Here is a 72,089-nt window from a genome sequence, read left to right on the forward strand (position 1 = left end):
AGGGGAAGAGGAGGGGCAGGCACTGATCTCTTCTCTGCGGTGGCCAGTGACAGGACCTGAGGGAGTGACCTGAAGTTGTGTCAGGGGAGGTTTAGGTTGGATTTTCGATAAAGGTTCTTCACCCAGAAGGTGGTTGGGCACCAGAACAGGCTCCCAAGGGAATTGGTCACAGCACCAAGCCCGACAGAGTTGAAGAAGCGTTTGGATGATACTCTCGGGCACACGGTGTGACTCTTGGGGATGGTCCTGTGCAGGGCTAAGGATTGGACTTGATGATCCATGTGTATCCCTTCCAACTCAGCATATTCTGTGATTCTGTGATTCTGTGAAATACTGCAGTTGTTTAATAGCACATAAAATTTAAGCACATACTTGTACTGTGCCACATTCTTTATTTTTTAATAAAAATACAAGAAAATAAAGATAAAATGCAGTAAATATGATCAGCTACACAATACAGCATTTTCATACAGCACAGCAGAGAGAGAAGATGCTACACAAAATATTTTTATGTGGAAGAAAATAAACACAGGGAGTAAAAAATTTCCTCTTGAAAAAAAGAGTTCAAGCTGACATAAAAGCCAAAGACTTGTTAGACCTGGCTCATGGAAACACCTAGAAACATGTTCAAATTTACCTGATCTCATTGACTTAGTACACTTTCTCTTCCATTTCAAAGATTATATGTAATTTCACATATCAAAAAGCAGTAATGCTGGTCCAAGAGGCAGTGAGATGTTTCCCATGCTGGGTTAATATCCTGGGATGCAGAGGAAGCCAGGAAGAACAACTCACACCAGTGGCAATGGTGTTATGCATACGCACTCTGTGCTGCTTTGCAGTTAGCACTTGGATAAGTTTGTTGTATTAAAAGTAACTCACTGATTAAAATGATTTCATTATTTCTAGGGTTCAACTTAGCACTTTAAAATACAAAGCTTTGCAAAGTGATAGCAAAATCCAGATCAGTTTCCTGCTGCAATCAGGATCTGGAGACTTAAAAGCCAGGTAGTTTTTCCAAATCAATTGTTTATTTACAAAATGTTTTCTTAACCAATATGTTAGAAATAGCAATACAGGCCTCTTTCTTTTGCAGCCTTAACTAAAGCGTTACTCTGTTTTTAGTAGGAGCTGTCTCCTAACTCATTACCCAGGGCTCAGGTAAGCTTCACTGTTTAATCAGCAGATTCTTTGTTCTCACTAAAAATCCCTTTGGTACATTTGCCTTTCAACAACCACCTTGCCTGGAAAAGGGGACCTGGACATCTTCGGCGAGTGCAGAATATTAATAAGTCTTGGACCTGCACTGACCAATAGCTGACGTGTGGGATCTTTACCTCCTCGTATGGCAAGATTCCCTCTGGACATTTTTATCAATAATCACAATGGTGCCTTAGGGTGACAAGCAAGTTAAAGTAACGGACTGTGGATCCAGGTGACCTAGTCACCTGTCTTGGGAGTCAAAAGTAATTGAAATGTCACTAGCCATATCACTCCCTTATGTACCTTTGGACACAAACAAAACTCAGTGTCATTTATCCATGCCGGTTACGTGGCCTTTCCGTTCTTTACATCTAATTTTTAAGTAACAATATTCCTACTGACTTCAGAAAGATTTCCCCTCACAAGCAAGACATTCCACTGCTTATAATAATGAGGAAAAGCTGAAGGAGAAGCAGAATGCTGTTAAGACATGAATTTGGTGATTACAAAGTTTGATTTACACACAGAAGACAAGTCTCACTCTTATTTTACAAACAGGTGGCTTCCTGTACTGCTCTGCCAGTGTATTTCCTTTCAACACACAGGCCCATTTCTGGAACATATTCTGTGCCTAGTTTTACTGATAATGTGGATACAGAAATATGTATAAAGTGTTTATGTGCCATAGCTCACTGGAAATTATCTGTCAGCTCCAGATGTGGATAACTGTTGAATAAAAAGAGATCATCAATTGATTTTTGCAAAGGCCATAGAATGACAATTTGACAGTAACTTGGAGCACATCTTGAATGCACATAGCATGACTTTGAGACAGCAGCCTAGACAAAAAGGACACTGTCACCCAACATCCTCTACCCCCTTCAATAAATACTAGTCTCTCTGCAGTTTTAAAATGCTACCTGCTATTGGGCAACCTCTGTGAATAATGATGAAGTTGGTTTTGCAATTTCTTTGCCTTGTTAAGGATGTGTTCAGACATAGTACATCCTATTTGCTGTCTAAGAGCTTGGGGATGGTCTATGCTAAGTGGAGAGAGGTGTACCTCCAAGCAGTGATACTTTCTGTGCCTCTTAGGCACCTGTCATAGGAGTAAATGGGACAGGCAAGATCACCTGGAGGTATGCCTGTCTCCTCATGATTTATAGAATAAGCCTAGCAGACTATCCAAACATAGAACTCTGACAATGCTAAATTTAAGTAGAAGGACTCTGTTTCAGCCTCTGTGAGCTGGCAGATGAGTGGACTTATAGAAAAACTTCTCATATTCATCTTCTGCACTGACACAGAAATCAATTTCAATACAGTATGAAAATAAACATAGGATAGGAATGATTTGGCCAAACATACACCTTTGTACAAATGTCTGAACTAGTTGCTTGCTCTCTCTTTATAGCTGCCAATAGACAGAAATAAAAAGTTTTGGGTTCCTGTTCTTAGGTGATATATTAATGCTAAAGTAGAAGTCTTACACTAGTTAGATAAATTGTGCCTTGCAAGTGTTCCCTTTTTCTTCATTTAATTTACAAAGGGAGGATAGCATGAGATGTACAAAACATAAAATGAAAACAATAACATAAACAAAATAAACCACAAAAATTCAGCTTCATGCCTAACCTATTTTCTGACTCATCAAACTTATTGTTTCCAATTTTATTTTGTATTACAAATTCAAACTTTAAGTTGTCCACTTCCTGGGAAGGTGGTTATTGAAAGTGCCTTTATAAACACTCTGTAGCTAGCACCTGATTGTAGGATTGAGGTGAGTCTAAATGATGCCAAGAAGCATACTACACTGATGGCACTGAAACCTGAAGGGCCTACCTTCCTCTTCCATAGAAGCAGTGCCTTAGCAGTGCCTTAGCAGTGCCATAGAAGCAAGTTGGGGCTTGGACTGTTATTTTAAAATAGTATGGCAGCATCTTAGGCATATAAAACACGTGCGTACGTACGTGTATTTCTGTATGTGTGCACATAGGTGCATGCAGGGGTATGAATTGCCTATAAATTGGTCATCCTGGCATGTCTGCTTGTGGAAAGCAGGGTTGTGTGGTGGCCTGTCTGCTGCTGCAGTTAGCAATTGACAAGTACTCTATACTAAACTTAAAAATTTCTATATTTGCAACATATTATAAATACACAGAGTTTATATTGAAGCATTATACAAAAAGTACCTTAGCTAGCAAGTATTTTTAATATTTTTTGGAATTTCAGAATTATATTTGACTACTAGCAAGTCCATTTTCTACTGTAACTGAACAATCCCAGGTACAGTCCACTAGCATCACTGGAGACCTGAGGAGACTAGACTGAGTGACAGCAATTTTGACAGTCAGTGCAGAAGCTATAATCAGAAGTGGTGGTTGGGAGAAAAAGCACAAATGCTTGGATGCATGTACCAAATTAAAGGATATGGATGCAAACCATGATACTTCCTTTGCAATATGCCAGGTAGGAACCCAAGAGGCACTGCGGTTTGCTGGAGCAAGTACTCATTAAGTTTAATTAAAATCAGGGCTTGCCTTATGATACGCCGGGGACTCCAACACCACGTTAAAAGCATAACCCGATTGAGATGGGGCTAGGGCAAGGCTTATATGCTGCCTGGTGTAAAAACCTCTGGGAGAAACCAGTCTGGGAGTCATCACGGGCAGGTGACCACATCACTGTAGTCTTCATGTCTGCAGAGGTGAGATGACACAAGCCAGAGCAGGCCTGAGTCACAAAGCACAACATGGCAATAATTTGACATGCTGGAGGGAATGGACGCCATCCAGAGGGACCTTAACAGTCTTGAGAGGTGGGCCTATGCGAATCTCATGAGGTTCAACAAAGCAAAGCACAAGGTCCTACACCTGGGTCACAGCAATCCCGGACACACCTACAGGTTGGGCAGAGAAGTGATTGAGAGCAGCCTTCCAGAGAAAGACTTGGAAGTGATGGTTGATGAAAAACTCACCATGAGCCAGCAGTGTGCACTCACAGCTCAGAAAGCCAACCATGTCCTGGGCTGCATCCAAAGGAGTGTGGCCAGAGGTTGAAGGAGGTGGTTCTCCCCCTCTACTCTGCTCTTGTGAGACCCCATCTGGAGTACTGCACACAGTTCTGGTGTCCCCAGCATAAGGATGTGGACCTGTCGGAGCAAGTCCAGAGGAGGGCATGAAGTTGATAAGAGAACTGGAGCACCTCCCCTACGAAGACAGCCTGAGAAAGTTGGGGCTGTTCAGCCTGGAGAAGAGTAGGTTGCATGGAAGCCTCACAGCAGCCTTCCAAGTATCTGAGGCTGGCCTACAGGAAAGCCGGAGAAGAGCTCTTCCTCAGGAACTGTAAGGGTAGTAGGACAAGGAGTAATAGTACAAACTGAAACAGGGGAAATTTAGGTTAGATAAACAGCAGAAATTCTTTACTGTGAGGGTGGTGAGACACTCTTAACAGGTTGCCTAGAAAGGTTGTGGATGCCCTATTCCAGGAGGTGTTCAAAGCCAGACTGGACGGAGCTTTGAGCAACCCGGGGTAATGGGGGGTGGCCCTGCCCATGGCAGGAGGGTTGGGACTCGATGATCTTTAAGCTCCCTTCCCACTCTTAAAATTTCGTGATTCTGTCACCCCGTAACAACCCTCCGCCGCCGCGCCCGCCGGTCTTTATGCGGGCCCGCCCCGCCGCACGGAGGCTGCAGCGAGCGGCGGCCCCGCCCCCGCCGCGCCCGCTCTCCCCCGGTTCCCGCCTTCTCTCTTTCGTGCGGGCTTTCCGGCGTCGCCCGGCCGCGGCGGCACCGGGCTGCCTGGCGGCTCCGCCCTCCGGACGGTTAGTAGGTGGCGGCGGCGCCCAGGCGGTGGGGCCGCGACCCGGCCTGCGGAGCTCCGTGGTGGCCGGCCCTGCGGGCGGGGCGGCGGCTGCGGCGTGTTGTATGTATGTATGTGGTGTGTATGTAGTATGTATGTATGATTGTGTATGGTGTGTATGTTATTATGTGTGTATGTACTGATGTGTTCGCTGGTGTTCGCAACCCGCCCGCGGTCTCGGGGCCCGGGCGGGGAAGGGGCGCGGACGGCAGCGGCGGCACCGGGCGTCCCGCCTGCAGCTGCCCGCCCTTGTCCTGGCCTCGGCGGAGCTCCCCCCCGGTAAGGGAACTAGCCCTGTCCTCAGAGAGCGCGAGCGCCTGAGGGGTGGGAAGTGGTGGGGATGGGCTGGAGCAGGGAAGGAGGAACAGTGCTGGGAGCAGACAAAGCGGGCAGGGCTGGGCACGGGTTGTGCTCCTCTCCCTTGCGGATGTCCCGCCTGCGTGTTACACGCTTACACCTCTACCCAGTTGCCCGATCACAACAACACAGAAGGCAGGGTAGGAGCTGAATTAGAGATATTTTATTCCTTCTTTTTCCCCCCCCCCCCACCTACCTGCTTTGGGGTGCTTCACTTCTTCTGGATTGTTATTTGTTACCAGTGCAGGCTGATGAATGGGTATCATTTGGACTTGAATGAATATGATTAAGACAAGGTGACACGTTTTTAAACTGCACCAGGGGAGGTTTAGGCTGGACATTAGGAAGAATTTCTTCAAAGAAAGGGTGATGAGATATTGGAGTAGGCTACCGGAGATGGTGCTCGAGTCACTGTCTCTGGACATGTTTAAGGAAAGAGTGGACGTGGCACTTAGTGCCATGGTCTAGTTGGCATGGTGGTTTTAGGTCAAAGGTTGGACTCAATCAGAGGGCTCTTCCAACCTAATTGATTCTGTTACAGTGGGAGATAACAACTCTGTGGCCTAATAGCTGTCATCAATGCGGTGAGGAAGCAGCTGACCAGCAAGTAAATGCTATACAGGATCTAGAGGAAATGTCAAGAGAAGATTGAGAAGACAAATAGACAAATGCACTCAATTTCCTTTTTAAAAGTAGTATTCAATGAGGACTTTTTTATTTTAGTTTTTTGGCATGAAGAGGAGAGTTTCACCATAGCTAGAAGGGTAGTTGGTCGAAATGAAGTGGTATAATGCTGGTGACATTAGGCTTTGGATAGAAATGGCTACCTACTGAGAAACAATTTCTTTTATCTGTGAAGACAGCCTTCAGAAGGCAGGATGGCCACCGTGAGCATGTCATAGGTGCTGAAGGAACTTTTGTCTCCATAATATTGCGATTCTAAACCACGCAATGAGTCTGGTCCTAGCAGGAAGGCAGTCAGTGAAGTAGTGTGAAATTCTTCGATTTTGCGTGTTTTGGTGCTCATGATGGCAACAAAAGGAAGATTCTAGATAGGTGGAATTTGCCATATATTCCAAGTTTCTTCAAACTGTAAATTTATAAGTTAAAAATGTGTAAAATGGCTGGTTTTAGTGCCAGAATACATTATGTGAAGAAACATAGCAAGTAGGGCCCGAGTCTAAAGTATGCTGTAAGAGCTTATTAATTTTTAATTAATAATTGCTTCTAGTTTCAACAAATTGAATGTAGATGTTGGTATAATCTAGGTAATTAACAGCAAGAGATGCCAACCTGTGGTAAAAGTACTCTGTTTTAGACTGTAATGTAAGGATCCAGTATTCCCTCTGTACATTAGTGTACAAAGATAATTAAGAGATTTCCCATTTACCATCTTTTATGTAAGATGCATATATTGAAGTGCATTAATCTTTTTACAGATAGTACAATCTATTGCTTTTGTCATTTATATGTTCTTTGTAATTTGTCAATATTGCTGTTTCTTTTATATTCAAATGAAAGAAAACTCTGTTCAGTACTCCCAAGTGTGAGATTAGCAAAACTCATGTGTCATGTGAAAAGGGGAAATTTCCTCTACTCTTAGTGTGGGGAAAGTTCATCAGTGATTCATTAGTCTGTTAATGTCCAGAAAAGCTGAGACCCTCATGCCCAACCAGTGTGTCAGTGTCCTGTTATGGGGACCGTTCACTGAACAGTCTGTCTGAATCGGAGGGCAATTTGACTGCCCTTTTCAGGGGGCTAAGCCAACAGGGTAAGGGAGACCCCTCAGTGGGTCTTCACACTTTATATTAGAGTGTGTAACCCACTGCCAGCGGCTGCCAACACCCATGAAGGACTCACAGTAACAGTTTATGGGAAAACAGTGTTACAAATAGAAAATTGTGACAGGTTAAGGTTCAAAGATTGCCAGTGATAGTATCTGACTGCAAAAAACATATTCAAAGCAAAATACAGAAAAGTTCTAGTCCCAGTAAAAGTATTCAGCGTGCACAGAGTGGTTCTTACACAACAGGGTTCCCTACGAGGGAAGAAGACGGGTTCAGCCTGTCGACTGATTCCAGCAGTTACAGTGGAGTCTTCCGTAACTTTTCCCCCACTCTCAACTTACTTTTATACTATTTCTTTTTTTTTTTAGGTGGAGCTTGAGTGACTGTAGTCATAAATACCTTTATTACTGATTGGTGTAAAATTGTCTTACTTCATTTTTAAAGATACAGTCAAAAAAAAATATAGAGTGCATGCCCAGTGGGTGGTGGTCATACTTGGAGGCAGGTAACTTTGGGATGGAGGTGTGCACTAATATTACAGTTAGGCTTTAATGAACCAAGTTCATCTGAGGAGAGAGATTTTGCCACAGTTGTTGGCTCAGCAGCAGGACATCTCCTACCTCCCTTAGTTGACAGGTGCTGTGCCATTTGTCAGGTGCAAAGTACCATGTAGTTCCCCTCCCTGGAAGGATTTCCACAGAGCCTGGTTGTGGTGTCTTCACCCTCTGTTTCATCCCCCATAGCAGGTGCTTACTGTTGTATGGGGAATCATCGTGGAACTGCCAACTGCTTTCCATCCAGGGAGTAGCAGCTGCATTTTACCCTGTAATTTCTGTACCATTAGAATTTCTGTTAAGATTTGATTATAACTTCTCAGTTTCCTCTTATTTTTACCCCCAACCATCTTCCCACACTGGTGTAAACAGGAATTATTGCCTCTCTGGCTTTAAAAATCAAACCTGGTGTATACATGTTGTATATACAATATTTACTTCTCTTGAAATAGTATGAACTCTTGTCTATCACGTGCTTTTCCAGGGATGGCTCAGGGATGAAATATGCCATAATTCTTTTTTTTTATATAAATCTGGTATCTATTACTTGTTACATTTTTACACAAATCCTGCATTACAGTCTTAGAAAACTTTCTGTATGCATAGCATGAAGGGAAGAAAGGGTAGTCATGCTAGAAAAAGGGACTTTGCCCATATGATTGAAATAGTTGTCAATTAAGTAATATTCGGAGTAGGAGATACTGTAAATAATGTGATGCACTGTAATGTATTTTGAAAGAAGGTAGCTTCTCTCTCTCTTAAAGTTTTATTCCAGGTCTAGTCCAGTGTGGTTTTCTGGAGTCCTGTCTATCTTGTAAAACTAGAAGTAACATTTCAGTGGCCCTTTGAGCTGGTCTGACTTGGGGCCCTTGCAGTCTTATTGCCCCCTTGAGCCAGCACTGACTTCATGTTTTGGTTCAGGGAGAAGAACAGACTTGCTTGCAGGAGTGTTTAGTGTCTACCTGGGCAAGCCCCAGGACTCATCTGACTCCCCAGCAGTGCTGGCTGGAGAGGTGGCTGTGAAGCAGAGAGGGATAGGTCTGTGTGCAGCATGAGATGGGAGGGCAGAGCTCATGCAGCCCTGGAGAGAGGCTGGGAATTGGATCCAGCCTGGAAGTGCAAAATGGACACGTAGACAAAGGAAAGCACCTCACAATGTTATTGTATGTTCATAACATATTGCTTTTTGTTTCTAATAAGACTGTTAGTGTCTTCTGTGCTAGTCTCTGGTGGCTGCTGAAGGTTCTGGTGTTTAATAGCAACATTTCAGTCAATTTAATGATATGAAAGAAACCAAATAAAAGAAGTAGAAGGCTGCTGCTTGGGAGGAGGATAAAAAGATGCATTTAAAAGAAACCTTTATTAATCTTCACTTTGGCATAATTATGCCTGTAAAAAGAAAATCAATAATATGCAACAGGCCAAGGATGCTGCCACAGATTGGAATAGTTACATGGGCTAAACGGATCTCTTTAAAATAATCAAGCAGTTTGTGGGAGGGAGGAGTTTTCCACATAAAATTTGCATGTACATGAACTGCTCTACTCCAGAGCTGTTTGTCTTGATGCTTTGCATAGATCTGAGTCTGCATTTTTATCTTTTTTTGCAAAGTTAAATCCTTTTAATTAGAAATCGGCTTGACCTGTGTTAGTTCCTGAAAAAATCTCTTTGTATCATCTGACCCTACTGATCTGTATTTAATGTAATTCTTTCACTAGCTTATTATCCTTTGACCTCTGGAGCAATTTTTCATTGGTCTTTTAACTCCACACAATCATTAATGCTTGTTTTAAAATGCCAGAAGACTTCCTATTTGTATTGTAGTCCTAATGCTTACTTAATCCTTCTTTTAGAATAGTTTTCTCTTTCCTCTTACTTGTTATAAACAGCTAAATCCTATATTGTTCTTAACTCTTTAGAACTAATTTACTTCCACTTCTATTATTTAAACTAATACATTTTTATGAAAGCTCTCTGTTCCTACTTACTTACTTTTGAGCCTGTTGATTAGTGCCAGCCAAAATTGATGAAGTTGTGTCAGCATCAAGGTTATGAAATTTTTGCAGGTTTTATGAATTCATCAAGTTGCCAGAGTGGGAATGACCCACTCTGTTTCTGCTAATGGAAAATCTGCAGCATGATTTCAAGTTACCTGCTCTGTTAGATGTGGCTTAAAGTGGCCAGCTAGTTGATGTACAGCTCTGAACCACTCCACGATTATGCTGCTCTTGGATGAGCTGATAAGGAGCACAGCTGGGTTTTACAGCAGCACTGTGGGAGCTCCGGGCTGTGGCTAGAGGCAACCTGAGTTTGCAGTGCAGACACGAAGTTGTGTAGGTTGTGTATGTGAGATAAAGTGATTCCCACCTGATCTTGAAGTACCCCAGCTGAATGATTCTTGAAATTGAGATCTGGAAAGCCATAATTTCCATGGAGCAGCCTTCAAATCACGTTAATCGGTGAAATTTTGAGTTAGAATGTAGTGTATATACTGATTTACCCATCATTCCAGGGCTTGATAGCAGTACGTTTGTTGAAGTTTAATGTCTTTTGGCATATTTTGTATATAGATTTTTTAAGAAGGAAAACTCTGGAAGGAGAATGTATGTGTAATCTTTGCTTACATTGAAGCATCTCTGCTTTGAAAAAATAGAATAGCAGTTTTCAGTTTCAAGTTGTTTACTTTGGTTTTTTTTTTGTATTGTTTTGTTTTTAAGGAGCAGAGATTCGGGATTGTGCTGCTTTTTTTCCCAGTGCCTTTTCTAAAAGGTGGTTCAGGTTGAAGGGGGGAAATAGACATTATTGGTTGTTGGCATTCCAGGGGAGCTTGAAGTAGATCCAGCATATTGTCTTATGCATTCCCTTCTTCACTGAATTTCAGAAGTAATTCATGTTGTTGACAGCTATGTCAACATGTGAAAAGGAAGGACAGGAACTAAACAAAAGGCAAATAATAGAAGAGTCAAGAAAGTGAGAAGTGAACGCTTCTTTAGTAAATTTTCTTTCTGCGATAGGTAAGAGGGGCAAATAGTGCAGCCTGTCCTTATCTGTTACAGCGCCACCTCGTTGGAAACGTTCAGAGAGAACTATTTGTACGTGTGTGTGTGTGTGTGTGTTTAAGTACGGGAAACAAGCAACTGACCCGAGAAACACATATGGTGGATTTGTATAGAGGCATTCAAAAGTCTCCATTTGTTTAATTATCTACCCTACTTTAAGCTTATGCTTCCAAAAACTCTGAAGTGTGGTCTTGCTTGTACCCATGGCAAACACTGAATATGTGGTTTGTCTGCCTGGCAGTGTGAGGCATCATGTTAGTTGTTGTTTGAGCTGTCTTCTGCAATAGAAGAGTTGTGTCTGTTGATTCAGAGATTACCACAGCATGTAATCCTCTGATAAACTAACTGGCAACTCCAGTACAGGCTGTTGAAGAAACATTTATTCTATTTTGAGACATGCTTAGTCATCCCTGTTTTGGCCTCTTAACGGGTTGCAGGCATTACTCCTTATTCTCTCCTATTAAAGCTGATGAACAAGGTAATCATAATCAGAAGGCCGGTTTGTGTTACTGGAGGATGTGAATTCATAGCCCAAGTGTGTTGTGTACTGTCAGTGGAAACCGGAGAATACGCTCCACATTTTGTTGTGTGTTGGTAAACCTCACAGTTTACATCATGCAGGTATGGAGCAGCTGCTAAATATGGGACCAGCATATGTAAGAGGACCTTTATTAGTAGGGAATATGATACAGCCCTTCTGTGTCCTGTAGCCAACATTCAGCTATAAATGTTTCTTCACTGTGGTAAATAGAAAACTTTAGTGACTTACCTTGAATTTAGCTTTTTTTGATTGTTAAATGTATTTATTTGATAGTTTTTCTTGTGTTGGTGTAGGCTGTGTAAAACACACTAGTATCCTTAATTAATAGTATGTTTTGTGTTGATTTTTTTAACTAGCTTAACAGTATGCAGATCTAGTACATTTTATGTTTAGTGGAAATATTACTTAAGTGAAAAAAATTTTCTCTCTTCAGAAGTAAAATGCTTTCTATGAGAACTTCTGATGCCAGGACTCTTTTGAAGACTTACTTTGTTGCATGGCTTAAAGGCAGATGATATTATTAATGAATTCTGAGCATCCTTCAGGAGACTGGTGACCCTTCTATCACTGATGTATGCTGTCATGGACAACTTCAAATGGTAAAGATGGTATTTTTGTGAGTCTTTCTCAGATTAGTACTTTGATAGAGGAAGCAGCACGTTAAGTTTTTGGTTTAGATTAACGGCCCAAAGATTGCTTATTTGACTCTTAAAGCCATTCACAATGCTTTTAAGAAAATGCTTTTCACAATTGTTTTAAGAAGCTGTATCTTCACAATGTGAAGTTCTGTCTTGAGATACTCTTTTACAATTGTTTATGGCAAGAGCCACATTTAATTTCATACTTGATTTCATTTCCCTAAGTCAGTGCAAGTTTTTTTTTTTTTTCTTATAAATCCCTGGAAATAATGCTTAATTTAACCATTAGTTTTTTTCTTGCTTGAGGGCAGGTTTTGGCTAATGATTCTTCACACTATTCTCTTCTTTTAAACACAGTAAATGGGAAGCCACACTTAGTAACCTCCAACTAAACAATTATCTTAAAATAAAATCTAATAGTTTGTTAGTATTTTAGTAGCAGTACTTTGTTTAAGAGGATATTAGAAAGAGCACAATTTACTTTCTAAGAATGTTGTATCTGCTCACTATGTTTATTCATTCTGTTTTATCAGCTCTTTTCCAAAACACCACAAGCAGTTAATGCACCTTATAAAGGACTCCTGACTTTTTGATTCTTCTTAAGTCAAATCTAGATGTCACCAGTGTTTCCCATGTTAACAGTTCTGAGCATGTTTTACTATATGTGCCTTCGGCGCCGAGCTAGGACAGCGACGAGAGGAGAAATGAACAGTCGGAGGGCTATTGAATCAAACACCCGAGCCTTACCTATCAATGTTGAAATAGTTCAGTATGCCAAAGAAGTGTTGGATTTCAGCTCTCACTATGGCAGTGAAAACAGCATGTCGTATACCATGTGGAATTTAGCAGGTATTCCAAATGTGTACCCTAGTTCTGGTGACTTTACTCAGACTGCTGTCTTTCGAACTTACGGGACGTGGTGGGATCGTTGTCCCAGCGCTCGGCTGCCGTTCAAGAGGACACCATCCACCTTCTGTAGCCAAGACTATGTGGAACTTGCTTTTGAAGAACCAGTTTATCCCACTGCAGTGCACATTCTGGAAACCTATCATCCTGGAGCTGTAGTCAGGATTTTAGCATGCTCTGCAAATCCTTACTCTCAAAATCCACCAGCTGAAGTAAGGTAATTTTTTTCTTTTCTTCCTTATGCTTTCCTGTAAGATGTTAAATGCTACACACAGTGCTGTTTAATGAAGTTTACTTCCTAGTATTTATCTGTTTTGCATCCGACCCACTAACATTTACTTTATTTCTGCGTGTTTTTAAAACTGTGGTGACATGTTTTGATAACAACTTCAGAGATGTGGATGTTTTGTAGGAATTATTGCAGCTCCTAATATCAAATTTAATTTGTGTAATGATAGTTTTTGTGTTGGAATTTTTATGAGCAATAATTATTATGTCTGTACAGAAACCACTTTTGAAACGGCAGGTTTGAGTTCTTCCTCCAATAAGAAAAGCAAATTGTGTGATAGAAGGTGAGGATTCACTGTTGCTGTATCACCCTGCTTCAAGTAGCCATAAACTTTCTTCTCTGCATGCTTTAGGTTGCGTGTATAGTATAATCAGGCACTGTAACTATTCATATGGAAATGAGACTAAAACCAGAAGCACAGAGCAGTCAGACAAAAGGTGATGCCATTTGTCAGATCTTTATTTTTGTTCTGATCAAAGGGTGTGAGCTGCACTTTGTTTTTACACTCACTGCATAGGCTAAAAGAAGCTGATTTGATCCTGTTGGTTTTCCTCATAGTAGAGTCCTGATGAAATTTCAGTTGGGGGGTCAGGAAGATGGTGACCTGGGGAGTGGTAATATAGTAAAATAAAACACTTTGTATGAGGTGTGAAGCTCTTAGTGAGGAGGTGAGGAAATAGAAATGGAAGGAGAAAGAGAACAGGTCAAAGTACATAGTGGGCAAAAGCATTGGGAAAAGCTATCAGTATATGCTATCAAAGTACTCCATATCAGAAGAGATTAAATGATACCAAAACTATAAAGAAAGGGAGAGCCGATAGAAGAAAATGTATGCTGTAGAAAATAGTATGCCAGCAAATACTCTATTACTTTGAAATGCACACTTTGGTGGTATAACCAGTATTAGCTTGGATGTTTGGTGTTTTTTCCTGCCTTGCCTTTTACAGATGCAGCTAAAAAGCATTCTTATAGGTCTAACTTAGTATCCCTTGCTTCCTAATACTAGCCCATTGATGTTCATTTGAAAATTCTTGGAAAATTGAGTGTTATGTATTCAAAATTCCCAATTAGTATCTTTTGTATGATTCTGTCATATACTGTTCTTAAGAGCAGTTGTTTGTTTTACATGTTTCTAGTGAGAATATTCTGTACAGCTCAAAAACATGAATTCAAGGAACAGTAATGAGTCAAACTAGTAATAATAGGCCACCTAACTTCAGAAGAATGAGTGTGTTTGGCACTGTAACACAGAACTTATTTATAGAATGATATGTGGTGAAGGCAGCTTCTAAGACTTTCAAGTTTAGAACCTAGTGTGAAATAACTTTTGGGCAATTACTCTGTGAACATTCTTTTTACTTTTTTATTTTATGATGTAGATTTTTACTTCTTTATGATGTAGCACAGAACTTATGTAGAGATTATTTCTGTAACTTGATAATATTGCATTAGGGTAATTGTAACATAGGGTGCTTCAGGGCATCACAAGGATATAGTTCTGATTGATAAGCTAATGCTATTTTATGTCTGTTTAGGTTTAGGTTCTTAAAATAGTACACCTCGGTAAAGACCGAAAAGTGTTGGAGGAAAGCTCAAGAAATGTTAACTGAAGGAGCTACTTAGTGAGGTGCATTAAAAAAAAAAAAAAAAAAAAAGAGAGAAAATTGTTCAGAGAGGTAAAAGGAGATGGAAGTGAAAATACTAATATAAAACCTTTGGATATGCGCTTTATGACTCCTCTTGAGGTGTGATCACTGAGAACTCAGACTCCCTTCTTCATGATAAAAGATGAAGCTTCTGTAGGACCCTGCTCTTTAATTTGTAGGCAAGAATACCTTCTGTCCTGCCTGCATAGTTTAACAACATTTCTGGTTAGAAAAAGGTTGTCTCAGGGATCCTTGGAACCAGTTTTCTGTGCTGCCTCTTCAGTACTTGTTAGTCTTGATGTGAGAGAAGTGTTAGAGGGACTTCGTTTTTTTCTTTTGGCTTACCTTCCCTCAGCAGGACTTGTCTGTTCAGGGCTGCACATTTGGTTTGTCTCCTTTCTTCTAAAGGAGACAAACATGTCTTATACATAGTGTCTTGACGGGAAGATGAAGGGACCTTTTCTCCACATGAGGTATGCAATATTTTTTCTCTGTTCATTTGCTCACCTTTATGAGGGGAATCTGAAATGTTGCAAGGGCGCAGTCTGTTTTCTGCTTCAGTTCTTGGTCCCTTGTTCTCACTTCCAAAAGTTCTCTGAGATGTCAGCTAAGAATTATTTTTTTTGAAGATGGAATGCTGCTGTAATCTCAGATGATTCCTTGTTTAACTGATGTTTTGGTCTTGAAGAACTGGCATACTATTTTCTTCTGTTAAAAAAGGCCATGTCCTACTTACTCAAAAGGCACTTAGAACCTTGTTTTCCTCTTCTGACTCTTTTGATACTCGTTTTTAAATCACCTTATTACCAAAAAACCTTCCAGTGCTGCTTTATCAGCTGACTATGGGTGTGTTTCTGAACATTGGTGTGGAAAGGGCAGGTGTGGTGGGTTGACCCTGGCCAGATGCCAGGTACCCACTAAAGCCACTCTGTCACTCCCCTCTGCAACTGGACAGTGGAGAGAAAAAAACCAGCTAAGGATTCATGAGTTAAGAGCTGGGAGAGGTCACTTACTGATTATCTTCACGGGCAAAACAGATTAAAAGTGGGGATATTACTTAAATTTATTACAAACAGGATCAGAGCAAAAGAGTGAGAAGTAAAATAATCTGAAAAACACCTTGCCCCCACCCCTCCTTCCTTCCATGTCTTCCCTCCTCCCCCCCAGTGGAGCCGGAGGATGGGGAATGGGGGTTACAGTCCACCATGGGTTGCACCATGGGCTGCAGCGGCCTCAGCTCTGGCATCTGGTGTACCCCCCCTCCTTCTGCACTGACCTTGGTATCTGCATTGTTGTTCCCATATTCTCACTCTGCTCTTCCCTGGCTGGAATTTTCCTCCGCACAACAACCTTCAGTTCTTAAATATGTTATCACAGAGGTGTTACTGTTACTCCTGACTGGCGGCAGGAAGCCCATCCTGTAGCCAGCTGGCATTGGCTCCACGGGACAGGGGAAGTTTCTAGCAGCTTCTAACAGAAGCCACTCCTGTAGCGCCCTCGCTACCAAAACCCCGCCACAGAAACCCGCTACAGCAGGTCATTAGGAAGGTTCTTTTTCACCAGTTCCTGCTTTGATATAAAAAGCAGGCCAAATTAATGGTGGACTCTATGTTGAGAGGAAAACATTTGAGATTTGCTTAAATGTTTAGTGGATTATACTAGTCCAGCTTAGTAATCTTTTTTTCTCTTTGTTTAATATTTAAAGCATCAGCTCATCCAAGACTTTTCTGTGTGCAAAAGCTTGCAGCCTACAAGAGGCTTTGTAAGGAGCTGGTGTACCAGAATACTTGCTCAAGAGGATTTTATATATTCTTGTTGAAAAATGGCTAACACCCACATGGTTGGCCCATGTGTTCACTTTATGCTTCCGTAGCAAGGAAGAATGACTCATGCAGGTGTTCAGAAAGAGGTCTTTGGTTGTGTTTCTTTGTTGCTGGTGCACTGAATACTGCTATCACAGCTCTGTATGATGCTGGCTCAGGTGAACTTTATTCAGAGTGTTTGTAGAGATGGAGTCAGACCTTCATGGATGAGAATAAGCATGTATTTTTCAGAGGGCATGTAATTGTTTCTAAATGATCCTAATGCTTAAAACATGACAGGTACTTTGAAGTTTTTTCATTATGGTTTAACCAGCATCCAGCTGAGAATTTTCTGTCCTCTCATATTTTTGGCTGCTTTAGAGACAGAAGGCACTACATCACTCTCCTTCACATAAACCAATTTTTAAAATTCATAAATGTCAGAGAAACTGCTGTTTTAACACATGGAGACCTTTTGCGCTTTTCTTTTGTACCACTCACACCTTGATTGGTGAGAAGTGTTTGGTAATTCCTTAAAGTATACTAACATTCCATGTACAAATTTGTTACATGAATTATCAGAGTGCAGAAAGCCGAAGAAAAAAATAGTAGTGTGAGACTGAGGGAATATTGTAATATAAAATCTCAGGTTTTATGTGGGGGAGAAATCGATCCCTATTTTTGATTGTGTTGTGTTATGATTACCAGTAATGCCTAGAAGTTAAGTTGTATGTTACACGTAGGTGAGATACAACCTTGAAGGTTCCTTATCACACTCTAATGTGTTGATGGTTTCAGCAGTGTTTTGGGTGTTTTGATCTGAGATTCACAGGGAATAAAAGGTAGAGTGAACGAACCATCTGAATGCCACTGTCTACGAGTAAAAGCTGATCATATTTTACATTCAGTCCACTGCCTTTCTGGTTTCACACCCTTTTTTTAGAAGGGGGGATAGTTTTTTTGATCAGACATTTTGATCCCTATCCTGGCTGCCAGCAAACAAATCTGCAACATTCCCATCTGAATTAGCATTGTACTGCTTAAATACCATGAACTTCCTAATTGAAGGAGAGAGAGCCTTCTACTTTGTCCATCTTCATTAGCCTGCTCCTCTGTTTTGCAGCAGTTTCTGCCTCTACAGGCTTCAAGACCTTCAGAAAGAGAAACTTTGCATACAGCAAACACAACTAAGCTAGGAAACACTGAGCCACGCTCAATTTTCTAGCAAAATTCTAAATGACACGAAATAAAATAAATTAAATAGAAATAAATGGCAGAAACACACAAGGCAGAATGAAACTGCTTCCAGACAAATGACCATGGTATCTCACCTGTGAGAAACAACCTAATCAGTGTTACATTTTATCTGTAGAAAACAAGAAAAAATTAGTCACAAGACAGTCTCTAACCTACTGAAGAGGTAATCATCACGTAGCGATAAGGATATACGCTATGAAACATCACCCCAAGCATGGCCACACATTTCAGACTAGTTAGGAATCTCTGGTTTTGAACTTTTATAGAAGCACATGAGACAGTGTCACTGTAAAATATATGATACAAAAGAAACTGTCAAGTTAAGTTAAAAAAAGACCACAACAGAAAAACAAGGATGAACTTTTTCTTTTATATTCCAAATTTAAATGGTAAAGTTATTTTTATGAAGGGAAAAAATTGAAAAACTTCTGAAAAAATTTTTACTTGATAGCTCCCATTTAAACAATGTCTAACAACAGCTACCTATTAGGAATATCAAAATGTTTTAAAAGGGCTTACATTGAAGAAGCCATTAGGGAATCACCAAGAGTAAGCCTTCTGGGTAAATAAGGAGGAAAAAGAAACAGGAAAGAAAACATTTCTTTCTTCACCAATCTGAATTTGACAATGCAAGAAATTTCATTAGATTGCAAGCAAAGTTTAATCTTGTCTTGCTAGGGAGAAATCTGATTACTTTTTCTAGAGTCTTTTCCAAAGACTCCCTCTTATTACATACATTTCTTCAGAAGTAACCAGCTCTGCTCAGGCATCATCCTAGCCATTAAAAACCTTTCCAACAGCATTAGGACAACAAAAGTTAAGCAAGCATTAAAAATGTATTCTCATTTGACACAAACCTTGAAAATATGATTCTCAACCTAGAAATCACTAGACTGTATTTTTCTTCCTGGCAAGGGAAGGGGAATGGGAATCCTCTTTTTTTTTTTTTTTTTTTTTTTTTTTTTTTTTTTTGTATGGAGTCTTTAGTATCTTTAGTATCAGAGCAGAATGAGTTCCTGTCTATTTTCATGAGACAGAGACAAATTTAATAGGAAAACCGAGTCCATTAAAGCTGAATGGAGAAACCCACGTAAAGTCCTCCTTTTCTTTAATCACTAGAGAAAATAATACAGATGTTACTGGCTTTTACTCAGGCTTTGCATGGCTCTGCAAAGACTGAGGCTTTCTAGCACAGTGCTGGTGAAACCTTCTTATCAAAGCACACTCGTTGCAACATCTTTGATCTGTTGTTACTGTATATCTGCAAGAAGTGACGACAGACGATGTGCTACCTGCAGTCATTTGATGCTGCTTGATTTTTTGAGAGCTGCCTAATTAATTTGGTACAGGGAAAGGGCTAGATTCCTTTGTCTTCTTTAACGTTATTTGTTGAGGTTCAGTTTCTCTTTGTTTTGAGTTAAATAGTTCATTGAGCACCTTAAGTTTGGAACAAATGCAGGCAACCTTATTAGGGAAACTGATTTTGGTATGTACCCTCAAACTGGGATTGACTGTAAAAATGCCTTTCTTATGAAAGATTTTTAAATGGGTAACCATAAAAATAGAATGCTCCAGAACAGAAGACATGTGATTCTTACTGAAGCCTCTTGGAAATTTAGACTATTTTGATCCCACTGTGAGTTCTTCAGTCCCATTCAGATTATGTGCAGCCCATTAAGTATCACGCTGGTGATTCTAGATGAAGAGATCACTTCCAGTTGCAGTAATGGGTGTGTTGAGTATACCTACACTTGGGAAGAATCTACCAGCCCTGACTCAGAGTGATTGCTGTTGCTTGTTCTTGTGTGCAGTGCCACCAAGGCAGAGAAGAACATCAAATCAACCTGATTGACTTGAGGTTTTCCAGATAAACCAAGAGCTAACTCCTTTAAAGTTAGATTGGTGGGCTGTTGATGAAAAGAAGAATATGACAAGGACAGTGGAAAATTGTCACTGGTTTTGTTGTTCATCAGCATTTGGTATGTAATGTGGAATTTCACAAGACTGTAAAGTCATCCTACATGTCTTTCATTTTCTCTAGTTTATTACAAAGACTGGAAAACAGATACTGCTTGCTGAAGTTGGTTATTGAACTCCAGTTTGGTGAACCTAGATCTCCAGATGCATTATTTTTTTTCCAGAGCTCTACTACTGCTAGATAGTCCTCTCTTTGGGGTACCAAAGGGAAATTCAGTAACTGAGACCCATTCTGTTAGAAGCTGATGGTCCAGCATTTGCTAAATTAGTGAAAATATAGCCTTGAGTTTCCCTAAGGATGGCTTGAGTGGGTACCTGGAAGTGTCTAAGCAAACTTTCGGATGGTGATCTGGATGTGTTCAAGAAACATCACACGTGCATTGCTGACATTAAGTATTTGCTTAGAGAATTGACCTATGTGAGAGGGTGTGGCAGTGGGACGTCTGTTATTTTGCCATGAGTTGGCATTAATTTCTTAAATTAATGAAAGCTTTTCTCATGACTAAGTCTGTCTTATGAAAACTGTTAATTTTAGGGTAGAATTGTCCACTCTCCTGCATAAGTACTTTCTGATGTGCCACGTGTTCACGTCTTGCATGTTTGTTTTTAGTTCATGACTATTTTTTTGACATAAGACTTCTGGAAGCCTCTCATTGTACTGTAAGGTACTTAGAGAGCAGCTTGATATAGGTTAGGAAAATTTATCTGTGCATACCTGAAAATGTCAGTTGTGAAATTGAAGTTTCAACCAATATGGATTAATTTCCCTATTTTTTTCCTAATTAATTTTCCTAATTTTCCTAGTAACAAATATCGAACTTCTGCACCTTATACCATGTGCAATGTTTTAATGAAAGTCCACTTTGCTTTCTGTCATGATGGAAAAAGTTTAAGCAATTTGTTCTGCAAATAAAGCATGTTTGATTTTATTTTATTTTTTAATTGATATTCCTCTCCACTCCCCCACCTCGCCCCTGCATGGAATCTGGTAAGAAAAGCCAAGATGCTGAGATACTGGGGAGCAGGTAGAGTGCTTCTGAGATGCATGTGCCAGGACAAGTAGTCTGAGAGAAATTTTTGAAGCTGGGACTAGGGTGATCAAAAAGAGATGGAATATGGAGTAAGATGTGGAAGTGTGTAGATTGGTATCGAGGTAAGCATACTGTCAGAGAGAGTAGCAGCAGTGACTGCTAGAGGCTTCCTTCTTTAGGAATTAACTAGACTCGAGGGAGGAAAAACATGGGTACCAGTGACTGAAGGATTTCCATTCACTGGATGAGGACTCATGCAGATATAAAGAGTACATTTCTGTTTTCAGGCCTTTTGGCAAGTTTGGAAGAGCTGAAGACCTAAGGAATGTAAGACTTGATTCTTCCAGATTACTGAGTTGGAGACAGGTTTCCCTGTCACTTACTGGAGGAAATCTGAGGTCTGTGTGTTCAAGTAAAGATGTATGTACAGTAATTTTATGCATGCCCTGAACCTCCTGTCACTGGACCAAAGAGGAGAAAAACTTCTCAGTTTTGCAGTTTGGAAATTCTAGCGTTTTTTGTAAAGGACCCTTTAAAAAAGGACTTGAAGATTCTACTTTCTTTGCTAATTTGACAGTGAACTACTTTTAAAAGGAATATTTTGCTTGTCTAGACAGGTAAACAAAGTAAAGTTAGATTATTTTTTTAGTAACTTGCAATACTGTAATTTAGACAGGCTTGATGTTAAAGAGTGAGCTGTGGGGTTTGGGGTTTTTTTGTTTTGTTTTGTGGAAAATAAGAGAGGTCAGATGACTGTATGTTAGGGTTACATGGCAAGACTGTTCCTGGTATACTTAGACTAACATACAATCATTGTGAAGACATCTGTAATCCATTTGTTATGGTTATCTTACCTGCGAGATGTTAGAAAAACTTGTGCACCAGTAACAGTAACAAGTGTGTGACCATGAGTCTACAGCTTGTTTTGTTATTTAACAATGCAGAAAAAACATGCTAAGGTCATGAGTTAGTGTGCCCTGTTAAATTCGTCCTTAGGATATTTATAAAATCTAGGGAAAACATAAATTTTGTTGTCTTTTTAACCGTGTTTCTCACTTGTTAAATACTTCTGACAGAAGAAGCTGCCCTCTTACTGTGTTCAGGAATTGCTTTAGTAACTTTGATTTTAATCCCTATACTGTATGTGTGTGTGTAATTTTTTTTTTCACAGATGGGAAATACTTTGGTCTGAGGCACCTACAAAGGTGAATGGTCCTCAGGCTCGGCAGTTCACACCTTGTATCAAACAGATAAACTTTCCTACAAACTTAATCCGACTGGAAGTGAACAGCTCTCTTCTGGACTATTACACTGAATTGGATGCAGTAGTGCTACATGGTGTGAAAGAGAGACCTGTGCTTTCACTAAAGACTTCAATGATTGATATGAATGATATAGATGAAGATGAGGATGAAGAAAAGTATGGCTGTGGAATGGACACCCTTAATAAACAGTTCAGCATTGTTACCCTCAGGGAATGGCCGACTAACGGATATTTTGATAAACTGCCTTATGAGGTAAGAAAAGAATGTTTATACTCAATCATTGTCTTGATCATTAAGGGTGCAAAGGTGCTTTACAGGGTATTGGTCGAGATTGGTTACAGTTCCTTGTGAATCCCTGTGAATTCCTTGTGAGTTTCCTGCAGTTATTGTATAGGTATGCCTGAATTATGTAAGTCTATCTACTTCCATGGATGGATGTTAGGTATTTGCATAGTTACTGCACTCTTATTGCTCAAGAATCTGTGCATTCACACACAGTTTTTACACCAGTTATTCTTGCCTTGAATTTCCAGCTCTTGAACTTGGAAGCTTCTAGCAGTTTTCCGATAGTTTTTAGTCCTCATGCTTGACAAACAAAATATACGAAAGAGATATGAAAAGGTTGAATCAACATCTGAAAGTGGAAATAGTTTTTTAAGAGGCTAAAAGTTTGTTTCCCTGTTCTTTCTCGCACAAAACTTACAGAACTTTGTTCTAGGGACTGCCATTATGTTTTCGTATTATTATGAAATAAGCTTCTTCCAGCCAGCTAAGTTTTGAATCATGGTGCAGGTAAAATGTCTTATAGATGGACTTCTGTACACTGTCTTGTTTCAATGCTTGCTACTTTTTGTTCTATCATTGGCACAGAAAACAGTTATGAATAAACTCCTTTCAGATCCCCTGGAAGCATGGCAGTTGTGATTGTGCTCAGAGTCAGTAGATAAATATTTTCTTTCCTGTAATTTCCAGTATAATGAGATTCTGGAGTATGATTACTGAATACTGTGTGCGGGCCAGGCCATTCTCAGTGGGATGTAGCTGTTTATGGAGGCTGGTACCCTGGTTAGTGTAAGAATTGAGAGACAAAACAATTATCTTCACCTCTCCTGAAATAAACTGTTTGCGCATGGTGGAAAGGAGCCTCTACTTGCCAGTCAGACCTCTGGGCTTGGGCAGGGACAAGTTTGTTCCTGCTCTTCAGTGTGCTGCAGTGTGCCAAAAGCAGCAAGTGTTTATTTACTATGGTAGCTCATCCAGTGCTCAGCGTGCTCCTCACTTGAACTAGTCTTGCTTTTGAAAGTGAAGGGAGTGTGCTGAGATGCTGCCGGTGATTGAAGGGCACTTGCAGAAATATCTGTTCAAATCAAATACTGTTTTGGTTTTATGACATCTTTTGTCTCTAAGTACCCCAATTTGAGACATGAGGACCATGGTTGAGTGACCATGTGTCCTAGTAACCTACAGAAGTTTACTGTGCTTGTAAAGAGGAAAGAGAAGGGAAGAGAATGTAACAACTCTTATCTTTCTTCTCTTGAAACCAAACTTGAGTTTTGTTTGGGTCTTTTTTGTTGTTGTTGCAGTGGAATAATAAATGAGGATACTAACTTCATCCTGAGTTAGCTCTAGTGGTGGTTTGTTTTTGATTTTTTTCCCTAGAGCCAGTGTATTACTTAATATATTTTACTGTTGGTGCTTGAATATCAGTACTGAAGTAAAAAAAGGACTTTGCATAACTGTTTGCAAATATGTTGGTTTTAGTAATTCAAATAAATTAATTGTAGATAAAACTTCATTTAAATATAGGATTTTTTCTTGTTTGAAAAGGGTGGATAAATTGATTTGTAGTATAGTAGAATACCAGAGAGATGAATCAATCTCTTTACTGTTTCATGTGATCACAGAATCATTAAACTTGAAAAAGACTTCTAAGATCGTCAAATCCAACTATAAATGGTTGATTATACATATTAAAATTTTAATTTAGGGAATGTTTGTGTAGTCTTGTTACTCTTATGAACTTCTGTCTTCATGTACTTTTTTGTATTTTTCTGCTTTCCTGTTTGTCTACCAGCTTCCTTTTTTTATCCATTTTTTAACATGTTTGGTTCATGAATAAGTTTATATGGTCTATCAATATCAAGAACATTTTTTTTCTTCTGCCTTGATTTAAAGAAACTGAAAATATGGGTGGAATATTTGTCAGAAAACTAGAAAAGACTGTTTCTGGACTGGTTTGGTGACAGCAGTAATCCCAGTCTACCTCCTTCTAGTCCAGCTGGAAGGTTTGGGCATCAGAAAACCAAAAATGTTGTACTTTGTAGTGTGACAGTTTTTTATCATATTGGATATGGGAACAATGCTCTGCATGCTGTCTTCAAGACTGACAAGTGTCAGAGTTTTCTGGGAACTGTTCGAACTGTGTAAGAATGAAGTAAGGCAACTGCTGACTCCTTCCAGTTTTCATTTATACAGTATATGAGAAATTGTATCTCTTTGTAAGGGCATATTGATTGTCAATGTGTAGCTGTCCTAAGTCTTCATACATATGCCTATTCTTTATTTGAGTTGTTTTGAGGCTTTTTCATACTACTCTCTGTAATTCACAAAACACACAGGCTGAGTGGGTTGTGCTAAGTAGGCAGCAGTTCCTCCAGTCTTTGTTTTGCCTTTGTTGTCTTTCTGAAACTTCCATAGACTATCCTTTCGTAGACTGTGGTGTTCCTCAAAATGGCATTAGGAATGGCTTGATGCACTGTGAGCTCAAAAATCATTGTAAGAATTCTAGAGAAACATTATGGACTGTTCCTGCCAAAAAGCTGAGAAAAATGCTTGACTCACAGGCACTGACTTCTGTAGAAAAAAGTGTGAACTCTTGGATGACCTAGGTGAGAGAATTTTTCTTCCCTGATCATGGATGGTGTTAACCAGCCCTAAATAGCTGTGAAGTATTTGTACTGTCTATCATCTCCTCTCCAGAACTACCTTAAAATTGAGAAAGAATTTTATAGGAGACACTTCATGTCCTTGTCTTTATTCTCAGTTCTTTGACTAACTTGTGCGGCATGTAAAGTGGAAGGAGTATGGCCTTTAGTCTTAGTTGGCTTTGCAGAAATGCTTGAGACCTGAAGGCCTGAACAAATTCAAAGCCTTTGGGAAAGGTGAAGAATACCTGCCACAGCGTACATCTTGTGCAGTTTGGGACTCACCAAGATGTGCCAAGTACCGAAACCCCGACTTTTGTTCTCCAGAGGAGAGTCAGGAGAAATCCTGCATGCTGAAGTCCAAAATATATTTTTTATATAAATGTCGATATAAAAAGATACAAATGACATCTTAGTCATTCCTTGAAGCTAATTTTTCCAACAGCTACCTGTAAGATTTATGAGCTGTTTGTGTCTGCTGGGGAAGTGAATTTCACTGTTAAATGAGGATTTGGCACCTCTGTTCTGCGAAATGGGTCCCAAAAGTAAGATCTGCATCCCTTAAATGGTACTTAGATAGACGAATCAGAGCAATAAGCAAGAGCATTTTTAAGTGCAATACACTTTTTTCCCTTAACAGTAAACTTCTTGCATCTTTCCAGAACAAACTGTTGTAGACTTCCAAGATTTTATGCCTTTCTTTGCAAAGGGAAATTCATGAGGTTCTTATAAGTTGTCCTAACAGCTGATGACCATATGTCACAAGATTCCTTTCAGCTGATAGCCAATATACTGCCAGTTGCTGTAGCAGATTAGACTGACTAGTGGCACATGGAGAAGATCCCTCCAACTTTAGTCTTCCTTAGTTGTTTGATTGTGCAATCTGCCAGTAAAATCCTTTTCTGTTCTTCGGGTCAAGAAGGGTCTTAAAACTTTTACAGCCTTCCACTGCTGTGAAAGGATCAGAGCCTGTGGCCTGGTGATGTAAAATCGACTCCACTAAAGCATGTTATGTGAGTAGAATAAAGAAAAAAGAGACTTAAATGGTTGTGTTTTGTGAAACAGTTGCAAGATCCACTTTTCAGGTGTTCACGTGCAGTATTGAATGTGCATGCATTTGCTGGTGCAAGCCATAGGATTGTGGAACCAGGGTTCTGTGTTTTCTTAAACTATGTTGAGAAAGGTCAAAAGCTCCAGAATACCATCTTCTCCTTCCTGCCTTTTCCTCTTTGTGCACATATCCTTTGTCCTTTATCTGAGCGTGTTTTAGTATCAATTCTGATTGGTGTCCAGGCTGTTGTAGCAGCTCTGGCTGCAGAATGAAAAAATTGCAAGTCATTCATTTGTGTGCTTCTGAATGAGTGGTGTGCATAAATCTGTGTATTTTTGTATTGTAAAATCATTTCATCTTCACGTTGGAGAACTGAAAAAGGAAATTCGTAGAAAGTGCAGATATTGTAGATTTGACCATCATCCAGGCATTCTTTCTGACCAAGTCAAGTTCTGCATTATTGTGCTCTAGCCAGAGAAAGTATTTTATTAGGTACAAATGGTTGTTGCTTGCTGTTATTCAGCAAAAAAGCTTTAAAATACTAGAGAAGCTTTTGGCTCAGTAAGTGTTATTAGGAACTACACCATCAGTAAAATTTTACTCTGTGTACTGAAGAGTGGAGATCCTCTCTTAGCTTTTAAGCAGCTTTGCAATAGGTAAGATGTCATTTTTTTTTCTCGTGTTATATTTTTAACTGATCATTCAAAAAATATGCATATATGTGAGCTACTGCAATCAGGGACTATGGTGATGATAAAACACACATGGGTTGAGTATGAATCAGGATCCTTTCTGTACTTAGCACACAATGATTTTGTTTACTGCTGTTTGTTGAATTGTTGTGGATAATTATGATTTGGAAACCTCCAGTTCTTGGAGGTTCTCACTGTAGTGACCATTGATCTCACCAGATGTTTAAAGCTGGCGTGTGCCATGTTTGCCCTGGAAATGGGAGAGAAAGTACTTTTGTACTTTAAGTCCATCATAGCCTGAAAAGGCAATCAGTGTTGTATAAATTATGTTTTGGGTTCCTTCTTATATTTCCTTTTGTTGTTTTTCCAATAAACTTTGTTTTTATTGATCGATTTTATAGGAAATTGTGAAATGATAATGATTGTCATATTTTTTCATAAAGGCAGAGTAAAAACTGTTTGTAAGAAACTGCATTATGAAATTAGTTTTCAAAGCAGATAGTCAGTTCTGTAGCATTCTTGGAATTGCCATAAACACAGCCTAGCACAGTACAGCCTATCATGTCACATACTCATGGTATCAAATTGTATGTTATGCTAGGATACACATACATAAAAATCAGATTTCTGACAGACACCAGACTCCAGGCTAATGGTGATTAATGGTTATTAGCCTGCACATTTGGAACTTGTTACCCTTCTTTAATCAAGAGCCAGAAAAAGAGCTCTTTATAATGTAGTGTCATGGTAGTGATATTTCATTGTATGTTTTCATTCTAGATGTTATGAAGTAGCATAATTTCACTAAAAAATAAAGACAGATTTATTTCTTTTTTTCTGATTGAGACCTTTTTGTGTGGTGAGAGTTCTCATCTCACATGTGGAAAGATTGCAACAATCCTGTATGTTATGAAATACTCACTGAAGTCGTCAGTTAGTGTAAAGGGACATTGTTGAGGCATTTATAGTTTCATTCACCATTATCTGTACTGCTCGGAACTTACAAAATGACTTTTTTCTCATTGAAAAAAATTTGTGTTACTTTGCCTTTATCAGACATTATTATGTCACATTAATTGTAGACATAAATTCAGCTAACTGTGCAGCCTTTGCTGAGCTTACAGCTCTAGAAATCTTAGTATGTAACACAGGAGAAAAGTCTGAGGGAAAAGGCAGTAATAAAATAGATATTTAGGTGGCTTACAGAGTGTGCAATGGCTGAACGGTTGAAAAATAGTTTGAAGCTGTCTTTCAGAATATTGAAAATTCTTTTAAGTGAATTGATGATCTTAGAAAAATAGGTATATGTTTAAGTATCTACTGTTCAGAATGATGAACAAAACTGTGTTAAGCAACTTTAAAGCTTAAGTGTGGGACTGAGCCAAGGAAAAATCAAGATACTAACTTGGGATTATATCTATGTTAGCTCCTAGTTATTTTGGTCTTTCTCAGATTCCAAAATGTCAACAACCTAAATGTCAGTTGGGTGCAAACTTTGTTGATTATCATATATTAACTGCAGTGCATTTATATATTACTGTTACATTGAAATGGCTCTGCAGGTCCTCTGCATCAATTTGAATCTTAGTTCCAGACACCTGCAGAAACAAAAAACCTAGGCTGTTTTTAGGGGAAAGGAAGAGCAAGGAGAAGGGAAGAGGGGAGGCTGGAAATCAAGCATGAGAGAAACTGAAGTATATCAAACACTTTATTTTGGCATTGGAGTTGAAGTTAAATTTTTTAAGAGTCGTAGATCATGTTTGAAATCCAAATGCTAAATCTGGAGCTGAGTAGGAAGTAACATTTTCCATTTTGCAGGAAGTTGAATTGTTTTCTTATTTCTTCTCTTCCAAAAATGAAGCGGGGAGGAGGGGAGGTGGAAGGTAGCTGCATCATAAACTAGTACACTGGAAGTACAATCTGTTTGGATCTCACGAAAAGCTCCATTTTTGTTTTATGTCAAGCATTTTATTCTGATTTTTGGCGGATTTGTTTTATGAATCCTTCTAAAACATTAAAATGAAACATGTTGGTATTTTGAAAGGACTGAAGGATTTTCTTCAGTTTAAGTTGATTTGCGGGTGGTTTTGTTTTTTTAATTTACACTGATTCATTTCAACAAGTTATTGTTTCCCACTCTGCTTGAAAACAGTCAATTTTACTTATATAACTTGAGTGCACATACTTATATCTGTCAGAGACAGCCCTGATAAAGTAGACATTAATTTTTAGATTTCATTTTTCAAGTCCATTTTCTCTCAGTTCCTAAGTTAAAGGAGATTTTTTTTTTTGGGGGGGGGGTGTTGTTATTTCCTAAAGTGAGTATTTATGTCTCTGTGTGTGTTGATTTTTCTTTAGAAAGGAAAACAGAGCGTGATAAGAGAGGAGGGATATTTCTTAGTTTCTGAGTGTGAGATAAGTCATTACAAAAACATTTATAGTGATGCTAGTCAGAAGGGCTGGTGATTATTCTGAAACTCAGATGATTCAACTGATACAGATAAAAAGGGGGTTTTGCCTTTCAGATTTGACTCTAGCGTAGACCAAAAATGCAAGGAAGAGATTATGTTGTAAAAGAAGATATGAATATGTTAAATTTTTTACCTGGTTGCGTAATTCAGAGGAGAGGATATAAAATAGAAGACAAAACACTGATTTTTTTTAAATCAGGGAGAAGAGGAATAAATCTGAAATCAGTTCAAGGTGTGGGGAAACTGGGACATGGTATGGTTTTTCCATGTACTTTGCAAATATGCTCCCATCTGAAAAACCAAATCCAGAGAAGAAAGAGGATGCCAGTTCTGTGTTCTGATCAAGGGCAGGGCAGATATTGTGAAAGGAAATATGTAAACATAGTGTTTACATATATATCACTGTTTAAATTAGCATGGGTAAAAAAATTTTTAATTTGAAAGCTTCCTGTCACTTTCATATGCTGATTTGCTTTTTCCTTTCTTGTTTAGTATGTTGTCAAATTGAAAAGGCAGTGCAGTCGTATTTAATAGTTAATCAATGATTTTTTTGAAAAGTTACTTTTAACTAAAAGGTTTTACTTTTCTTTGAAGTTAGAATGTCTTTTCTTTTTCCTTTACAGTTTTCCCTTAACACCTCAAGTGCTATATGACCACCTTTTTTTTCTGTTTTTAATATAGCTCATCCAGTTGATTTTGAGTCACCTTACAGTACCAGACCTGTGTAGACTAGCACAAACTTGTAAGCTACTCTATCAACATTGCTGTGATCCTCTACAGTACATTCATCTCAGTTTACAACCTTACTGGGCAAGGATTAATGACACATCTCTGGAATACCTACAGTCTCGCTGCACTCTCATCCAATGGCTGAATTTATCTTGGACTGGAAACAGGGGAGCCATCTCTGTTTCTGGATTTAGCAGGTCAGTGTTAAATGTACAGAAGTGTTTTGACAAACTCTGTTTGCAGAGCTGCTGTGCAGTAGTTTCACTGAGTATTTGAAACCTTATTAGAAGACAGATTATTTACTATAAAGGGGGGGATTGTTATGATGTAGAAAAAGACATCAGTTAAAACAGTAATAGATACTGAAAGCAGCAGCAGAAGTCTGTTTAAGTTTGTAGAGTCTGCATGTTCCAAGCTGGTTGTGACTGAAAGGCTTCTTCCAGGGGACGCAGTGTTTTGCTTTCTTCTGAGCTTCTAAAACGCTCTACTAAAACTGAGCTGTCAAAAATCCATCTCAAGAGGAAAACGTTTGTGATTGTTCTTTGTACAGATGAGTCATCAGTAGGACTGTATTAGAACAGCTGTAGTAGTAAACTGATTGCGTGCTTGCATGGTATGAGCCAAGTAATCACTAGAGTCCAATGTAAATGCAAATATTTTCATAAAAATGATTTAAAACATTAGTCCTCTTGCAAAACAGGGGGGTTGCATGTGCATACTCTATTGAGTTGAAAATATGACTGCTGTAGGTCATTAAAATAGCAAATTTGCAGGGATTCTTCTCTGTATAACAGCCGTGTTCTCTGCTTTCTTTAAGATATCATTTCTTGCTTCTTTGCTCATTAGCATTAGTTAAACAGCTTCTATCAATGCATTTCATTTAAGCAAAAATGGCCCCTTCAACTAAGGGGTAATCAGCAATGTCAGGTGAAAGCAGAAATGGACTGATAAGAAACAGACGTGTTTAATATATCTGAAAAAGTTGTCTTAACTTGTCTGAATAAAAAGATTAAATTGAGTATGCAGACATTTTCTTTCCTTTTGTGTCTGAGTGCCTTACCTGAGGAAGTAAAATATTTTTAAGAAATACTTTGTCAAGATGAGAATGTTGCTTCTGTTTTTCCTGACCTTCCAGTATAATCCAAGAAACCTATGCTCTTTTGTGCTTGTTGGTAGAAAACGCAAATAAGCATCAGCTAGTTGTGGAATGGGGTACAAACATTTCTTCTGAATTTGGATTTCATATTAGATACATTATGCAGAGGATAAATATGCAAGCTTTAATTGAGAATTCAACTCTGAAATCATGAAGTGCTTGCTTTCTGATGCTTGGCTATTAAGTCTGTCTTCTGAAAACGTACGTGCATCTTCGTGGCAACCTTTTTTCATTTTCATGAATTTGGTTTTTTTAACAGAGTACTGCTAAAAATGTTTGTAGTCTCGAAAATAATTATTGCCAAATTTAGAGAATTATAAACTATATAGTTCTGGTATTTCTGACTTCCAGTTAGTTGAAAATAGCTTTATTGCTAATTACTTTTTTTTTTGCTTCAATGCTTAACTAATAGTGGCACTTATGTGTATTCAGCATTTCTAAAATAATACATATTCATTATTTGACTATTAATAATCTGTGAATAAACATGTTCAGTTTATATTTGTTATAAGGGATTATATTTATTTGTAACAAGGGGGGAAATGTTTTTGTACATTGATGCAATTCTGAAGTTATCTGCAGTTTTAGGAAAAAGTATTTCTTGGAAGAGGTGCATGCAGTCTGGGAATGGGAGATGCAGTTCAATCGTGAATTTCTGAAGAAAAGTTATAAGCTACATAATTTTCATGTCTAAATTCTGATTATAATTTTCCCTTCTGAAACAAAACTTCTCTACTCTAACTAGGTCTGGTTTTATATATTTTCTTTTTTCTATTGCAGAAATAATTTTACAACTCTTTGTTCTGTAAAAGTGTCTTTTCTAGTAAAATTTCCCAACACAATTTTTCTTTTGGCATTCTTCATCAGCATATTTGTCAAATTTTCTGGCCTTCAGGAGAGGAAAATTTGCTACTCATTTGCTATGAAAGTATCTAGTAATAGAGGAGTCTTACTAGAATAAGACTTGCTTTTCAAAAGTGTTAAGGTAACTTTTGTCAAAAAAGTAGCTTCCTGGTAAGAGATACTTTTCCTTGGCAGATAAATTTGTCAATAAATGATGGTTCTATTGCCCTGGCTGTCATTAAGATGCAACCACCTTGGGGATATTACAGCATCCAGGACACATAACCATGAATTCCCACAACTTTTCCTTTTTTCCAAAACCAGGACATCTATAATTCGGTGTTTTTGTCAGCATTTGGTGTTACAGTTGGCACTGTGGAATTCAAAACTTTACAGTTTGTTATGATTTCTGCAAGTCAGGACACGTTTAAATGCTACTCTTGCTCAAATCTTATTTTGGAAAATATCTTTAAAAAACTTTTTTATCTGTAATTTCTTATGACAGTCTTAAAAGTAGTAGCTTGTATAAATTTGTGTGTTGCTTTAAAATGTTCATATATGCATGAAATTATTGAAAATATATATTTTCTTATAAAATGTATTGAAGTGGAAAGTTTTTTAAAGAGTAATTTTAAAAAATGTGACTGAAGCAAATACTGTATTATCATGAGAAGACAGAATGCTTCAGGCATATGAACATCCTGAGGCAAAGCTGAAGGTATTTTAACTTATTGATAACATCTACTCCTTAGGGCTAAAAATTACTATCATAAATTTTTCACTTTGGCATATAATATAAATTAACTAAACTTTATATTAGATTGAAACGAAAGTGTACCAAAAAGTGAAAGACAAATGAAATGAGTATCTGAGCAGTCTCAGGAGTCTGGAATGCAAAATGACTGGGATTAAGGAAAGATTTCACAGCAATCATTACATAAACAGCTCTGCACTTCTCTTGGCTTTAAAGGTGTGGTGGATCTCTTCATGCCAGGTGGGAATATCAGCGTGGGAGGGTAAGACCTATGTAAGAAGAGTGAGACAAATCAAACTGGAGGTGTACTAAATATCGAGGTGTTGAATAAATACTCTGAGGTTTAAATAGCTGAAGGACAGTGACAGTTTAAAAACAGGAGTTCTGTATGCAGATTTCTTTGGATCACTGATAATGCCATTAACCTGTTTAAATTCTTCTGCTTTAAATATCTGAGGTATTAAAATTTTTATTTACATCTGACATTTTATACTGTGAAAATGAATTAATAGTGTTTTATTTTCAGGTTAGTCGTGCAGTGTTTGCATGTCAAGCACATCCAGGAATATTTCTTTAACAATTTTGTTGTTCATGTTTGAAGGCTTTAGTTGCTTTTAGTAGAAGTGTAGTTTGACAATGTTTAGCTTGGCGAGACTTTGCTACAAATCAGACAAGCAGGAAGGTCAGAGAAATTACTGAAATATGCAGCAAATAGTCACAGAAAATAGGAGTAATGTGGCTTTACAGGGATTCTCAATTTAAAAATCATGTCTCATCTCTTGCTTTAGTTTCCACAGGTTTTTGGTAAAACTAGGGTTACTGTAACTGACATTAAGTAATAATGTTGGTTTTGCATTTTTTTCTTGAAATAGTTTAATCTGTGTTGAGAAAAACACAAGATCAGGTACTCAATATTCTTCCTACTTGCATGCAATGTTTTAGAATTTGGTTACCAAAAAGAATGTGTAATATGTGCTAGAATGGAAAATATCATTGTAACAATTAGAATAGCTTAGAGAAAGGGAAGGTGACTTAATTTTAATCATCTTACTAAGTCTCACTCTCAAGCATGCATACTTGCATGCACCAAGACAACCGAGACATGTGTCGAAATCAATTTGTGTAGCATGTGGTCTCACCATCCTATGCTGCTTCTGTCCTTCATCTCCTAATTTGTGTGTCCTGAGAAACTGCTCATACATACATTCAAGGATCTTCATGACCTGCTAATCTGACTTCCACCAACACACACCACCGCACCAGCCCTTGTAATGCCATTTGTTCTTTCTCGTGCGTCTGCACCTCTATGTACCCAGCTGTTCTCCGCTCATACCAATCTTAACACTTTTGTTACAATTATCTGTACTAAATGCTGCTGCTGTCATGTAACACAGCAACCTTGAAAGGAAAAGCATCACTGTGAATATAAAAATATCTGAACATGTTTTTAAGAAGCATATTAAAATGTAATTCTACAAACCATTGTATTAAACGCAAGACTGTAACTGCAAGACAGGAAGTCCTCTGCTGAGTTTGTGCAAGTAATCATATAGATAGAACTACCATAAGAAGGAGAAAACCTCAGGATCTTAGAAGTGAAATGAGAAAGAATAAAATCCAAGTGAATTCTTGACATTTTTCTTGTCTGGTGGCAGGCTCTGGAAATAGGAGACCTGAGTGGCTGGAGGGAGCATGCAATTGGCTTGAAGCAAACCAAAATGGATCTTTTCAGGAAATACTGATTCTAGCAGGCCAATACCAAGGAAGGCCAGGCAAATGGGGCAATGTTATATCTGTTAAGTAATGGAGGTAACATCCCTATGTGGATGCTAGTATAAGGTAACACTACAAAGGAAAGTGCTAAAGAAAAAAAAACAATCTATCCAACCCTATGTTGTTCACAAATGGAAGTTGCTTCCCCTCTCCACCCTACCCCTCGGATAACAGATTCAAATGTATGTCAGTGAGTATAAAATTAGTACTGAAAATTTTAATTGAAAATAGATTTGGTAAAATCAGCATGATTGACAACTGTTGTGATAATTGTGTTTAAGAAGGATGAGTAGATGAAAGAGAACTGGACTGTGATCCCTGCTTGCTGTAGAGTTTTCAGTAATTTTGAACTAGGGGATATAGAGTAAGTGGGGATCATTAAGCTAACACTCAACTATAGGTTTTGGATCCAGTGCAGTTTCATCAGAAACCATTGGAGCAAACATGGTGTCTTCAGTACCCTTGTAAGCATATGTCTAAAGGTATTTTGAGAATTTTTTTTGAAAAGTCTTATGTTCTGACATGAACATACCTTAGATTTTAATTTTGGATCATGAGATATGTTTATGATACAGACATGAATTACAAGATTAGAAGTTTTTAGCTGACTAAGCGATCCTGATAGGTTTAGCATCACCATGAGCAAATATCGTCCTAACTGCTAATAGGTATATTTGATGTTTCAGAAGAACTTCACTAGGACTAATTCGCTTCCCAAAAGCTGAAGGAGTTGAAAATGAGAAGCAGTTGTTGAGGCCAGGAAGAAGGTGATGGAAAGTGAGATTGCTTTTTTTTTTTTTTTTTATTAGAAACAGCACAAAAAACTCTGAACAAAAAGAACCACTCCCTCCCCCCCAAAAAACCTGCAAAACCAAACCAAAACCCAAACTCAAAAATATCTTGGAAAAAAACCCCAAAACCCCCAAAACTGAACAACCAAAAAACTTGAACCACTGCAGTCTAGAATGAGGATAAACTTTGAGGGAAAGACCTAATCCAGTAAAAGAAATGTACATGTTCACATTATTTTAGATTGTTTAGTTATATTTTAGAACAAATACGAAGGCATGAAGAGAAATCACTTGAGAAATTGTGTGTATAAAGTATTGATAATGAAAGCAAAACTTAAAGGGATGGACGACTGCAGAACAGAGGAGAGACTGAAATCAGGCACTGGTCAGTCTTCAGTGATTAAAGGAGAGGTATGTGAAGAAATTTTGATTTGGGTAGAAGGTACTTTTTTGGATGTTGTTTGCTTTCAAATTAGCTAAGTCGGAGCCAGTCATCCAGAGTCTGTTAAGTCTAAGAAGTACGAAGACCATGCCACATTTGTTTTGAAAGCATGAGAACTTGTATTCTACCTTGCCATATGGCTCTACATGGAGATCATGTAGAAAGACGTAAGCAAAAGCCTCAGTTCTGAACAGTCTGTTAAGTGCAAAAAATGAGGATGTCTCCATTGTTTAGAGAACTCCACAGTTCTACCTAGTGTTCTCTGTCCTGTGCTGTCTGTTGACTTCCTCAGGTTCCTCCTCTGTTTCTGTTCATCTCTTTTCTACATACCTCTCTGCTCATTCTTGTGCCCTGCTGTATGTCCCTTATCCCCTTTGTGTTTCTCTTTTATGTCTCCTAAATAACCTTCCCAAAAGGGCAGCAAAGCCATGAAGAGCAATGCTTCTTGCTGTCGCTGTGTTTGCTATCTGCCTGTGTGTTTCAAGTGTAATGAGTTTAAATAAAACATTATGAGGATAATAACTCCTCAAGCTGGTGAGCCTGGAGTTCTTCTCCAAGTCTAGGAGGTTAACTGAGCATTTCCCTGACTTGGTAATATTAACTTTTAATAGTCCTAGAAAGAGAAAAGCATTGATCTGTACTAATATTAATAGCAGCCAAGCCCTGTTAAATTATGTGGCAGTTAAACTAACATCCATTATTGTAATGGTGTAATTCATAAAATATTTATTCATTACCAGATTAAAAGCTAGATGTATAATAAGTGGCAACTGGCAAAGTTTTATGGAAAATATTGCCATTCAAACAAACGTGATAATTTGTTGATGAAAGAAGCTGTGTGAATGTATTGTTAAAGCACTCATTAAATAGAGGAATTGGCTAATTGGTAATCAGCAATGTATCCGTATATCTCTACTCTGATTTCCATCCTGCATTTCTCCATGACAGTGTTGAACTCTATTGCTAGTCAGAAAATAACAGCTTAATGTTTAAATACCCAATGTTAATTGTTGTGAATTGTCATGTCACTTCAGCTCTGATATTCCCATAGGAAGGCTTATCAGTCTAGGCCAATTCACTGTGTCCAGTATGGAAACAGCAAATAAGTGCTTGGTGTTTGATTAAACTGATTTTACAGGCTAAAATAGATTCTGCAGAGGGGCTTCAAAGTTAGGCAAAAATAGCGGAGGAGTAAATTTGGATACATGGCAGAACTCCTGTGGCTCTGGGGCTTATGTCTCCCCTTTCATGTCTCAGATCCTCTTCTTGTTTCTCTTCACATAGGCTCATAGAAATGTTGGATGTTAGGGACCTCTGAGGGTTGTCTAGTCCAGGCCCCGACTTGAGGTACCAGTGTCCCCAGTGCTAGATCAGGTCGGTCAAGGTTTCAGGTGACTCTTGGAAACTAACATCCAGGGCTGGAGTTGCCACCCCGGAATCTCTCCCTCTGTGTTGCATAGGATCTGCATAGTCAAACTAAGGCCATGTTATATGCAAGATGAAAGGAATAAAGAAGGATGATGATGAATGAGAAGGATGACTTGAGCGAGTAACGAAAAAACAAGGAGAAGGTTTGAAAACTTGGATCTTGAAAGATGGATTTCAAGTCCTACGCTACTGTTAGTGTCGTTGAGGAATGCCTCCCTGAATGTGTCTGCTTCTAAGACCAGCGGTTTCAGCAGGAGCAGATGCTTGGGAAGGCTAATAACTCTTTAGTTGTAGCAATAGGAGTTTTTGTCCAAACAGAAGCCTTGTTTCTGCTGTATCAGTTAAACCCAAGAAGTAACTTTGTGGCGGAAGTATCAGGACCTGAATCTGCTTAGTCTGCATGAAGGTTTTTGGAGGATAGAACTGGTAATAGAGCAGGTCAGAATATTTACTGTGAGAAACTAATTCATGCTCTTTCACAAGTAGATCCATTATTCTACTAAGTCACATGCAAAACTCGTTGCAGCCTGTATTTTAAGAAGTTAGATTTTTTTCTACTGGAGAAACCATAAAAATACAACAAAGGCATGGCAAATGTGTAGGGGGTTTTATCCTATTAAATATCAAACTTACAAGCCCAGTGACTGATTTACAGTTTGAAGGTTATCTTTGCAATAAAAAGGGACTTAAGCTTGTGACATAAGCTTGTGTATTTTTAGTTAAAGCTGGGATTAGACATAATAGAGCTTGAGTTTCTGACACAAGATCTCTGTCAGGAAGTGTAATTCATGTAGAGACCATCAAAGTTTCTAAATTTTGGATCTTTAGTCATCTGATATCCTGATTTTTTTATAATTCCAATGAAAGTAAAGTGAAATAGTCCTCAGGAATTTCTGTGTTCTAGAACAGCTACCAAATATTCATTTTGACTTACTCGTTAATGAAAGGAATGAGGTTTTTTTTCCTGAAAGTCTTGAAACCGCTTGGTTTAACCACATTTTTACACTTGAAGATTTGTCTCGGATAAATATGAAATTATTGGGGGAAACTTGGATACCGTTGTCAAAATTGGCCTTGGACAGTCTAGAAGCATTTCAGACATTATCAGTGTTGTACTTTGGTCCATTGTCTCAGAGTAAATGCTAAGAACAAAGCATGTTCCAACTTTCTAAACAAAACAGAATTGTTAAGACTAATGGCTTTTCTTTGTTGAAAGGAATTATTTCCTGATTTACATGTTTCAGATTTTGACAGTATTCAGACTCTCACCTGAAAGTATGTTTATTTTTCACTAAAAATATGTTATTTTACAGGTTCTTGAAAGTTTGTGGCTCTGAACTAGTACGTCTTGAATTGTCTTGTGGCCATTTCCTCAATGAAGCGTGCTTGGAGGTCATCACTGAAATGTGTCCAAATCTTCAGGAATTAAATCTCTCATCATGTGATAAAATACCACCTCAGGCTTTCAACCATATAGCCAAAGTGGGCAGCCTAAAGCGTCTCATTCTCTACAGAACGAAAGTGGAGGTAGGAACAAGTATTTTTAACCTTCGCAATAAATATTTTCAGTCCCGGTAAGATAAAGTTGTGTATTTTTTTCAATACTGAAGAATTCAATTAGGTCTAGCAAGGTATCTGATGGTGATTTGGTAACACGAGGTAGTTAGATTAAAGGATAGTCTGTCTTGAATGATTGGCATTTGCTGTGGCTATGCCACAGTCACCATGAAGCCAGTGCCCCTCAGTAACTTCTTACTTTGTGGTAGTTGCTCTGAAGCAGTTGTTATTTTCTTCAAACTAAAAACAAATTGGTGAGCCATGCTTTTAAGTGCATTTTGTATAGAGCTGAATTAGTGCCTTGGTTGTATCTGTTCTGTTTCTACATCATTAATCTTTCTGTAAATCTTGGATAAATCTTTATTTTGTTTTGACCATTGGGTCTAATTTACAAGGCTTTCTCAGATCCAGGGAAGATCATTGTATCAAAGGTAATGATTGTATAATTTTATTATTTTCTACTGTTGATTGATCAGAATCTTCTTGATTCTACTCAGGTAACTTCTAAAGTTTGAGACTTCATGCTTGTAATAGCGCAGTAGCTGAGATATACTCTGAAGTGACTGGTAACTCATTTCTCCTCTATCGCTTTGCTGAACAGAGCTTGAAATTAGATTGAATGTAGGTGGTAAAGATTTCCTGACTTTGAAGCCCTTAAATTGTGAAGATTCATTTCTGCCTTTCATGTGTATGGACATGCATCTGCTTGTAGCTGCCAAGAACATTCATTCATAATCAAGTTTTCTTAAGATTATGCTTCCATTTTATACATAAGTGTAAACAAAAGGCACTGTTCCTAACAAACCGTGGAAGAGAAATTTCTAGAAATTTAAATAGGTAAATTAGAGAGCATGCTTTTGTGTTACTTGCTAATGTGAAGCCACTTAACAATATACATTGTGCATCTCAGATAGAAAAGTAAAATGGAGAGAATGAAGATGTGGAATAGGATTTGAATTAGAGCATTAGAGTTACAAAAACCACAGGTTTGTAGGAATAACATCACCTTTCCCAGCATTAGCTTCTCTTAATGCAAGTCTTTGGATTTCTACACAAAATAGGCTGCCATTCCTTCTGTACTCTTCAGCTGGTACAGAGATGCTTGGTAGTAAGTGGTGGCTCTATACAAAACAGGATAGACTGATCAAGCATGCTGTGAAGTGAGTAAGACTTCTATAAAACTTGTCAAAGTGCTGTAATATAGTTGTGTTCCTGATTTTTGTGAAATTTCTACTACTATCTTCATTGCTGGAGCTTTTAAAGAGCAAACAAAGGAACAATGCTAACAATTAGTCAAGAGCTTGGCTCAATTGTATTTTTGCCAACAAATGATCTGCCAACCAGATCATTTGGATCTGATCAGTGAAAAGAATCTAAAACTGTGAATCCACAAAGGAAAACTCTTAACTGATAACAAGTATATATTTATTGAGAGAAAGTAAGTTAGAAGGTGAGAAGAACAGAGCTGATACAGTCCTCTGTAAAAGTTCTATCTCAAAATCCAAGAAGAAGAAACCAAAAGAAAAATCTGTTCATTTAATTTAGCCTGTTTTCCTAAATAATTCAGCGGCTTGCTTTTTTTCTTAAACCAAATAATAACCAGCAAATTTTCGTGTGTTAGAGCACATCTGGGTAAATAGTACAACTTCTTCTTTTGGCTGTGAATTTGGACATGTGTTTAAATAACATTCTCCATCCTTTTTGTCAGTATGTGATAAAACTGTTCCTGGTTTTGCATTATGCTTTATAAAAAGTACAGAATAAACATTTTAATAAAAGAAATCGTATTTCTTCCATATACACTCCCAAGTACCTGCCCGGGTACAGGATTTCCTTGCTCAGTCTAAGTCATGTGGTAGTCTTTCCTTTTTTTTTCCTTGGCTTTCAATGCTAAAAAAGAAGAGAAAAAAAATTCTTTCAACATCTAAATGTAAAGTATTTGTTGTACTTTTTCCATTTATATGATTACTATGACACTAACAGATAAATTCTAAGAAAATGCTCTCAGAAAATTGACTACTGTAATGATTTTTGTGTTAGGTACATAGATTTTGAGGACAGTGGAAATGTAATAAAATTGATAACGTTTGTCATCTGAGCAATTGTTATTACAGTTTCTTGTTATTTTAGCTGTTTCCTTTGAATAGGTTTTGTTTTTAAAAGTGTTACCATTGTCTCTGTAATCAGAGCTTCAATTTTTAAGTGTCTGTTTTTAATGTAATGGGCAATATGGGTGTTCTGCTACTTATTGCACTGCCACTTTGGAAGATGGCTGTGTGATCTGGAGAAGGTTATGTTCTTTGGTCCTAACCCTGCTGATTCTTAAGGCCATGTATAATGTTATTTCCTTGACTTATTGAGAGTGCGTTTGTGTGTGTAAAATTGTTTTCAAACCTCTGAGTTGAAAATTCTAATGCCTTTGAATTATTCCAACCTCTCTGTTAGAAGAGGGAAAGCCCAGTGACCTTCAGTAACTTTCCAGTAACTAAAAAAAAATGACCTGCATTGCTATAGTCCTCCCCACAAAATGCAGCTCACTTTTCCAGTACTATAAGTTCATTTTTAAAAGGTTTAATTCTTAAAGATTGTTTGATAATGTGTACGTTTGAAAGAATTTGTAACTTGCTCTGAGAAACTAATCTCAACATTTTATAAATGTAATTTCTGTGCACTCAAGACCACTATTATACTTGTGGGGTTTTTGTGCTGGTGGTTTTGGTATCTACTGATACATAGTGTTTATTCACTGAGAGTGTATTCACAGCGTAATTTAAGCGCTTATTGGCATTGATACATTTGAAGAATACAATGAACAATGGAAGTATTATTGTATATACAGTAACTGGCAATGCACATCTTTTTGCTTTAAGCATGAATATTATCATGATTTAATGCTTATCATGAAGTATTCAATCCATATAAATAATTCAGCCAAAATTGTATTTTAAAGAAATGGAAGCCACAATTACAGTAGGAGAACTTGTCAGTCTCCTTATTGCTGGATGTAAATTGTAACATAAGATTACATATTATAAAGAATCAGAATATCATGCAACATGAAATATATAAAGAAAAAGTTTTTACAGTTTGTATTGCAATTATATTTAAAATACAAAACAAACTAAATTTAAAGCTAGTTGCAGTGGGCAAAGGACTTAGTTTTTTTTCACATATTTTTAAGCAGATGTTGTATTTATAAATTTTATCTCTGATACCTTTGACCAAAAGCAAATTTGGAACTTGTGCAGCTGTGAGAAAAGACACTGGAAATCTTGGATACCAAAAAGAAGCATAAGAATCTTAGCAGTAAATGTAATAGCTCGTATTTTCTTATGCCATGAGCAGTAACAGAGTTAATGCTACCATAAAATTGTTCTACAGAGTTTTCAGAAATAACCTGTTATGGGTCATGTTATACTTTTGAGAGCTGTTGTCTGAGGATTTTCAGTTTGGACAAAATTCCTTTGGCTTGGGTATAAATCTTTAGGATTAAGAATTGTGAGCAAATAGTGGGAGAAAAAGGTGAAAGCCTCTAGCTGGAATGTGGATTTTTGGACATAGGTTGAGCTGGTGACAAATAATTGTGCAATAAAGCGCCTCGATGATGCTTTCTGATTTCATGTTGGGCTCATAGGATGGAATTCTGTCATTTGAGCTTGTAATGTGAAGAGTGAGGGGAAAGAATGAAGGTGTAAAACAAATTTACAGACATAAGGGAGGACATAATTTGACCAAATGAAGCAAAACCAAAATACAGTAATTGAATTAACTACAGAGACTATTACTTTCATTTAATTAATTCAGTAATTGTCATGTTGCTGTGTCTCAGTCCCTGCTGTATCCCTGGCGCTGCCAAGTAGCTGTAGAGAACAAAAAGGTGCCCCTGTACATCCTGAATCCCAGCTTGCAAATTACACTACACCTGTTTGTGAGGAAGCAAGTGTTCTGACTTTTGAAAGGCTACACCTGCAATCAGTAATAAAGTTCATTTGACCTTCATTTCCATATACTCTCATTCTTCTCTTACCTGATGCTCATGTAGTGTTCATATTGCATCTGTTTTTAAACCTGTGTCATGAAGTTTTGGAGGCAAAAGTTTTATCACTGTCCAGTTCTTCATCTCAAAAATAGTTCAATAATCCAAGTGCATTAGGGGGAGATGGGGAGCTGATTTTTAGCAAATACATTCCAAATCTCTCCCTTTTGTTATTATATCTTCTGGGGTGATAACTGATGGATGCTTGAGGGAGAATAGACTTCCTATTCTAATGCCAGCTTTTACTGTATAGGAAAATGATTTTGCTGCCATATTTATTTTGAATCTATAAATGAAAATGGTCTGTGTTAGTGTCAGAAGGCATCACTCAAATATGCTTTGATTGTGGTAATAAAGGGCAGGCTAGAGGGTTATCCCCTTCTGCAGCCATCAGCTGAGAAGTCATGAAAGGGATTGGCTCCTACATTTGTCGACAGCTTTCTTCAGTCAGGTTGGAGACACCAGCTCACCTGGAGCCAGGTGATCTGGGATAAACAGTCTCCAGAAGTTCCTTTCCACACTCGACTCTTCTGTGATTCTGTGACTTCGTGCTGATGGCACTAATTGTGGACTTAACCCATGAGCTTTGTTTTCCTAATGTGGGACCAGGACAACTACCACACTTTTTCCATCAATAGAATTTGTGTAGTAAACTGGTGATTTTGTAGCTGTGGTATGAGGATAGATACACAGAAGGCTGAGATTCTCTGACATGTATGGTACTATATAGGATACTGTACATTGGGGTGTGTGTAAGGAAACCGGACTTAAAGAAGGGAGGAAGCAGTCTTTAATGAGACCCTAAGATTCTTTTATCTAAGCTTTCACTTCAATGAAAAATTTGAAGAAAAAATTACAGAAGAATAAGAGTCTTGTAAAAGATTTAGGCTCTTGTTTCACTGAAGGGCTGGAAGAATTCCCAACTTATGTCATACACAGTTCTTCTGAGAAAGGGGAAAAACAGCCTGTTGTTTGTCTCCAGAAAAAAAGTAAGAAATTTAAAAGTAGCTTTTCAGATTTGTCTATAGAAAGAAAGTTTATTAAAAGGTACAGCCTATTTCTTCCCTAACCCAACCCCAAAGTAAAACTTTGTTGTTTTTCTTAAGCTTTTCCTTTAATCTTTCAGAGTCACACTGTGGTACACTTGTTTTCATGCCTTGTATGATAGTGCAGCCATTATGTGACAGCTATATTATAGTACATCATTTGTATTTTTCAAACCCTTTTTATTTTTTTTTAATCTCTGAGTACTCGACAATGAAACTGCAATGAGTAAATAGTCAAATATTCAAAGTGCATCTTTCACAGGTGAGTCACATCTGCCAGACAGAAGGGTTTTCTGTTTGAACAGATACTGAGCTCAGGCTATCTGTTGGATGCTTTCCTTTCATACTAACATTAGAAATGATTTACACTTCTTGCTGTATCATGAATGTAAAAAATCCTGAAAAAAGCCAAGTAAGCTTCCGTCTCGCCAAATGTATTTCTCTGGCACCGGTATTTGGTTTCTCTGCTGATGGGTTGTCTGTTCAAACCAACAATGCTTTTGCATCATCTAATTCAAAACATACATGTGATGGCCAAGACCTTTACAAAGACAGGTAAGATACAGTTTAGTCCAGTATCAGCTATTTAGTTGAACTATACACAACACGTAACTGTCTTCCAGGCTGGCATGTGTTACAGAGTAGAGGGCTTTGATGTTTGAGCAGTCCTGTCACCTGTCTTGTGTGGAGTAAATTAGGATTTCAAACAGTAATCTCATCTTTTGTCCAAGACATGATCAACTCTGTCCTTTGTGACACACGTTTTTCTGACCTGTTCATAAAGATTGCAGAGAACCTGCAGTCAGTCTTCCCTTTTTCTGAGGTTTAGGACTAACTACGATGCCCTAAAATATTTCTGAAATCTGCTCTGTAATGTTGGGTTTAGCAACACTATTCATATCCTTCTGATCAATTCAACATCAGTCTTCTCTCTGAAAGCAACTTCTGCACTGTATGTTTTCCTCATCTAAAAACATCTTTCTGGGAATGGAGGATAGGACAGACGATTTCATTTGCCCCCTTTGAACTCTTCCTGTTGTCTGTGCCATCTTACAAAAATTAAGTATTTTAGTAGGTTTTGTTTTGGCTTGGATGGCAAAAGAAATGTGGACCACTGAAGCCATGACTCCACAAAGAAAAAGTAAATCTTAAGTTTGTTTACGGAGTGGGTTTTTGTTTTGTTTTGGTGTATTGTTAATCGTCTGCTCTTTTCTCAATCTCTGTAAAAGGGAGCAGGTACGAAGCTAAACTTTACTTTTGGTTCAGAGAAAACTCAAAAAATCTCCAAACTATACATGTCTTGGCTGATAGGCTCAAGAATGTTGTTAGATGGATAGTCTTTGATTTGACTGTCTCTGCTTGGCTGAGAAATTAGACTCCAGGTTAAAGCTTGGTGATACAGAATTTAGGTGGCCTCAGCTCCTCTTGTGAAGCACTCTAACATTTGAAGTTTGGCCTGTGCTACAGCTTCAGGATGGGATGATTGCCTTGCTCTTTTCCTTTGCTTGAATAGGAGTGTTATGGCTCATGTTGTACTGCAAGTCAGAGAGATGAATTGTACAGACAGATGGCTTGAAACAGACAGGTTATTACAATGATAGTCCTTCTATATGTAGTGCATATGGATTCTGTGAGCTGCCATTCTCTCCTGCTATTTTCTTGTCTTTTGCCACCTGGATTCTCAGTTGACTGAGGCACAACTAGGCATGCACAAAGGTTTTTTTCTTCTTACATGACATATGCAAAGCCCACCTCAGTTACAGGAGAACAGACACTGCATCTGAAAGAAATCTGGTTTGCTGTGTGTGGGCATGTATGCACCCCAGAAGAGGAATTAATATAGCCAGTATAATTAATGTTGTGTATGTAGTTGTTTACTCTTGGGCTTGACTTGGCATGATTTGTGATGGTATGACATGATATTCTACCAAGCTCCTTTCTATTACCCAGATCTCTGGTGCGTTTTTTAAAGTTTTTTTTGTTTTTTAAATAATAGTTTAAAATAATACTTTAGGTGTTACAGGTTGTGAAAAGACCTTTGAAAATGTGGACTCAGTGCATGTCAGTACAGGAAGGACTGTCTTAAATAGAGAGGGACAAAAAAGGTACTCTGTGAGATGCATCACATTCCTGTTGAAGTTAACATAAGGAGCTTAGTTATCTATCAAGATAACTATGAATACTAGTCTTCCTATCTATTTTACCCCTTTCTGAAGAAGTATGGAATTGATCTCACAACCTACAACCTGTTTAGAGTGACTGTTCACTTTTGTACTGTTTGTGTCAATTAAAGAAAGAGATCGCTGGTTCCTGTCCTTTCAGGCCAGGGTGTAAATTCCAGTCTGGAAACCATTACTAAAAAGCTTGGTGGAATGCAGCAAGGTACTCAGCTTTCCTGTGGAGTCATCTGAATACCTGCAGGAACCCTGTTTAGAACTGTGTGTGCAGTCAGAGACTGCTTTTTTTATCTCCAATATTTAGGGTTTGGAGAGAGGGATTTGGGGATTTTGCTTTTAATTTGTGCACCTGAGTAGGTTCTAAAGCTCATAGCTTTCACTGAGTTAAATAGTAAAGACTGTGTCTCATTCTCTTTTAGTCGTTTATTCATGTTTAGTGATCCAAATGAAACATTTGCTTAGTTAGTGTGTAATTTAAAATGAATTGGATATTTACACATTTACGAGCTTTAAGATGTTCTTAATAATGTCTTTAATAGTGACTTTTCAATGCTCTTGTGTTCCATTCCCTAGCTACCTTTTCCTTTAAAAACATGAATGAAAGTTAAGCAAGCAAGCAAGTGAATAGTGACTTTGTAAGACTTCTACCAAGATATATGTGAGGAAGGCTTACTCTTAGCATCTACTTTTAGGCTGCCTTTGGGAAATCAAATCTTGGAAGGCCAAGTTGGAATCGAGATTCCATACCTGTCAAGTGTTGAGTGTTTATAATTGCTCCCTGGAGACACCTAAATTAGATGTCTGAAATGGTATCTGTGTCCCTGTTCTGTGTCTGCCAGTCTTTTTGTGCAAGGAATCACATGTTACTTCTCAGTGATAGGACAAAGGATGAGTTTGTGCCAAGTTTCATTAGAAAGCAACAAACTGAGGAAACTACATAAAGCATTTAACTGTAAACTTTCTGCAAATAAGTAAATTTATATTTTAAAAACCTATAAATTATACTATCAATGTGTACAAATATTGTTGACAAGTGTTCTTTTTGGAATTACACGTAATAGCAGTAGATTATTTGTCACTTGTGTATTACTTGGGCTTTTTATCTGCTAGAAACTGTTGAATATCCTGTAGAAATCCACATACTTTTATTGTTACTGTGTTGTGAAGCTTAACCCTGTTTTCAGCTCATATAGATTACAAAGTCCTAACAAAGTGATGTTTTAAGTATGATGCACAACTATTTGTGATGTGAATCCCAGACTGTTCTTTTTTTGCACTGTGCATGTTTCTAACAAGAAAACAAAATATGACTATAGACAATGCAGGAGGGTCTTTTCTGTATCTTAGAAACAGAAATAAAAATCCACGAAGTTTCACTTGCTGTGGAGGAGACAGGCCACGTACTGTACATTTTATAAGATGCCTCTGATATTTCAGTCCAGTTTCAGGCTGAGCAGCATGCAGTGCTTTCTGAAAAGAATGACCACATTAAATGGCAGGAACAGGGCTGTAAAATACATGTTACATGTTTCAATCTCCATGCTAATAGTGACAGGTGCTCCGTGGTTGTCAGCATGCTTGTCAGCATGGAGACTCTTTGACATTAAAGTCACCAACTGATGCTGTGCAGCTCTATTGGCATTTCCATCAGGCTGCAGCTGATCAGCGAATGTCAGAGCCTCCGCTCTTCTTCTGGTGTGTCGCCAGCTCTCTTGTGTTTTCAGGCTGGCCTTGCCTCTTATTTGATCTTGCCACACTTCTTCTGCAGCTTTCCTATGGGAAATGAGCGGATAGGTCAGTGGTACGTGGGTATCTTCAGGGCAATGCAAACCCCCATCCAAAGTGATTTGCATAAAGGTTTGTAATGATTACCTTTGTTTTAAGCCAACCAATGGGTAAAGTACCCAGGGACTCATTAAGTGGCATTTGTTCCCTCCGTAACAGAATTTTGAACTGTATTTCAGGAAACGCAGTGGCAGCCTTTAATGTCTAATTGACCTCTTTGTTTCCCTTTCCATATTTCCTTTGGATGTGTTCCCCCTGGCAGCAAACAGCCCTGCTCAGTATTTTGAACTTCTGCTCGGAGCTGCAACACCTCAGCCTGGGCAGCTGTGTCATGGTGAGTACTGGAGCCGCTTGGGGTGTATGTGTGCATGCACTCACTCACTTTGGAACTCAGTCTGGGATTGTTTCACAACAGTGTGTTAAATGCTAGGCTGATATTAGACTTTACTTGCTTGGAAAGTCCAACATAAATGCAGCTTGGTCATATGCATAGGGGTTACATACCGGTTTAGTGGGCCTAAAGCATAGCTTCTAGGCTTTTTCATAGTTCTTCAGGCATTTTTTGACAGTTTTTGGACGTTCTTTATATGCATAGTTGCTTTTTCTTTCCAAGGCTAATAATCCAAAGTTAATAATAATTACTTACTTTTATTCAGCTCAGATCATCATTCCTAGCAGCTTAATTCTTGTGTCTGACCCTGCAGTAACAACCACAAGAGCAATATCTTTTGGCAAAAGCCATTTGAGCTGTAGACTTGCTGGGCACATTCATTGATTTGAAGAAAGTGAATATAGGGACAGCAGCAATTCCTACAGGGCACTCATTTGAGCTGTATTGCATGTGCACACCTGAGCTGTGTGTAGAGGGATTCTGGCTTGCTGCTATCCCTGGTGGTAGCAAATTGCTGATCGGGGAAACTTAGTCGAGCTTCCTCATAGTTCAAGAATCACAGAATAGTTTGGGTTGGAAGGGATCTTAAAGTTCAGCTGTTTCCAACCCCCCTGCCGTGGGCAGGGACACCTTCCACTAGACTTGGTTGCTCAAAGTCCCATCCAGCCTGGCCTTGGACACTTCCAAGGATGGAGTATCCACCACTTCTCTGGGCAACCTGTTCCAGTGCCTCACCACTCTCACAGTAAAGGATTTCTTTGTTGCCTGAATCTACCCTCTTTCAGTTTAAAACCATTACCCCTTGTCCTGAGTGCATGCCCTTGTAAAAGTCCCTTTGGCTTGCCCAAAGTAATTAATAAGAGATGCAGCAACTGATCAACCTAAATTGGAAAATAAGTGTGTTCTTCAGTCTGCAAGTGCTTATGGTTGCAGTACCCACGGTCATAAAAGTAGCTGTAATAATCTTTTACAGGAAAAACAACTGTGAAAAAAAGTGCTTTTCAAAGAAAATAAACTTTTTGGTGCATTTTGATCCTTAGTTTTAAGTGAATTTAAAAACACTTATGTCTGAAACTAAGTGAACTTAAAAACACTTATGTCTGGAATTTATAGGAAATTAATTTTATTTTTGTCTTTTTTAAAAGTAGACCTCATTGTACTCTACAATGAACAATTTTCAGAGCTCTTTAGAAATTACATGCTTAAGACAAATCTGTAGGTGTTAGGAAGCAAATCTTGAAACATGCATATATGTCTGGAAAGATGGTACACATGACAAAGTGTTTGCTTTCCTTGCAGATTGAAGATTATGACCTTATAGCAAGCATGATGGGAGCAAAATGCAAAAAGCTTCGCAGTCTGGATTTGTGGAGATGTAAAAACATAACTGAAAGTGGAATCGCAGAATTGGCTTCAGGCTGCCAGCTTTTGGAAGAACTTGATCTTGGTTGGTGCCCTACGTTACAGAGCAGCACAGGCTGCTTCACGAACCTTGCACGTAAACTCCCAAACTTGCAAAAGCTCTTCCTTACGGCCAACAGGTCTGTGTGTGACACAGACATCGAGGAGCTTGCTGCTAACTGTACACATTTACGGCAGCTGGATATATTGGGTAAGAAAATACGGGAATATTGGTATTTATTTGACCGTGTCTCAAAAACCTTGTGGTTAAAAAGGAGACCTTAAGACAAAACTGTCTTCTAGACATATTTTTAAAATAATTGTTTCTTAAAATTATGGTTTGGCATATGAAAAAAAAGAGGAAGTTTTCCTCACTGCAGTAGGTTTCTGACTCAGAATCCAGTGGGTTTATACCAACTATGTGCTTTGACTGCTTAGTATGAATTGCTTAAACTGAGATTTAAGTACAAGATTTTTTCCAATAACTTTTAGTTTGATGACCATAGCTTTGTTTAACTGAAATCGTTCTCTTTGACTGTAAGAAGAACCAATTTCTTATCCTTTTTCTGCTTTTATTTATAATTTTCTTTCTGTGACAAAGTATATTTATAGTATGAGTCTGTGATCAATAAACAGATTTTGCTTTTGTGCAGTACAGATACACTATGCAATACTGACTTTCTTTGTTGCTTTTATCAGGAAGGGAATTTGAGTTATTAAAGATGAAAAGGTACTTACCAGCAAAACTTTACATGGACTCTTTAGAAAGGTGGGAAGGAAGTGGTGAGGGGCAAAAAGCATAGCAAATCTGAAATTTTTAATTCTCTGCAGCTTCCATAGTTAAAAATATTTTTAGAAATCTCAAGTAAATATACGTTGGATTCTTGAGTAAGGACTTTGAGAAGTGTAGTTTTGCGGGGTACTGAATTTATTCTTTATATGGTGGAATATAAGATTTTGTCTTTGTAATAATGTAGGACAGCAGGGTAGTTTGTGGCATCAATGTGAGAGTAATTTCTTTATGCTTTGACAGCCTATTTTCACTGGGTTAGTTGTAAAAAGAAGACTTAAATGAAAGGGAAAAAAACCTAGCTACACTGTATATTTTTAATATTTAATAATTTTAATGAAAATATTACATTTAGGTTGAGAGAGACACTGCAAAAAGCTGAGAGCCCTCAACTCAAATAATGTTCCAAGCAAGTTGAAGGCTATCAGCATTTATCATTACAAAATATTTAACATATGGCTTCAGATTGTCACTCCAGTACAGGTAGTACACTCTTCTATTATGAAATAGAGGTTATTCATCTTTGACTGACAAAATGGTCTTCTGACGAGTATGGGAAAGGAGGATGAACTGATTAAAAACTTAACTTCACATAGTACAAATTGTGGAGACTTGATGTATATGTCCACAGGAGGTGCTGTGTTTTGTGTATCTTTAAGAGAATCTGGTTTGTAGCTAGATTATCAAGGGCACATTTCCCTATTCAGACATGCAAAATTTCCAAATGGCATAGTGAATTAAGTCTTTCATAAACATGTATGTGCTCCTGACCACCAACTTCCATGTATTTTTGTTGCAATGGCATTGTGTCTGCCCATGAAGTGGTCAGACCTCTTCACTGCATCTGGGACTCCCCAATGAAGAGTTTGGCTGTGTTAAGCCTGTGGATAGTCTGCCAGTTCTGTTGTCTCTCTGCCAGCGGTGAAGGCTTGTTGCCACACTTCTTTAGCATTTGAATTCACGTTTTAATTGTTTAACATCTTATTGATGTCTGGGGGGGTGTTGAAAAATAATATGTGATTGGGGAAAAGGAGCTTGTTCTGTTCCCCAGGTGCTTACCAATGTTCCTGAGTCAAGTGGATTTGTAATCAAACTTTCTCAGTGAGGTTGCATGTTGGGTTCAGATAAATGCTCTGTAGGGGATATGCAGTTGAATTATCTGCAAGATGTTACCAAAAACTGTAGTATTCACCTACCAGACCTCACTTTCTTCCTACAGAGAAATACTTAGTAGAGTGAAAAGAAGGTTGTCTTCTGCTGTAAACAGGTCAGTACAAGGTGATACGATATATGTGAAGGACTTACCCCGCTTTTTTGACAACAGCAAGAAAACTGTGTTAATTTCTTTGTCTGAATATAGTAAGCACTACAATCTATGGTTAAAAGAAAGAGCTGTCAAGTGGAACAATGTTGGGTCATCTGGAGGTAGAGTTGCCAGGTAACTCATGTAAGTGCAGAAGTCTCTGTTGTCTGAACTAAAGAGCTAGTCTCTTACTGTGCAGGAGTACTAAGAAAGTCATAAATCTCTGTATGTGCTCTAACTTTTGGCATCTGATGTAGGGCCATCCTGTTACTTTAAGCTGCATAAATGTGTAATATGTTTTTGTCCTTTAGAAGAAGTGTGACAACAGGTCTGAAGCTGTTAGAGGCTGGAGGTCAACACTCAGCTTTGCAAGAGTAACCTTGAACAGTGGGTCTTCCCTGTGATGTGAACGAATGAAAGATGTTCTCATTATATCCTTTGTCATCTTCCAAGTACAGAAATGTCTGGCTTGTACATGCATTTTGGAGGGTGTAGAAGTATTGTGTCTAGGTTAGCACTGTGTGCTGTAAGGCAACTTCTTTTGCTTCAACAAAGCTGAATAAAAGCAAGATTTTTTTTGCTGTATATAGGCACTTACCTAAGTAGAGGTCAGAATGTCTTACTCTGCACTGTAGTCACCAGCATTGAATATACTATACTAGTGTCTCTCTGCAGTTGCTAGAACTTATAAACTGGCTAGGGAAAACTTCTTGTTTCAGTTATAGATTATTTATCATCACAATAGCTTAAGAGCTGGAGGAGTCTAAGCCTCTGAAAGAAATCTTGTTGAGCTGTAAGTGATGCAAAAAGCATGTTATTATAGCTTGGATGCTGTTTTAAGGTGATAGGTCCTGCAGCTTGCTACCCATCTGTCCTTTACCATAATTGTTTGGCAGTTTCCTTGTTACAGAGTCAGAGGACTCTGTAGAAGGTGAAAACTGCTGTTTTTCAAGAGCTCCATAAACTTATGGCTCTTGTAAAGCATTGTTGGATTGTGGTGGTGCATCCCCTGCCCTCCCCCAAGGCTGCATTATGATTTGAGACACCTTAAAACACTCATTTCACAACATGGATGTCTGACTGTGTTTGTGCTGTGTAAAACATACTTCATAAAGTAAACTGTTTAAAAAAACATGTCATGGATTGGGTCTGTATCTGCTGTATTACAAGTTTGAAAGAGGAAGTGTGATGTGTGTCACTGAGTACATGAGGATGTGCTTCTCTTGAAGTTTTAGTTCTGAGCTTTCTTTCACCTGTTACATACTGAGCTACCTGCTTACGAGTATCATTTCCCTGTTGGCCCACATCTTTTCCGCTGACTGACATGGCATATTTCCACCTTGTGGTAGGATGATCCAGCTGTGATCATCTGGCAGTCTTGTAGTGATGCAGTACATCAGCTGGTGCTGTCAAAAGTTAAGTGGACACATCCAGACCTGTAGTTAAAAACTAGTCTTCAAACTGTGATATAGTGTTGAGAATGTGACGAATCAACCTGAACTGACAGTGGTGAAAGCTTTTCTTGCGCATAGTATCAGCTGCTTATTTCTGTTTCTGTGGAGTTCCCAGCTGCTGTCAAGGGTGAAGAGTAAGTCATATTAATCTTGCTCCCCAAAAGTTCCAACTGCTTCTGTCCTGCACCAAAAAGGTAATGAAAAATAGACACCCTTGTTACCGCAAAAATTCATGTATTCCTATCTACATGCCGACACCTCCCACACCTTCCTGAGCAACAGAAAACCCAACTGCCCCCTTGCCAGCTGTCAAAGTTTTCAGCTTTATCTTGAGAACATCAACACGTAGTTAGTCAATTCAAACATGAAAATGTGTAGCATGTTAAAATTTTGAATTTGAGTTGTGTGGAATAGATTGGAAAAAATGTAAAGACTAAAACGCTAGTCTGGTTGGTCTGGGGGAGGAAGGAAGAAAAGTAAGAACGTTTGAGGGAAGAGTGCTAGTTATTTTCAAGGTCTCTACTCTTAAATATTATGTGGTGTGTAGTAGTATCCCTTGCCCTAGAAACTGGGGCTCTGGCAGTTTTTTTTGTGCACAGCTCTCCTGAACAGCTCTAGAATTTGAAGACTCGGATATATGATACATATAAATTAAATCGTTCAGAAGTGCCTTTTACAAAGGTAATGCCAGAAAATTTTTTTCTGAGAATTAACTGAACAGCAGAAGTAAATAGCAGATTTTAATATATTGGTTATATTTGTATTCTGAGAAATGGCTGATTAGTCCATGCAGGAGAAGTTATAGTAAATAACAAAGGTCCAAAAGCCTCCAAACTCTAGAAGAAATGCACTACATGGGCAACTAGCAGGATACATTGTTAGTCTTTCAAAAGCAAGGGAAAATGTGCTATATTAAAATTCTGAAATGCTTTTGAATGGGCTTTTAAGATACATGCATGACTAACTGTACATTGTATAAATAAAAGTAAGATTACAGATGATTGCTTATCCTGAGGTGTGAATAACCAAGCCCCATGGATTGCTTTTAGATAAAGGTATTTCCTAACATAAAATTTTGAGAAGGAAAAAAAAACTGAACAGGTACAGTAAAACATGCCATTTAGGATGACCTACTTAGTTGCAAATCTATCAGAAATCTTAGTCTTAGATGAAATGGTAGGAGAACTGTCGAAGTTCAGGTAGGAAGGAATGAAGAACATCCTACACAAAGAAATCTATGGCTAGGCATCTAGATCTAGCATTTTGTAGAAACATACGTTTGGATCTTGAAGCATAAAAGCTGTGATGCATAAATGAGACTGGTTTTAGATGAAGGTGCTGATGTAGTAGCAATTTTAAGGCTTGGTGGAAAAAAGATAAGTAGCATAATGTGTTGTTCCTAGAGTCACATTTGGAATGGTAGAGCAGGTCCTTATGGTAGAACAGTGATACTGTGGTAAAGTTTATGATCAAGTGAAGTGAATAAATAAAACATATTACAGAATTTCTGGGTAAAGCCATAGGAGCTGTTTCATCAACCACCAGACAGTTGTGATGACAGGGATCATATGATAAGGGAGTTAAAAATCACAATGATAATGGCAACCTTTGTCTGTGTAGATGAGGTAAAATTTGGGGCACGATAGCAAAGACTGTCTTTGGGTGATGTTCAGTAATGTCTCAAAGCAACCAATCTGAGCCTGACACAGAATAACTGATGAGCACATTTAGATACTTCCTTGCTTATGCAGAAGAGTACTGGAGACTACTGAAACCATTTGATGTCTTTATGGAAAAGAATCCTGTTCAGAGGAAATAGGAAGATGAACTCTAGAAAGCGAAACAAAATCTGAGTTAAGGCAGTATAAAATATTATGGAACCATTGGCTAAAGGTGAATGTTAAAATTGTATTTCAGCTATGGTAGAAGTTTACAGGTGAATTACTGAGGTTGGTAGATAGTCTGGATGTGAAGGATTGCTCAGATACAAGGCTACTGCAGGAGAACTGTTGTCTGTCCATTAGTGTTCATGGCAGGGGGGAGTCAAGAAAGCTGCTACGTCAGTGCCATTCTTTCCAAGAGATTAGCCTGGAAAGCTGCCTTAAATTGGAATGCCAATATAGAAAGCTTTTGAACAAATCAATACATTGAACAATAATAAATTGTTAGGACTAAATGGTATTTATGCAGGAGTTCTAAATGAGCTCAAATACAGGGCTTTGGAAATCTTATTTCTGGTGTGTGATCTGTCACTTAAATCAGCCTCAGCACTAGAGTAATGCAGGGTTACAAATATGGCCCAACTTTCTGTAAAGGGTGCGGTTTAGGAGCTACAAAACAGTGGTATTGTCTTTTGCTCTGTGTAAAGCAGTTGCAACCATAAGAAAGTCAGTCAGTAGACATGAGAAGGCCATTACCATATTTTGAAGCAGAGCTGCATCCCTGCAAGGATAGTATAGTTCTGCCTCTCCAGTCTCTCAGAATTCCTTGGAGTTCTTGGTAAACCTGAGCACTGCTCCAATCCATAGAGGATTGAATTTTCAAAAGCTTTAGCCAGGGTTGTGCTGCTTTTGTAATTTAGCTGTCTTCTTCTGGATTATGAGTGTTTCAGAGACAGCAGAGGACAAGAAGGTATCGTCTCTTTTCACAGTGAAGTTATATCCCTACTGTGGTCACCAAGGGTCTGCACTGATCTGCTTATAAGTAAACCAGGCAAAGGGGTGAATAATGCCAGAGGGCAACACACAGGTATTCAGGGTAGAAAAAGCTTAAACTGAAGAACTTAACACTGAAAAAACAGTGTTAAGAATCACAGAATGATCTTGTGATTCTTATTAAACAGGTGATAAAACAGGAGAAAAACCATTCAATCAAGTGCGAAGTGGTTGCGTGAGGCAAAATAGTATTAAACTGAGCATATGGGGGACTGGGCTTATGTTAGCTACTGTTTTGTCGGAAACACATCCTATGGATAACGTCAGCTCGTTGCCCAACATGATTCTAATGGGCATAGAGAAGATTAGGGTTTCTTAGGCAAGAAACAGAGAAAACACACTAAGACCTTATTATAAATTTGCTAACTTTGCGCTCAGTGCACTGTATAGTTCTGGTCAGCCAGTTTCGAAAGCACTAAATTAGGGCAGAAACAACACAACAGGAGTCATTTTGAGATACAAGACAGTCTGGAAAACAGACAGCCTTGAGGGAACAGATGTCCATGGGATTATGAGTCATATAGAAATAGCGAACTGAGAATGAGCTCTCACTGCTTCTTTCATTGCCCCTTAATTATTGCAATTAATAGACTGGGGTTTTTGCTTGTTTGTTTAACATTATCTCGTTAAACTGTGAAAGTTGTGAAGGGGCTGTAAGGATGAAGAAGTTCAGAAAAGTAGTAGAATTCATGAAAGATAGCTTTAGAAAACCCTAAAATGGTAATTTTTGGCAATTGAGAAGATTAACCAATGAAAAGCTATTTTAAAAATCTGCTTTTGCTTTTCTTTTTTCCATTTTTTTGGGGGGATGGGGGCAGGTGGGGAACATTATTGGCCCTGGCCCTAGACAAGATCCTGGACTAGATGGCTTTCTGAGATGCAGTTAGCTCAAGATAGAGCTGTGTAAGTTGAAGTGTCTACCAGCAGGTTTCAGCAGTACCGTTGGATATATAAACTCTTTTTTAGCAGGAGAGCTTGATGGGTGATTTAGCCCACTATAGACATCCAGACTCACTTCACATGCCTAGAGTAATGTACCTGGCTTTCAGCCATTCCTGTAAGGCATGTGTCCAGTGTAAGGCATGGGTCCAGTGTACTGTCTGCCAGCTCTGTATGGGGTCCTGTATGGTGTAAGGAACCCCAAGGAGCACTGGATACTGACTGATACCCCGATGCCCAGTCAGCTGCATCCTGTGCTAAGCACTGTGGACTACTGACTGGATTTCCATCAGCTATAATGAGTGTGTGGATACGTGCTTATAAATGTCCATTTATTGGTTTCTGACTGAATCCCATGCTTGATCTGACCTTGTGTGATACTTAAAAGTTCATTCACTATGGTCTTGTCTTTAGCATGATTAAATAGTGTTTTTATTTAGTGTACATATAGGTGTGATCAGTAATCTCTTGAACAATTGCCTCTGCATGTGTGTAACACCCACACTCACTCCAGAGCCCTGGGAGCCTTGCTGATGTGTTTGAAATTAGAGTAGCCCCCAATAGCTCATCTGCTGTGCTGCTCAGTGCAGTCAACAGGAGAGTCATGAGTGTAGCGTTCCGTGTTGCTTGCTGCTAAAGCCCAGCATCTGGTCACTGGGAGGTTTTGTGACTTTGGGTACCTGGCTTCTGTAGGTAAAGATTCCCCTTGAAATTGTAAAGTTGCCCCCAATAGAAAATGATGGTTCCTTAAGGAGTTAAGAAAATACCGTCGGCTTTTTAAAGGTAAAAGTTCTGCACAGTCTCTGAGAAGCTCTTAATTTGATAACTAATTGAAATAATCTAGATAAAAGTTGTGATATAGTAGCATTTTTTTCATGTCACAGTACTAACAGCTTTAAAACACTATTCTTAGTAACTTTACAATTCTGTTTTGTTTTTGAACAGGGACGAGGATGGTGAGCCCCGCATCTTTAAGAAAATTGCTGGAGTCTTGTAAAGATCTTTCTTTACTCGATGTGTCCTTCTGTTCGCAGATCGATAACAGAGTTGTGCTAGAACTGAATGCCAGCTTTCCTAATGTGTTCATAAAAAAAAGTTTCACCCAGTGACTCCCTACATATGCTGCTGTGGAACTCATTTGACAGAGTTGTTTCCTGTAAATTTGTGCTGACTTTTTTGAAGAAGAATATAAATCTGCTGTGAAATAGTGGAAACTATTAATTATCTATACAAATGGGTAAAATACATTAAAATGTATTATGTTTCTTAAAGAGTTGATATTGTACCTAAGAATTATTTTACTCTGTGTTAATTTGTAACACTGCATGTTTTTAAATACCAGCCATATGTTTGGCTTTAATGAAAAGGAAATGAATGTCTTCTTAAATGTCCCTTCAAAGGGTGTTACACACAGTAAACTATGTTAATATCCAGGTGAAAGCAAACGTTCAATATTGAGCAGTAAGGAAAATATGGGTGCTTCCTTCTTATGTGTTTGTGTGTGTATATATAAATGTATACAGATGTATTTGTATATACATACACAGATATTGTAGCATTCTAGTTTGGCCTGCAGCATAAGATGCTGTGATCTGGCCTATAATTAGTTATTTGTTTTTAAAGCTGTTTAAGCTTGTATAGGAACAGATCAAAAAGGCACTTTGTCCTCTTCAGTTGTTTGGCAGTGATCTGTATCTGATACATTTTTCTCCCTTCCTCCACCTGAAATAGATGTAGTGATGTTTTACAGTCCAGCCTAAGCGACACAACAGATAAATGCAAGAACCTGAACCTCCTGAACTTAGAGCAGAAGCAAAAGAGAAAATCGCCATCTGTTTCTTGGTATCGATATAAAAAGTTTGAGCCAGGTACTTAATGTTGTAGCTGGTAATGTGTAGAAAACTCCAGCATAGTTTTTCAAATTTCTGACGTGGTCAAGACTTGATTTGTGATACATCTGATTATTGTGCAGAGTACCATGAAAAGTAGAATTTAGGGTAATGCGTTAGCAACTGTCCCTTGCACTGGCATCAAATTTACTTTCAAGAGTGAAAACAAGCATCATTGTTCAGTAAAACAGCAATGAAAATGTAATGGGTTTGAAACAGGCAATGTTGATCTGGTGATTCTTTAATCACCAAACCTCAGTGTTGAATTTGTTTTGTTTGGGGGTTTTTTGTTTTGTTTTGTTTTTGGAAGAGATGGTAGCTCAAAGTACTATTGCGTTCTCTCTTTAGCACTGCTTAGCCTCTGGAGAAGAAAAACTGTGTTGGTGGAAAGTTTCTGAAAGTTTCTTCCTTTTGCACTTTCTTGGATGAAGCTTTTCACTTTTTTTTTTTCTTTGAATAGCACCACTAGAATATGTCACTATGTACAGCTTGAGTTTAGAATTTTGCCTTTTTGGCCATTGTTGATGAATATGGACCATGAAATATAGCCTGTCATTTGATATTGGCTCTATTATCCTTGTATTGATGGCATTTATTGCCTACTGGACTAAGAAGAAAAATACTTTGTCTGGCAGAAGTACATTATTGTACTGAAGATCAGTTGCAAAGAACACTTCATTCATGCAGTAAATAACCAAACTGCTACTAGAGGACTGCTATGAATCATTAAAAATCTGACAATCTCTCTGACTCCTGAATGACTGCTTTGATCTCTTTGTGCTGGTGCCAATACTTTAGAGACCATGTCATGAAACAGCTACAGAACATTTATCTGATTTTATTGAAAGACCTGTTTCTTCAAATTTTTAAATTTTGCTGACTCTTTGGGGAATTCCAGGTCCAAAGAAGGACATGCACAGTTGGCTTTTTGATTTTTTTCCTCCTCACAGATGGCACTATGGGATTTCCAACTGGATTATACCATTCCATTTTTTTTCCTTTAGAAATCTAGGCGTTGTCAGAGAACTTTAGATTGATTTACTTTTCTTCCACACTGAAAGATGTCAACTTTGGTATGATTCTGTGAGAGACCTCATTTCTTTCAATTATGTTTGGGTTCATTTATTGTTCTTGGAACTTTTAAACTTTTTTTATCTATAAGTAATATATTTCATTGTAATTGAATATTAAATGCTATTATTCTAGTTATAGGAGAACACAAGTTCAGATAATGGGAGTTTACAAAGAACAGTGTTTCCAAACAAATGTTTTTGTTGTAAAATTTCACTTCTCAGGGGTGCATCTATGTTTATCTCCTTTTTTTCTGAAGAGATCCTTTTTGTTTGTTTTTCACTGTAAATAGAATGGAGTGTGGGTGAAATGATAGCCATTGTGCCTTCAAACTGGTCAACTTGGTGGATAATACAGCTTAAATTCTGTGGCATCAGTGAATCAAATAAGTGGTTTTGTAATCACGTATGTGTAAAGAATTTCATTCTCTGTTGCTTCTTAGGTAGCATGAAGGAGGTTTAAATTGACATTTTGTTCATACTGAAGTATTTTCTATTGTTTGTGTCATGTTGTTTTTTTCAGGAATTCTCTGTTGTCACTTGAAAGATAAATTGAAGTCAGCTTTTTATTTGGACTGTTTAAAACTTAGCTTTTGCCAACATATAATTAATTCAAACAGCAGAGAAGTGATTGGGAGCGACTTCCATCTGTAGTTCTAGACTTCAACCTTCAATCAGAAAGTAAGAAGCTCTTTTAGCTATGGCCTTATAAGTCCCAAGAAGTCTTCCAGCAAAGAGAAGATAGACCAGACTTGAAATTTGTAGTACTTGTAGGAATAAAGAAAACAACATGCTTTTAGACCTTCCTTATATGTCACAAAGAAGCAAGAACAGATCACTGTCTTTTTAGTTCTGCTATTTTGTACTTAAGTGGGTCTACCTATTTATACACATGTATGCGTAAATTATATGTGTACACACATATGTTCATGTGTATATATATGAATTTTTTGGATGTGTGTACATACTTATATATGTATAAATCTCAAAGTTTGTCATTTAGGAATTACTTTTGTGGAGTGTAATAGCAAAAAATGTTTCATAGCAATTCTACTTTCAACTGTTGTTTTACTGTACCTGGAGACTGAGTTCCTCTCCACCCATGCAGCAGAAAAAGCCTGGACAAGAGATGTGCTGGATTTCCTATGTTGCTTTGCCAAAGTGCCTTTTGGTTTGTCTACACATGAAAGGTGTTACAGGGTATGAAGAGTGTGAATGCAAAGTCCGGTAACTACTGTGGACTGTCTCATTGTGAAGCAGTCATATAGCAGGAAATTTATATTCTAGTTTCATTTAATCCAAAATGAATGATGGCAATTCCTCCATTGGAGGAATTTAATTCTTCTTGAATTGTATTGTCATCTCCATCACTAGACCATCTCTCAGTCACATTATCTAAATTTTGCTTTTAAGGATATTCTTTTTGTTTAATCGTGTCCTTTGATCTCGTCTGTCTTTCTGAAGCTTTGTAAAAGATGTGCTTTGGCAACCAATGTTAAAAAACCATGGCTAACGTCCAAAAAAAGAGGTTTGCTCTGAACTGCTCCTGCTCTCACACTAGAAGGGGGCTTCCATACCATCTATGAAATTGATGTGGGATGGCATGTAGGTAAATACGTAATTCCTTTGGTAATTTTAAAAACTAGTATGATACCTTTACCGTTTAAAGCCTCTTCTCTTCAAGCCTTCAATTCAATAGTGAACTTACTTGTATTCATAATTCTGAGCTGTCTGCCTAGATAGCTCTATTGAAATGGATGGGATTTCTGTTCTTTAAATTATATACCTGATTAAGTACATTATTGAGCACGACTTATATAGAAGAGTTTTGCATAGGAGTTTGGACCTTATAATCTCCATGTACTTGGAGGTCCAAATTGCAGACCAAAAAACCCCAAAACCAACCAACTAACAGAAACCACTAAAAAACTAGTATTTTCTGTCTGATTCTTTCCTTAGAGCTCCTATGCTAACTTTTCCAGATACAAGATGTCCAGTAATCATGGTACATGGTGAGTAGAATTTATCTCACTGAACGTTAGCTCTCTTAAAGTTAGGCATCTCCTTTGTGGGAGGAATCTGGGCACCTCTAGAGAGATATTAATCACCCCCTAAGATAGATATTTAAGGAAAGTAGAATGAATCATGTTCTGGAGAGCCTCTCTGGAGACTGTGGAATCTGTAATTTAGCTCAGGTCAGATACTAAACTGAGATTAATTCTATCCAGTGCTGTACTAGCTGTCTTAAAAAAACAAGCCTGAAACAACATCCATCCCCAAACCTTTAAATCTTTCAAATTCCATCCAGAAAGAAGCAAATTAAAGAAATTCTGACAACTTGAGAAGTTTCTAAAAGCTAGGATCTTCTGCCCCTTGCCAATGGCTGTGGTATGTCTTTCGTTTTTTTTTTGTCGGGTTTTGGGGTGTTTTTTTCTTTAGAAATGCATCCCCTTTCCCTCTTCTGAAATCTCATGTACTTAACTATCTATATGTATAGTTCTGTAAATGCATGAAAGTAACAGGCAGATGTAATTGATATATTGCCACTATTTTGATAATCTTTCATATTGCTGTAATTAAGACTGAGTAGTTTAATTGCTCTACTGTCATCAGAAATGTTACCCACTGTGCATTTGCAAAACTTGTGTGTAGAGTCCTGCTTCTTACTGTGTGTACTTATTGCATCTTATGGGATATATTTCCCATTTACATCTGCAGGACTATTACATTTTAAAAAACTAGATAAAATGTAGCATTTTATTATGAGGACTATGGGAGCGACTTTATATATATTGATTTATATGTTCATTATTAATCGTTCACAATGACTCCATAAGTTGTAGCTTTGAAATCACTTAGAAAATCCTGGTTTAGTGCATCTGAATTTGCTGTGTTAGACACAGTCAACATTTTTTCCCAAATGAAGGCATTTGTCCTTCACTGAGATGATGATTTCTGTGATTTTTAGATTTCTGACTTGAAAATGAAATGCCAGAAGGTGCTCTTTATTAAATATTACCGGGCATGGGATAAATTGTGGTAACTGACATTAGGAAGGGGTGAGAAATGAGTCTTGTGTGTTACAGATTCTCATGAGCTTCAAAGAAGGGCTCAGCAGGAGGTGACTTTTTAAGAAGTTTCAGCCTCTGTACTAGCAGGTAGTGGTGAGATTTTCCTTTTTAGCTAGATGGACTAAGCAGTATTATTTTTGATGGAGTTATATAGCTATAGTTTCTCCCTGTCTTGTTTTCATTTAAGAATGATAAATGGCACAGTTAGGACAGATGTCCTAAATTGAAAGTGATCCATTGTGAGGAATGAAGTTTTTCTCTTGCATGTTTTGTTCACCTTTTCTAAAAATAAACAAATAAAAATACCCTCAACTATTAGAAAACTCATTTTCATTGGTTACTGAAGTGATGCAAATGTCAAGAAAGTTGAGAAAAGAAAGAAAGGGGACTCATCCAGATTTATCTGGAAACTAGTGGAAGGGTGGCCAGAGCTATTTACAGATGTGAGGAAAGTAAGTGCCTTGCTCCAGATCAGCTGTTATCTTTCCCAGAAACGTAGCTTCCCACATAATATCACATGCTCATACTTTTAAGTCAAGATCTAGCATTTAGAGGCTTTCATGTATGTATTTGTACAGAAATTAATGATGTCTCTTCATTTCATTTTTATGAACTACATAAAAATATTTTTCTTTGCCTACGACTGTCCAGCCACATTTTTTGTTAAAATCTGAAATTATTTTGTGCATGTACACTCAGGTGCTTAATTGCTTAGGTTCTTTGCAATTGGTCCTTTTCTGAGCACAAATAAACTGCAGGTTGGAGGAAAAAATGTTAAAGTGAAGGCTCTAAAGAAGAGAAGGCCCAGGGGAAATCTGATCAGTGTGTGGGAATACCTGATGGAGGGTGGGGAATGAAGAAGAGACAGCCAGATTCTTCTCAGTGATGCCTGTGGAAAGGACAAGAGGGAATGGGCACAAACTGAAATACAGGAGGCTCTAACTTAACACAAGATGACACATTGTATGGTAAGGGTGACCAGGCCTTGGCACAGGGTGCCCACAGAGGTTGTGGAATCTCCATCCTTGGAGATACTCATCATCGGGGGCAACTGACTCTAGGTGGCCCTGCTTGAGCAGTTGGAGGCTGGACTAGTTGACCTCCAGAGGTCCCTTTCCAACCTCATACATTCTATCATTCTGTGATTCGAGACATGCCCTGTGGTTGTTTTGTTTGCTGAAGAAGGTAGGGAGGGGAGAAAAGGAAGAATAGATAGGAACTTGTGATGTTGAGAACAGCCACAAGAATCTTCTTAATTTCCTTTTTTGTCATTTTAAGACAAGTAACATTTTTCACGGTTTAAGGAAAAGCTAAATGTGACTTATTGAAGTAAAATTTTGGTATCATTTTCAACATACAGTTCTGTAATGTACAAAACACACAGTTTACAGGAGTGTGATCACTCCAAAGTCTGAAAGCTACACCAAGGACTAAAATAAATAACCTTATTCTTGGGTACTGACAATAGTTTCTGTTTAGAAACTGACTTTATGTAATACATTAGGAACAGTTTAGTTTTAAAATCTTTAGTATTTGTTTACATAAATCTTACACATTGTTTAGATGCCAGTTATTCCTGCTTACTCTATTGTGAACTGAGTACAGTAGTTAACTGTTCATGGTGTTAAACATGAACATTTGAATTCAGGTGAAAAAGAGGACCAAGTTTATGAAATACTGAGCTGTCTGAGCATTTTAGGGAGATAATGGATATAATTGTGGTGAATTCCCATCTTTTTTATATTTATTTATTATTTTAGCATTGGCAAGAGTGGCTGGGTAGTACAGCCCTTTACTCACCATCAGGAGATGGGTTTCCTTTTGTCAGACCTTGGTTGCTTTAGATTTATTTTTTTTCACGTCAGTGCCACAGATTTCTCCACATATACACTGTTCTGAAAGTAATAGAGATGAATTAAAAATACCTGGTTTGGTTGTGATTTGGAAACTAATGGCTAGTCTATGCTTGAAGTTATTTTGGAATAGTTACTAAAAGTGAATTAAAACAACCAGGAATTGATGTATTCACAGGGGGACCTTACAGCTTGTGATTTAACTTTTGCATACAGACAATTACAGTTGCCCCTGAGCCATCTTAGAGAAATCTGTATGATGTTGATCATTCTGGATCTACCTAGTGAGCATAAAGCCACTGCAGCTCTTTAGCATCTTGTGGTGTTTTGCATTCATGTCCTTACCAGGCAGATAATGGAGTTGGGGGTTGTGGAGATTGGCCTGATGTTTGTAAGTGAGGTGCATGAATTGCCTGGGGAAATTTCCTGCTCATGTTTATTTCTATGTGTGAATGAGAAGGAATGGCATCTCCAGACCTTCAAATTTAAATACCTAAACCCAGCACCTGTATTAATTTAAAAATAGTAGGTCTCTCCCTGCTCCCCATCAATTAGCCAGCAACAAAATACTTGCATTGTATTTTTGATTTAATAGTATGCTCCATTTTCTGTCGCAACAATAGGAGTTTGAGTAATGTAACAAGAAACTCCTACTGGGTTACCTTTTAAAGACTAATTTCTATAAAAGGTGAAAGAGCAGCAATAGAGGGAATAGTTCTGGACACTGTTTGTAAATAACTGTGCTGTGCATGCTATGCCAGTAAGCACCAGAAGCAAATTATGCCTTTTTGTAGTAAATTGAGAAGGACAAAAGGGATAATTGCCTCTAAGCACATTTTCTGTAGCTGGAGGATATTTTCTTAAATATCCAGAGTAGGTACTAAAGTTAGGAAACTGATATCCTGATCTGAATTACCCTATAGAAGAACCTATCTACCCAGTGACAAGACCCTAGGAGACTAATCTTAAACTGAGGTCTTGAATTGACCTCTGGAGAAGCAGAGGTCTATGTAGACTATATAAAATTTCTGTTGGAAGCTAGTATGAGTGGATTCAGAGTAAGAGGTTGCTTACCTTTCAGTGCTCCCAATTAGTCCCCTAGTTTCACTTGCTTCCACCAAAGGCCACAACTTTCTTTGCTCTGGTTGTTGAACTGTATCTGATTGTTCCCTACAAAATATCTTAGCTAAAACTAGAAAGCCTTTTTTTTCTAGTAGTTGTTTCCACCCCCCAATTTGGGTAATTAGGCCAGCCGAAGGAAAGGGGCATTTATCTTCAATTAAAAGAATAACAAGCAGCAGGTAGGAGTATGTTGGTTATGCAAATATTTTAATTCAAATTAGCATAAACGAGGATAGCCACTCTTTGTCATGATTCAAAGCTTCTTAACTTTTACATAGTTCCTCAGTACCGTGCCACAAAAATGTCCAAAGGGAGGTTATTCATTTGCACCTCATGATGTGGTTCGAGCCCTAAAGTATAAAATGCTACTGTGAATATATAAGAACATGTGGGTCCTAACTGGCTTCAATAAATTCCCCAACAAAAGTCCTTTGAGAAACAGGTGTTGAGAGGTTTAGATTAGAAAAGCTAATAAGAGCATATTTAAAGTATGGTGAAGGCAGTGGTTAGCAAAACCAAGCAGGTTTGTAAACCCAAAGGTGTCTGTGCATATGCAGACATAGCCCAGGCATGGATACCAGGCTCCTCCTCATTTGAATGCCTTTGACTCATGTTTCTGTGGTATAGGGTAGGGGTTTACTTGAACACACACATACACAAAACAGAGATGTTAACCCTATATTTATGAAGGATTTAAATTATTATGGAGAAATTATCTAATGCCTTATATTGCTAACTCAAAGATACTTTCTTTTTATCTTAAAAAAGTTAACCAGTGATTTCAATTTAGTAAATTAAGTCTGTTTTTCTTCTGATATGTTGGATCATTGAAAGTGTCGTAATACTGTATTGTGCAGTTTTATTTCGTTACTGCCTGTATGAAGAAGTTGAAATTAATGTCCTCACTGGGTTGTCAGTGTCTGCTGATTCAGAGATGACAGAAAAGTGTTAAAATATATTCAACTTATAATAGTTATTTTGCTTTGCACTTAATTTGTTTCCCTTTTACAATATTGCAAAATGCCAAATGTACATAAAATAATGAATAAATAAAACAAAAATAAATTATTTGTCTAAATTCATTGACCTTTTGTGCATTCATTTTAAAAAACCCGACAAAATAAAATACAATATGATGCATTCAGAGGAGCAGTTCGGTCATATTTTTGTCTCTGTTCATTTTGAAATAAGCCACCCTGGATGTTTTTCAATACAAATTCGTAAGCTAGCTTTTTTTAATTTTTAATATTAGAAAAGTTTATTATTGTTTAATATATAGCTTACTATAGCCCTATGAAGGCACATTACACAAAATAGATGTTTTGCTGGCTGAAACTGTTTGTGGTCTAGGTACAGAGCAAGAGACAACAGATGTATATAGACAGATGGGATATAAAGTGGAATATGGAGATTACAATGTACCAGGAGAGACCTCCAAGAAAAATATAATGCTTGAATTTCTTTCAAGAATAATTTCCTACTTTAGCACAAATTTTGTTACCATAAGGTATTTCTTAAACCCTTTAATTATATGGGTAGTGGTACAGTTGCTTTTAAATGTTGTGGAACTTAATATGTTAAACTTGGAATTTAGCAAAGATGTTAAGAATTCTGCAGCTTTGAAAATGGGAACCAGAAGAGGAGAGGTGATCAATTGGACTCCACTTGTCAAGAACAACCCAAGTATTGAACTGAAAATGAACAACTGCTTTGCTAGACTTTGTCCTCCTTTTTTTGCTGAATTATCTGAAGTGGTTTTATTGGTTCCAAAATTGATGCTGGTTTAATCAGTGCCCATTTTCTTCCAGACAAATTTTATAAATGTTAGATTTGGCTGGTACTGTTAATTGTTCAAGACAATTAACTAAAACAAATATAGACCTTTGAGTTGTTTTCTTACATCTCTAAAGAAACTTTTAGTAAGACTTTTAATCTCCAACACCTCCCGAAGTGTTCAGCTTTTGTAACACAGCTTTGCCTCAGGCCAGTATCATTCCAAACGTGCTAAAACTGTCTTCTAGCACCAACTTACAGCTGCTGATGCTTCTGATTATCCAGAAGTGTAAGGATGAGACTGGACCTGGCTTCTGTGCATCTTGGACAAAATGCAGCTGACTTGACACATGCTAAGTACAGTTTTTGGACAGCCCTGTGTCTGACCAATGCCTGTTTCACAGTGTGGAAAATTCACACAAAAATCTGAAGCATGTCAGGTGTCTGTCTTCCTCTGTGTGGCACTTCTGATAATGCAAACAGTTCAAAAACAGATAAAGCCAGATTTCAAATTATTTCTGTATTTCCAGAGTTTAATGCCTGAGAGCCTGTAGTGCATTTTATTACATTACTATTTGGCAGGCGTGCATTATTTGGGCAAGTGAAAGCAGTTACATGTTCTCCATACTCGTATACTTTTACTTGTTATATGTCCAGATGGATGGGGTAAAGCTTAGTGTTGTGAAAACATTCAAAAATGCAAACTCGCCTCTGTTACTTTACGGTGCCATTGGCAATCTTGATTAAAATTTAAAACAGAATGCTGTAGATCTGATACCATGCATGCTGCAATTGTTTATTCACTGGTAAAATCAAATGTCATTATATACAATGTAGGCATTTATTATTTCAAACAGATTTTAACATAATGCTTTCCCTCACGGTTTTGTAGAGCTAGAAATAAAAATGCCCTGACGCAGTGACCAGGCAGTTTTGAACTACCAGATAACATCAGGAGTTAGAATAAGTACAGCAGCATTTTTGTAACAAGGTCGTGTCCATCCCTCTGGATGCAAATGCACAAACAATTTAAGTTCAAACTTCAGGTCAATAGGCTTCTAGGTGCAGGTGGAACCCAGTGATAAAGTCTGCATAGTTTCTTTGCGAAAAGGATAAATCATGCTTAGATTTAGCCTTGTTAACTGGCTGCAAGCTCAGGGCTCAAACAAAGTCCACCACAGGTGAAATATTAAAAAAAAGAAAATAGACATTAATATTTAAAAACTGCACTGAATGTGACAGAAAGATGTGATTGTCAATCCACATGTTATCTTTTCTAGTACCAGTATCCAATAATAAATGTTAACTGTTTGGGCAGCTGTTAGTTTAGCACAGGAGGTCTCTCATAGAAGGGTCGAGAAGGAAACTACTGCATTTGGGATTAACACTGTGCCCATATCCCAGACTCTCTGGTCACTGCTGACTTGGACCTTAACTAGGTGTTTGGCACCTATTAATAATGGGGCTTCCCCCTGCCTGTAACAGCCTGTGGCTGTTCAGACTGTGTGTTTAGGACTAGTAGGAGCCTCCTGCATCTAATCTTATTTGACCTGGTAAGTGTTAGGTTCAAGTCTGGCAGTAGAGCAGTGCTAGGATGTGGGAAGCTGTGGATTCAGGCCAAAGGGAATTAACTGAAGGTATAGCTGAGGCTTAGCTGCTAGGTTATGTGTTGATTCTCAGGGTGAGCCCTCTTCTGCCCTTTCACTGGAGATGTAGTGGCAGGAATGCAGGAGTCAAGGTGCTGGGCCAGGCAGGGAAGAGGAAGATTGATTTCAGCCTTGTGGGTAGAGCGTGTGGAAGTGAAAGGGGGTGAAATCTGACCTACCGCTATAGATATAAAACCTAAAGTGCCCTTGCTGCTGCTGTGGGTGGGCCTGTATTGCTGAATGGTCAGCTGGAAAGGGGTCAGCACCGAAGCCGAAGGGACCAGAAGCCCCTCTGCAGGTCCTCTGAAACACCTACCTCCCTTGATTGGCTATACAAGACGTGGACAGGCTAGGTTGTCCATCCTCTTTCTTGCACAGTTCAAAGAGCCAGACATGCATGATTTTAATGAGGGACTGCTAAAATTTTCCTAAAATTAAAAACTTCTGCTTTGGGATATGAATTATAGACTGAGGGTGTATGCAAAATGAGTATGCAAGAGGGCAATGTTCTCCAGCTCCTTAGACCTGTTAGCAAATAAATCAATCCTAACTTATCTGCTGGTTTAGGAAAGGTGCCTGGAACAAAGCCAGCTTTGCCGTTTAGAGGTGGAACCTTTGTCATGGCTTTCTGCCTACTGAAAACAAAACTGTCTCCATGGGTCGGATGGACACAGGCTTCGTCTGCAGCTAGAGGTGTAGCCACTGCTTACCTTTCCAGTTCCAGCCATAGTATAGCATCTCATTTCTGTTATCTGAACAGGTCGAGCACTGATGTTCAGCTGGAAAACAGGTTATTTTCTCTCATGTCTGCTCAGTGCTACAGTATTGCCTGTCTGTAGTGTGATTAGCTCTGTGCAGAATGCTTATTTCTTCCTAAAACTTAATCTGTCTTGGGTGTTTTGTTTTGTTTTGTTTCAGCTCAATTTGCTTATTGAGTTAACAAGAGACTTTGAGATCGTGATATGTCACTTATCAGTTTTCAGTGCAATGAAGTCTGCTGTAGCAGAATGTCTGAATGGCTTGGGTTCTTGATATTCACAATATTTTAACATTTTCATCACCTACATACACAGCGTGGCAAATGGTAATTACAAAACCAGCAGCACTGAAATAAACACAAGATGTAAACCTGTACAGTCTTACCAGCCCATGCTGCTGCGGGGGCCTGGGTCCCACACAGCTGAACCCCCTGACAGCTGCCAGGTGGCTTGGGGAGGGTGTCATGGTGTTGGGTGAAAAGAGAGAGCACCCAGCAAGCATCAAAAGGCCCTGCAGGAGACCAGGGCTGTCTCTAGTTCTCTCTTCCTGCAAAATGGGGAATTCATCCAATGGAGAAGGGGTCTTGGGGTGGTTGGGGGGTTTTTTTGGAGGCCTATGGGGATGCCAGTCTGGCATGTGAGGTGATTTGACTTCAGCAAGAAGAGAAGCCATTTGGTGAAACGGTGGGATTTGGGCACCTCTGCCTTCCAAGAAGGGAGACACGTGGGGAAGGCGCTTGCAGAGATGGGCAATGCTCAGAGCCCTCCAAGACCTGCCCCTCTCCCGCTGGCCTGGCTATGCCCTCGCTTACCAGGAGATGCGCGGCGGACGGCGAACAGCTCCCAGAGGCGCTGGGCTCACACCCCGCGGCAAGCTTGAAGGCAGCAGCAGGAGCGACACCGCGCCCACTCAGCGCGGTCAGAAAAGCCGAGCCCCACAGCTGTCCCCCTCCACGGGTGGCACCACGCGGGGCCGCTTCCACGCCGCGGAGGAGAAGTGGCATGGCTTTGTCCTGTTATCCAACACGCCGGAGCTGGGATTGCCAGTCTGAGGGACAGGACATCTCCTCAGCTGGAGGAGGAGGGGACTCAAATAGCATCTTCTCTCCCAGTTTTCTGGGGCTTGAGAATAAACCGTGGGTTTGCTGGGTGGTTGGTTTTTTTGCTCTTTTTTTTTTTTTTTTTTTTTTTTGATCGCACCCAGACGGCGGGAGAAGCAGTATGTTTAACACGGGACTTCGTTGTTGCTGTGTATATATTAAAAAAAAAAAAAGAAAAAGTAGAAACCAAGGGGAAGACAGAACAGGCCGTAACTCACGACTTTCTCTTCCCCTCGCCCAGAGGCAGCGCTCGGGCTCTAGCCGACCTTCCGACAGGTGTCCGGAGCCGCAGCCCCGTGCGTCCAGGAGAGCGAGGGGGTTTCGGCAGCGAGAGGAGGGTGGCGGATCTCCCCCTGCCCTTCCCGGGGGAGTCCGCCAGCGGCTGCGGCGGTAAGCGGCCGGCTGGGGGGCGCCCGCACTCCCACGCGCGGCCGGTCCGGCCTCCGGGTCCCGGCCCCGTGCGGCGGCTTAATTCCGCCGGGACCGGAGGCGCCGCCATGCGCCGGGACCGGACCGCGCAGCGGGGCCAGGCGGTGCTCTGCGGCAAGGAGAAACAGGGCCCACGCTTTCAAACACCCCTCGAAAACCTCACTGCTGACCCTCCCCCGCCAACCCCGCCCCGGGGAGAAAGTCGGTCCCCAGCCGCACAAGCGGCGGAGTCGTTTGTCAGAGGCGGTGGGAAGCCGTCTCGCCCCTTTGTGCATCTTGCGGGATTTCTCCTCGCACAGGCAATTGGCAAAGGTTAGGAAGGCGTCTTTAGATCCCCTGTAATCCCCGTTTAAATATTAAAAGTATAAGCAGCCTAGGCCCAGTATTTACCTATGTAACTGCATAGATTTCCCTCCAGACCTGGACTTCTAAGAATTTAAGAGATAGTTTGCGTTTCTTGTTCCCCCCCATCCCTTCGTATTTATTTAACAAACTAACGGGAAGAGGAGGGGGGAGACACCAACAATAAAAGCAGTGTTTTTATGACGGAGAAATAGC

The 72,089-nt window shown here is 38.6% G+C and overlaps 1 protein-coding gene across 1 annotated transcript; it reads left to right on the plus strand.

The window, feature by feature from the left end:
* The first annotated feature begins 11,799 nt into the window (after positions 1–11,799).
* FBXL4 (F-box and leucine rich repeat protein 4) lies at positions 11,800–59,459 on the plus strand. Its single transcript, XM_018078039.2, has 8 exons — positions 11,800–11,961; positions 12,534–13,123; positions 22,080–22,425; positions 29,993–30,237; positions 38,541–38,754; positions 48,091–48,162; positions 49,519–49,831; positions 57,766–59,459. Exons 2-8 carry the CDS (start codon positions 12,615–12,617, stop codon positions 57,927–57,929), a joined length of 1,863 nt encoding a protein of 620 aa, XP_017933528.1. The 5' UTR covers positions 11,800–11,961; positions 12,534–12,614; the 3' UTR covers positions 57,930–59,459.
* The last annotated feature ends 12,630 nt before the right edge of the window (positions 59,460–72,089 follow it).

Source organism: Manacus vitellinus, unplaced genomic scaffold (assembly GCF_001715985.3).
Source record: "Manacus vitellinus isolate BGI_N305 unplaced genomic scaffold, ASM171598v3 scaffold_4_pilon, whole genome shotgun sequence".
Lineage (NCBI taxonomy): Eukaryota > Metazoa > Chordata > Aves > Passeriformes > Pipridae > Manacus > Manacus vitellinus.

What these genes read in the sequence shown, in the direction of transcription:
- FBXL4 (XM_018078039.2), top strand. Translation starts at nt 12,615, where the DNA reads ATGTCACCAGTGTTTCCCATGTTAACAGTTCTGAGCATGTTTTACTAT. An exon ending in AATCCACCAGCTGAAGTAAG is followed by an intron (nt 13,124 to 22,079) that starts GTAATTTTTTTC and finishes TTTTTTTCACAG; the next exon opens with ATGGGAAATACTTTGGTCTG. An exon ending in TCTGTTTCTGGATTTAGCAG is followed by an intron (nt 30,238 to 38,540) that starts GTCAGTGTTAAA and finishes GTTATTTTACAG; the next exon opens with GTTCTTGAAAGTTTGTGGCT.